This window comes from Cupressus sempervirens, chromosome 6, assembly GCF_028749045.1.
Source record: "Cupressus sempervirens isolate cs-2001-9-10 chromosome 6, ASM2874904v1, whole genome shotgun sequence".
In the NCBI taxonomy this organism is placed as follows: Eukaryota; Viridiplantae; Streptophyta; class Pinopsida; order Cupressales; family Cupressaceae; genus Cupressus; species Cupressus sempervirens.
This window is the reverse complement of record NC_143123.1, coordinates 426337102-426409190: the sequence shown is the minus strand read 5'-3', so window position 1 is coordinate 426409190 and position 72089 is coordinate 426337102.

The following is a 72089-nucleotide window of genomic DNA, read 5'->3' as shown; positions in this document are numbered from 1 at the left end:
CAAAAGGGTGTTCATTCAATGTATATATTATGATCCCTTTGAATACATTGAAAGCATGGGCACCCTTTAGGGGGTGACACAGCTGTGTGAGGTGCGCGCATGCACATAAGTTGTGTGACAAAGATTTTTCCTTCTCTACCAATTTTATGTTTTAGGGATAAAAGTGTATTTGTTATTGAGTCTTTAAACATTGTCCAAACCTGTAAAACAATCTAAAGGTCAAGACTCCCTCACCCCTTTGAGTTTCTTTGTCCTCGGTTGGGTTGTTTGAAACTATTGCTTGCTTCCCGTGTTTATCTGAAAACCAACTGTTTTGTTCAAAACAACCAAAATGCTGTCCAAAAATTGATAATGTTCTTATTACTTGTCTAGAATTTTCCAAAATGAACAAAAATCTATCTAGAATAGTATGAAATCTACACTCTAAATCTGGTCTATTATCTACATCATTTTATCTCTTTTTTGTATCCAAATAGTGTCAAACAATGACTTCTTACTTAGTTATTGACTTGCGACCTACACACAAACTAGTCTTGTCTCTTATTTACTTTATCCTTGGTCTTTTGTGCTTTTCATACTTCATGTTACAATAGTCATACTCTTTGGTTGTTCTAGCCATTACTCAGAGAACTCGTACATTGGTATACAATACACTTATCTTGCTTTTTGAGACTACGTTCTAGTGTGGTCTTTGTTTAAGCTTTCTCTTTTTGTCCTTGTCTATAACTATGGAAAAAAGAAGTGGAAACATGTTTTATCCCCAAAGACCTAGACGAGGTAGAGCTAGGGGTACTAATCATGGTAGAGGTCACTCTTCAATTCATACATGATCTATCTCTAGTTCATCTAGTGAGGAATCTTCACAATCCCCCTCACCTGTTAGATTATCTCATGTTCAGAGAAATTTCTCTATAAACTTACAACAAACTAGGAACCCCTTGTATCAAGAAGATCCTGAAACTAGGAAAGGTCATACATCTCCAAACAACACAACTAAATCCTTATTCAAACAACCTTTTCAACCAACATATACTAAAACTTATCACATCCCTAAAATGGCTAAACTAGAACCAGAACATGGAGAACATAGTAGAGACCAAGGTGTTGCAAATATAGATGGAGTAACTGAGAGGCAGGGGTGAATCAATTAGCACAAAAAAAAAATCCATAGATCCCTTAGATGTTTGAAAAACTAGTTACTGTTATTACTCAGTAAACATAGAGAAAATTTTGTAACTTGGTAGATGCAGTGTATGTTAACTTATTATTGATCTTTAAGCATTCATAGTGATTAACATACAAACATAAAAGAAATAACATGAACACATAAGACACTAGATTTAATGTGGAAACCCAATATGTAAAAAACCACCAAGTAACTAGCTACTAATTTTCACTCTTCTGAAGTGAGCCCTATTAGGAGCCAACCCTGTTAAAGGTTACAAAACACACTGTTAGGTGTGGCCTTGTTAGAGGATTTAATCACCCTCCTTGGAGTGGCCTTGCTAGAGGTCTTTAGAAAAATTTAAAAGAACTATCACCTTGTTAGAGGATTTACAAAATGGTTGTTAAACTAACTCTATTAAGAGATTTGGAAATCACCGCTACAATGGTGAGAAAGTAACAATGAAGTGACCTGAATGAGATGCAACTAAATTGTTGATATCGATCTTTGTTCTACTTCACTAGATCCTCTCTGATCGAATACAACTTTACTACTCCTCAAGGATATTTGATCCTTCTTCAAAATTTTCTCACACTCACACAATCAACACACTTGCATGCTTGCTCATTCACACACACACACACAATTCTTAATCTTGACCTTTCATATATACCTTACAAATTGTCAAGTCAGCTCATTTACAAGTTACAATCACCAATAATCACTACATCGGTTAGCTACAATCATTACATGAGACAATTAAACATTATTTCCCAAGACAATAAAATCTTTCATTAGCCGACCCTTATCGATAAACATTGTTCTAGAACTAATTTCCAATGTTAACCAACTAAAGCTCGGTGAACACTATGAACTCTACAAAATCCTTTAGAGACCGAGTGAACTCGATAAACATAGACTTTCCCTCGTAAACCTTGTGAGCTCAATTAACACTGACTTCTGCTACAAAATCTTTTGACGCTTGAGTGAGCTCGGTAGGAACTATTTCCATAGAGTAATTTCTAGGAATGCTCGGTAGACTTTGGAATTCGCTTTGCTGACCAACTAATCTTGGTAGACTCTATTTGCTGACTGATATGACATTTTTGTAACATCAAAGACAACACACAATTGAAAAATTGTATCCAACAATCTCCCTCTTTGGCATTGATGGCTACACAACATGTCATAGCACAATGAAATTTTAAAATAAGTCTTTTTCTTATAGACATTTTCTCCCTCTTAGATTTTATGCCACAAACTTGTCTAATGCAGTAATCTCCCTCTATGAAGGAATTACATAGCTTCTTCTTCAAATAGTAAACTCTCCCTCATACAAATTCAAATTTTAGAAAGATATGACAGTAAACTCTCCCTCTTTGGCAACACATACCAAATGAGTAACAATGTACCTTAAGTACTAATTCATATGCAATTTTCCCATGACTATGCTAAATCAATTGATAGATCTTCAACTTGGTTCTTTTTGATGCATCACTAAAACTATATTTTAGTGAGCTTCAGATAGGGGAATGACCCCTAACTTCCCTCTTAGATACAAGAATGCATCCTTAGGTAATGGCTTGGTGAACATGTCAACAATTTGTTCTTTTGTATGGACATATTCCAATCTAATCTTCTTATCCTGCACCAATTCTCTGACAAAATGATATTTTATAGCAATATGCTTTGTTTTGAAATACATCACTAGATTCTTTGATATGTTAATTGCATTTGTATTGTCACAAAACATAACAGCTGGTTCCATGATCTCAACCTTCATGCCTTCTAATAACTGCTTAAACCAAACAATATTAGAATAATTCATTACTACTACAACATACTTTGCTTCTACTATGGATTGGGATGTACAATTTTTCTTTTTACTTTTCCAAGATATGAATCTTTTGCCAAGAAAGAATGCTCCTCCACTTGTACTTTTTTTGTCATCTAGATTACTAGCCCAATCAGCATCAGTGAATATTTTTAAATCCATATTTCCTCCAAGTTTATACCACAAACCATAATCTTCAGTTCCTTTCAAGTATCTCAAGATCCTTTTGATTGCCATCATATGATTTTCTGTTGGACTACAAGAGCACTATCAGGTCTTCTATGAACCACATGCTATAACTTTCCAATCATTGATCTATATAAGGTCTGATCTACCTCTTTTGATTCATCATCTTTGGTAAGCTTTAATCTAATACACATGGGTGTTCCAACTGGTTTACAATCTTCCATACCAAACTTCTTGAGTATCTCCTTGATATATTTAGACTGAGTAATGTAGAAACCATTCTTTCTCTATTGAATCTGAAGATCAACAAAGAACTTAATCTCACCAAACATAAACATTTCAAATTCTTTGTTCATTTGCTCTAAAAATTCTTTGCATTGATCATCATTTCCTATAAATAAAGTATCATCCACAAATATTTATGCCCAAATGATCTTGTTATTTGGTCCTTCCTTGATGTACAAACTACTATTATTATTACTTCTCTGAAAACCAATATGAATAAGATAGTTATGCAATATTTCATACCATGCTCTAGGAGCTTGTTTTAGACCATACAATGCTTTGTGTAATTTGTAGACCATGTCCTTCTTTTCTAGATCAAGAAAACCTTTAGGTTGCTCAATGTAGACTTGTTCATCAAGAATACCATTGAGAAATGTTCATTTGACATCATCTAATATACCTTAAATCCTTTATGTGCAGCATATGCAAGTAAGGTCCTGACACCTTCCAATCTTGCAACAAGAGAAAAAGTCTCTCCATAATCAATTCCTTCTTCTTGAGAGTAGCCTTTACACACCAATCTAGCTTTGTTTCTTGATACCTCACCATCTTCATTCAACTTATTCCTGAATACCCACTTTGTTCCAATCACATTTTTACCTTTAGCCCTAGGTACAAGATTCCATATTTTTTTCTTCTCCATTTTCTCTATCTCTTCATTCATAGCCTCAATCCAACTTTCATTTTCTAATGCATCTTTGACATTTTTAGGTTCAAAATTTGTAATATCCTCCCCTGATTTGAACTTTGACTTGTAGAAATTTAACTTAAGGAATATTGTCAAACACTTTGTATGCAAACTCATAAAGCTGATTTCCTCAATAAATTGCTTTCCAATGAGTAGATTTATGAACAACTATGAAGTGACATTAAAATGCATAATACACATCATAACATTTTCACAAACACTTGGCACACATTCAACAATATATGAAAAACCTGGAAACTCTTTCAATCTGCTGATAAAGGGTGATTTTTAAATGTAGATGTGCACTTACAGCTGCCTTAAAGGCTGCAACAACTATTCAGACTTGTATTCAACAATTATTATGCAAAGTATCAAAATTTGACAGAAGAAACCTAGAATTAGTTGCCGTAGTATTTTGTAGATGTAGTCGGCAGCCTTCCAAACTTCTAATCACTCAAAAAAACAAGTAAACTTGATACCAACACTGTGTCACGTCATACTGTAGAAAAATATTGTTCATGCCAACTGTAGCAAAATACTATTCATGCGGCACTATAGCAATAACTAACTTCAGATCTACACCTCAAACCCTTGTAAATTTCTTTATGTGAACGCCCCAAATGAAACCCAATGTGTTTCCTGAAGTGAAAACACCATTGATCTTCCTGACTATGTCTTCCAACAGCGAAGAGAATGCTAGCAAAGAGGGATTTCGTCGTCCAAGCCCGATAATCAGATATCCAGCAACATAACATTAATCTTCATCCAAGCATACCAAAAAAAAAAGCTCTTCCATTTCTTTTATAGTGTTCTCACAAGAGCTCAATCCTTCGTTTTCTCAATGTGGGATAAAACATAACTCCCTTTATGTACCTTATGTCTCCAATGTGTTATAAAAATAAAGGGAACTCTTTTAATTTAAATATTTCCCACAAACTATAGTCTATGCATTAATAAAGTTAAATATTTAAATTTAACTTTATAAAATGGCTTTATCAATGCATAAAAAATCTTATCAATGATAAATAAATCTTCTTGTCGATTTTAAACAATTACCATCGACATACCACTGTGACTGAATATCCGGCCATGTCCAAGATGACTTACTATAAATAGTAAGTATGCCCAAAGTTGCCTCAGAACCCCTCAGAAAGACCTGCAACTGAAACTGTCTAGGCCAAATGGCCTCTAAGCCCCTTTAATGTCCTAGTTAGCCTATGGGACTGTGGGGAAATAGGCTAATGACAACATCATGCTATGAATGCTAGAAAGGGGACATTACAAAATTAGCAAGTAAACATGTATTTTTTAGCTTACTTCTTGTCATAGTACCTTCAGATTTGTCTCCAATAATATGATCTGGTGCATGATGTCTTTTGACATACTTGACCAATATAGGTTCCTTTCCTTTTGAATGAATTGCATTTTCATTCTCTTGAACTTCAACTTCAGATTCTAGCTACTCTAGCTCAGTAGCATTTGAATGTGACTCAGGTTCTTGCAACTCGATTTGAACTTCTTGCAACTCGATGATTGAAGACTCGAGAATAGAAGTTTCTTGATTAATAGATGTATCCATCACTATATCAGATTCAATGAAAACAAATCTCCTATAATGTTTTGGTTTCTTTTTTCTTTATTCTTTAGTCCTTTCTGCAAACTCATCAACTTTCACATGTGCACTTTCTATGATTTTGTGAGTAGACAAATTCAAACATCTATATGACTTACTCTTGCAAGAATATCCCAAAAATATGCCTTCATCACCCTTCACATCAAATTTCCTTTTTCTAGATTCTTTCAAAATGTAACATTTACTTCCAAATACTTTTAGGCAACTTAGATTGGGTTTATAGTCATACCATAACTCATAGTGGGTTTTGAATGAGTCCTTCTTCAATTGTACTCAGTTCAAGGTATGAACAATAGTGTTGATAGCTTCCTTCTAGTATTTTATAGCAAGGTTCTTTCCAATCATTAGAGTCCTTGAACAATCCATGATAGATCTATTCCTCCTTTCAGCTATGCCATTATGTTCAAGAGTTCCAGGAGTTGATACCTATCTTTTGATTCCTCTTTCAATGAAAATTTTATTGAATTCATGGGAGATGAATTCACCAACCTTGTTTGATCTCAAACATTTTAGTCTTTTCCTTGTTTCCTTTTCTACTCTAGCCAAATACCATTTGAACTTCTCAAATACTTCTAACTTCTCTCTTAGATACATCACAACCATCATTCTAGAGTAGTCATCAACAAAAAAAATGAAGAACTTTTCTCTAGTATAGCTCTCAATTCTAATAGGTTCACACAAATCAATATGCACAATTTCTAAAATATCTTTAGACTGATAGTTTTTACTTTTAAAGCTAGTCTTTCCCATCTTACCAATCTAACAATTCTTGCATAGACCAACATCAGGTTTCTTTATACTACGAATGCCTCTTACTTTCCTAAATTTTCTTATTTTCACCAAGTTATCAAAATTCACATGACATAACCTTCTGTGCCATAACCAACTTTCTTCAACTTGAGCAATAAAATATGAACATTCACCAAGTTCAAGATAGAACAAGTTACCTTTTGTTTGTATGCCTGATCCAATCAGTTTTCCTTTGTCATCCAGCAGTCTTGCCTTTCCATGCATGAATTCTACCTTGAATCCAATATTGATTAGTTGTGCCACACTCAATAGATTATGTTTTAGTCCTTCAACCTAATAGGCATTATCACATACAAGTTCTTTGGTTAATGAGATTTGGCCTCTTCCTTTTATGCAACAAGGTTCATTATTTCCAAACCTTACACTACCACCATCATAGTCTTCAAAATGTTCAAACTTAATTTTTTCACTAGTCATATGATGAGAACAACCATTGTCTATGATCCATGTATCATTTTTTCTCACATGAGAGATAAGTGCCATCTTATCTTCCTCATCATTATCAGATTCATATTTCACAGCAATGTAAACAATTTCATCTTCACTATCATCAAAATCATTAGAATCTTTAGCCATGAAATATGTTTTCTTACCTTTGTCCTTGAATGATTTGAAATCCTTCTTGCCATTGCACTTATGACCTTTCTTCTCATCTTTTCTTTTCTTGTTTGGGCACTTAGCTGCAATATGACCAATTTTTTCACATGAAAAATAGATTAGGGGAACTTTACCTTTGTATTTTCCTTTGCCTCTAGAATATTTCCTTGCAAGTAGAGCTTCAACCACCTCAAGATCACTACCAGAATTCTTTTATGATTCTTCTTCACTTTTTGACCGAGATTCCTTTGTTTTCTTCCCTTTTTCCTTGAGTGAAGGCTTGGCTTCAAATGGTAATTCAATGTTCTTGGAAGCTGGAACATAGTTGTCATAGTTATCTAGCTCAAATGCAATCAATCTTCCTACTATGGCCTCTAAATTTATCTTATGATTTGCTTCACATCTTCTTTCTTGAATTGTAGATACTCTAATTGCATAAATGGGAAGCAATGTTCTAAGATTTTTACTTACAACTATTTCTTCTTTGATGTCTCCTCCAGAAGCTTTGATAGCACTGACACTTGTTTTGAATCTCTCAACATATTTGGTAATTTTCTCATCCTCTCTCATCCTCATCTGATCAAATTTTCCTCTTAGACTTTCTGCTTTGGCTCTCCTCACATTGTCATCACCTCCATAGATATTTTTTAGCTTGTTCCACATTTCAATGGAAATTTTGCAGTCCTTGATATCATCAAATTCTTCATAGCTTAAAGCTGATGTAATGTCTATCATCATGGTGTTATGAGTCTTCTTCTTAGCAATGTCATCAATAGATAATGTACCAGAAGGAGTTACATATTCTTCATCAAGGTATTTCAATCTTGTATCTCCAATGGAAGCTAAATGAAGTCACATCAGTCCCTGTCATCCTGAAAAGTTATCCCTGTTAAGCATGGAATTTTCCTTTTGTAAGACATCCTAATCTTTAGCTTAGGTCCTTGAAACCTTTCTTGCAAGCACCAAAAGCTCTGATACCAATTGTTGGAAATATAGATGGAGTAACTAAGAGGGGGGTGAATCAATTACCACAAAAAACAAATCCACATATCCCTTAGATGCTTGAAAAACTAGTTACTATTGTCACTCTGTAAACATAAAAAAAATTGTGTAACTCGGTAGATGCAGTGTATGTTAACTTATAACTGATCTTTAAGCATTCACAATGATTAACATGCAAACATAAAACAAATAACATGAACACATGACACACCAGATTTAATGTGGAAACCCAACATGGGAAAAACCACCAAGTAACTAGCTACTAATTTTCACTCTTCTGAAGTGAGCCCTATTAGGAGCCAACCCTGTTAAATGTTACAAAACACACTGTTAGGTGTGACCTTGTTAGAGGATTTAATCACCCTACTAGGAGTGGCCTTGATAGAGGTCTTTAGAACAATTCAAAAGAACTGTCACCTTGTTAGAAGATTTTTAAAATGGCTATTAAACCAACTCTGTTAAGAGATTTTGAAATCACTACTACAATGGTGAGAAAGTAACAATGAAGTGACCTAAATGAGGTGTAACTGAATTGTTGATATAGATCTCTGTTCTACTTCACTAGATCCTCTCTGATCAAATACAACTTTGTTGCTCCTCAAGGATATCTAATCCTTCTCTAAAATTCGATCACACTTTCCTCTTCACATAATCAACACACTTGCATGCTCACTTATTCACACACATACACAAAATTCTCAATCTTGACCTTTCATATATACATTACAAATTGTCAAGTCAACTCATTTACAAGTTACAATCACTAGTAATCGCTACATCAGTCGGCTACAATCATTACATGAGACAATTAAACTTTATTTTCCAAGACAATGAAATCCTTCATTGGCCAACCTTGCTTGGTAAACACTGTTCTAGAACTGATTTCTAGTGTTAACCAACTGAAGCTCCATGAACACTACGAACTTTGAAAAATCCTTTGGAGATCAAGTGAACTTAGTAAACACAAACTTTCCTTCATTAACCTTGCAAGCTCAGTTAACACAGACTTCTGCCACAAAATCTTTTGATGCCTGAGTGAGCTTAGTAGAAACTATTCCCATAGAGTAATTTCTAGGAATGCTTGGTAGACTCTGGAATTTGCTTTGCTAACCATTTGAGCTTGGTAGACTCTGTCTGTTGACTGATATGACATTTTTGTAACATCAAAGACAACATAAAATTGAACAATTGTATCCAACACAAGATCAACACAGGACTGAAAGAGATTGGGAACCTTTTACTGATGGGAATGAAGAAGAGGTAGAAATACTCCTCGAGCATATCAAAAAAAATTGTAAAGATAGAAACTTCCATAAGGTCATGGATATCTTGCTTCACAAAGAGAAAGAGAAATACTTTCTCAAACTTGCCCAAGAGGGAGCCAAGCTACCTCATCACTTTAACATTGAAACTGTCATTACACATGAAGAGGAAATTGAGACTTCCAAATTGCAAAAGCAATTGAAAATCATGCAAGAATAGTTAGCCCTAATGATGTGCGATAAGGACAAACCTACAAAACCATACACCTTAGACTATCTATGTCCATCTCCTTTTGACAAGAGTATAGACATGGCTCCTTTTCCAAGAGGATTTGAGTTACCTAAGTATGATAAATACTTTGGAACCACCGATCCCCAAGATAATTTGCGGGAATTTAGTGCCTTGTCTATGGAATTTATGCATAATCAAACATATCTCATGCATTTATTCCCAAGAAGTTTGGGTTGTTAGGCTATGGATTGGTTCTCACACTTACCTATTGGTATCAAAACATTCGATGAAATTGCTAACTTGTTTGTCCAACATTACTCTCACAACATACAACACCCAGTTAATCTTTAAGATTTGTGCAACCTTAAATAGAGAGTTGGAGAACCTTTCCTCGCATTCCTTTAGAGATGGAGACAACATTACACCAAATACTCATGCAAAATCTCAGAAATAGAGAAACTTGACATCTATATGGATAACCTTGTACTTGATTTTGGGTATAGAGTTCAACTTCAAGGTCCATGTACCTTTAAAGACATGGTTACATGAGCTATCTAGATAGAGGAATTCATGGTCAAAATTGGTGAAATAACCCTTTAAAAGGACACTAAACAAGGGTCAACCTCTAATAAAGACAAGTCTAGATATGTGAAAAAGAAAAACTGAGAGGGTGTACATGGAGTTGTTGACAACATTACTCCTAAACCTGCTAAGGCAGTGTTTAATCTTATAGGTAATCTTAGAGCATCCAAGAATGTTGAGAAACCTCCTCCTGAAAATAAGACATCGAAGAACAAACCAAGGAACTCATGGGCTACACACCCTAAACAAGATTTTACACCTCTTGCTGAAACTTTGGACATGGTTTATAAGACCTTATTACAAAACAAACTCATTTCTCCATTGGACAATTCTTGTCCTTATGATTTGCAACTACGACCACCATGGTGGAATGAAACTTCATTTTGCAAATACCACCAAAAAAAAGGTCACAAAACCAGTAACTGTATCAACTCGCATCACAAAATCCAAGACCTAATAGATGATGGTGACATTGTTGTGGATGGACATAACAAGAACTTGGATCACAAGGCTTTCAAGGAGCCATCTCCTCACTAGGAAAAAGGAGAAAACTGGAAACCAAAACCTAACAACAAGGTCACCTATACATACTCTAACAATAATGATAAGATAGTCCATATGGTTGAACTAGTTAGTGTTGAGTATTGTGACATTATCACCATCAAGGGTAAACAAGACAAAACTAAACCTAAGACACCACTTGTCTTAAGGGGTCTTACTTCCAACACATCTAACAGTGAGTCATCACAAACTTGTGCCAATGTTGTTACACACTCTCCCACCAAGTTAGTACTCAAAGGTCCTGCACCTTCTGCTCTTGAGATAGAACAACACAAAGACAAACCTCTTGTTGGTCCATCCGACAAAGGAACAAAACTTGCTAGTTACAACATACTCGATCAATTACAATGAATAAATGCTCAAATCACGATCTTTAAACTACTCAAAATCTCACTTGCTCATAAGAAAAATCTTGAAAAAGCCCTCATTGAGGCAAGCATCCTCAAGATCTTGATATTGAGAGGTTCCAATCTATGGTAGGTCATTTGACTTCACCTTACTATATGACCTTCTTTGAGGAAGACAATAATTCACTAAATCGCCTGCATAATCAACCTCTACACATTGAGGTTATGATACACTAGAAACGTGTTCAGCATGTGCTTATCGATAATGGAGCTAGTTTGAATATTTTCTCTGCTGCTTTGCTCAGACAATTAGAATATTCTAAAGAGTCTATTGACCCTCGATGCAAGATAACTATCAAAGCATATGAAAAAGTCAAGAAATTTTTTTTGGGTCTTGTTGTGTTACCTCTCTAAGTTGGTCATGTCAAAAGGGATGTCACTTGTAAAGTCTTGGCCATTCCCTTATCTTACAATATTCTGATAGGAAGACTATGTATACATGAGATGAAGGATGTACCTTCCACTTATCATCAATGCTTAAAGTTCCCATTTCACAGCTCTGAAGTCACTATACCTGCAAGTACTAGCTATACTTGTAACATGCTAAAATCTGCTGAAAACTTCATGCCTACTAATAGAAAGTCTATAGACAATCATGATAACAAGCAAAAACAAATTGAACAGTCACTAAAGCTGAAAGAAACTAGAATGAGTGAATATCAAATGGAACCTATTTTGTCATTGACATCTCCTCCTGAATCTCCCTATCATTATGGGAGACCCTCTAAAGCGAAGAGACCTTTTGTATTGAAACCTCAAACCAAGTATAATGGTACAATTTTCAAATATATAGTCCCACTTGAGGAGGAAAGGGAAAATAAAGCTATTGTTGCATGGATCTACAAAGAGGAAACTCTAGTTGACCTCACAGAATAGTCTCATAAGATTACTCAAGAGAAGTATGGTCCAATTCTTAAACTCATGAAATGCTTTGGCTACAAGGGAACTGGTCCTATTGGATGTAATAAAAATGGTCTAATTGATTTGGTCAAAGCAATAGCTAGGAGGAATCGAGATACATCTGGTCTAGGCTTCAAGAAGATTCCCTTCCATCTAGGGATCAACAAATTTGTACCAGAACCTGAAAATTCATCTAAAAATAAGTCACAAGCTAAGTCTAATGATCATGAAGATAATGTTGACAATGAGGATCCTTATCCTTATCCTATTCTTGATGATCTTGCTAAATTCTTTGTTGAACTGGATGATTTTATACCATGTATCAACACCATGGATGGTGATAGTGATTCTTCTGATGGTACTACTGATTCACATAATACCCAACAAGAACTAGAAGAGTCTAGTCATGCTTTGCACATTGAGTATCTTTATAAAAATCTAGATGATGAAGGAGAGTTTGTCCCTATCACTGTTGGGGAATTTTACAGTTTGTCACCATGTAGCACAAATTCTAAGGAATATGAATTTGACTCTCTCTCAGAGGCAACTAAAAAGAAAGATATAAATCAAGTTCATGTCTTTGAAAACTTCCTTGAAGTAGGTGAAGCATCTAAGATTAGGTCGGATGTGTCTTATCCAATTGGTGTCATTGAGTCTTAGATTAGTGATGTTAGAACTTATAGATATTCAAAAACACTTACAGATGAAGCCGCTCTAGGTCTTAAATTACTTGTTTGAACATTTGATGATTATATTGTGAACACTATTGAACCCATCACTTCTCTTTCACTCACCTACCCTGAGCTCATAGAATGGAATTCTAATGCATCTAGCAAAGTCCCTACATTTCAGAATGACTATGCTCTTGCTTGCTACTTAAACACTGTTGAACCTATAACATCTTCCACCAATGAAAAAAGTGTCAACATGACTGAAGTTGACATCAAATATCTCAGTCATACAATAAAAAATAAAAGAAATAAAAGGTCTAATGGTGAATACCACATTGTAGCAATATCAGAACCTAAAAAGGTTTAAATAAAAAAAAAGATGTATCCAAGGGTGAAAACCTCTTTGAGGTGCCTACAGATGAGAAAGTAAAAACAAAAGATGTATCGAAGGGCTAAAACCTCTTTGAGGTTCCTATAGATGATATATTTGATGCACTTCCTAGTTATTTTTAGGAAAGATCATCAGTGTTGATAGAGCCAACATAGCCAGTCAACTTGGGAACATAAGAACATCTTCACATAATACACCTTGCACAATCGTTGTCTCTAGAGGAAAAGGAAGAATTCATTGCCTTCTTCCAAAAAAAAAAAGATAAACTTTACGTGGACATATTTAGACATGCCAGGATTAGATCCTGATCTCATAATGCATCACTTGTCCATTACATAAGGAGTTAAACTAGTCAAACAAAAAATTAGAAAAATGCATCCTCATGTTGCATTATTTGTCAAAGTTGAACTGGAAAAGCTTTTGAAAGTTGGTTTCATTCGAGCTATTGATTATGGTGAATGGATATCAAACATAGTTTTGGTCTCCAAGCATGACAAATCTATCAAAGTCTATATAGATTTTCGAGATCTAAACTTAGCATGTCCAAAGGATGATTTTCCACTCCCCAACATTGATATGATAGTGGATATGATGGTAGGCTATGAAATTTTCTCACTCACGAATGGATTTTCTAGTTATAATTAGATCAAAATTTCACTGAAAGATCAAGAAAGGACTACTTCCACTTGTGAATGGGGAACTTTTTGCTGGAATGTGATGCCATTTGGCTTGAAAAATATTGGTGCTACATATTAGAGGGCAATTACTACAATTTTTCATGACATGATACATAAAACAATGGAGGACTATGTTGATGATACCCTAGTTAAGAGCGTAAAACACATCACTCACCTTCAAGATTTGGGACCTATCCTAGATCGCATGGAAAAATTTAGTTTGAGACTTAACCCCAAGAAGTTGCATTCGGTGTGACATCCGAGAAACTACTTGGCTACATTTTGTCTACAAAAGGAATTGAGGTTGATCTAGGGAAAGTTCAAGCAATTATGGACATGCCTCCACCTCATAATATTAGTCAGATGAGGGGCTTACAAGGAAGACTTCAATCCATCCCTAGATTCATGTCACAACTGGTAGATAGGTCACAACCTTTTACCAAGACATTGCATAAAGGTGTGAAATACAACTGGAGTCAAGATTGCGAGCAGAGCTTAACATAGATAAAACATTACCTTGCTAATCCACTGATCTTGATGCCTCCTATTCACGAGAAGCCTCGTATCTTGTGTATTTCAGCAATAGAATCATCTCTGGGTATATTTCTAGCACAAGAAGACTGTGTTAACAAGGAAAGAGCTATCTACTATCTAATTCATATGTTGATTTCTTATGAAATGAATTATAGAATCATTGAGAAGGCTTGCTTGGTAGTTGTCTTTGCTTCTCAAAATTTGAGACACTACATGCCCACTCATACTACACAATTGGTTGCTGAAATTGATCCACTAAAATATTTACTCAACAAAGAAACTCTAACAAGAAGATTGGCTAAGTGGGTCATGATACTAAGCGAGTTTGACATTCAGTATGTTGAATGAAATCAAAGGACAAGCAATTGCTGATCAATTAGCAGAAGCACCAATGGAAAGTCTTCTTCCAATCAACATTTACTTTCCTAATGAATCAATTTTAAAAATTACGCATCAAACTTGGATGATGTTCTTCGATGGTTCATTCACACAATAGGGATTAGGTGCTAGACTCTTGTTCACCACACCACATAGATAGTCATTGCCTAAGGCATACAAGATTTTTTTTCCTTGTACAAATAATATCGCAAAGTATGAAGCTCTCATTAATGGCATGAAGTTTGTAGTTGAGTGGAGAGTGGATCAATTAAATATCTTTGGTGATTCATAGCTGATAATCAATTAGGTCAATGATGTATATAAGACAAAGGATGAGAAATTGATCCCTTATAAATGCATGGTGGATGACTTGAAGAAATACTTTGCTCATATCACTTTTCAACATATTCCTTGGATAGACAACAAAGTGGCTATGCCATGGCTACTCTTGATTCCTTATTACAGATGCTAGAAAATGATCTCTAACATGAGTTCCTCGTGGAAATGTTACTCTACCCTACCTATGAATCTCTTGAATCTAAGATGATCTATTCTATTGTAGGACATGACTCATCTTGCTACCACTACATATACTCTTACTTATGTGATCAAGCCATTTTGGACAATCTCACCCAAAATGAAAGACATCATCTTATTTGTAATACTTCACAATATGTCATTATTGTTGATAACTTGTTTAGGAGAGGTCTCAACAGAACACTCCTTAGGTGTCTAGAACTCGATGAGTCCAAATGCACATTAATAGATGTACATGAGAGCATTTGCAAATCTCACTCAAATAGATCGACACTAGCTCATAAACTTATTAGAGCTGGTTACTATTGGCCAAATATGGAGCAAGAGTTGATCAAATATGCTAAGTCCTGAAAATAATGTCAGCTCCATGGGAACCTAATTCACACTCTAGCTAGAGATTTGATTCCATCTGTTACACTATGGCCATTTCAACAAGGGGCCTTTGATCTCATGGGTCATATTCACCCATTCTCTTCAAATGGACATAAGTTTATCATTACCGCTATAGACTACTTCACTAAGTGGGTAGAGGTAGTCCCTCTTTCCATAGAAAATGGAAAAAGTGTAGCTTTGTTCATTATGAATTACATCATATGCAGGTATGGTGTACCTTCCTCCATTATTATTGACAATGGAGGTCAATTTAAAAACAAGGATCTTAAGGAATTGTCTAAAAAGTTTAGAATCATGCAACATTGATCTTCTATTTATTACCTCCAGCGTAATGATCAAGTGAAAGCATCTAACAAGGTGATCCTTAATATTTTGCATCACACAGTTAGTAAATTTGGAAGGAACTAGCACCTTCAAATTAATCTAGCTTTATGGGCTTATAGAACAAATATTAGAACTCCAATGGGTACAATGCCCTTTGCTTTAGTGTATGGAATGGATGTTTTGCTTCCCATTGAGGTTGAGATTCCTACTTTGAGAATCTCCATGAAGGGCCTCATCACTTATGAAGACTATAGAATATCCCAGCTTCAGGAGCTAGAATTATTAGATGAACATCGACAAGTGGCATGTGATAATCTTCGAGCTTATCAACAACATATGTCTAGAAGTTACAATAAGAAAGTTAAGTCACGTGACTTCTTATTGGGTGATCTTTTTTTGAGAGAAAACCCTAAGAATCAGCAACAAAGAGTACAAAAGGGGAAGTTCAAATGCAACTAGCTTGGTCTCTACATAATCACTGCAGTGTTTGGATTTGGTGCTTACCAACTTTTTACAACTGAGGGAGAGGTTCTCAAGGATCCCATCAACACTCTCCACCTAAAGTGGTTCTATAGCTGATTTGATCTTAGAAGCTCTCTATATATACTTAAAGGTCCTAAAAAATTCTAAAAATTGCAAAAAGTCCTAAAAAATAAATCATTACCCTGGTGAAAACCTAGCAATAGGCACCTTGGTAATAAAAAAAACTTTTCAAAAACTCAAAAATACAAAAAAAATCAAAATGACAAAAATACAAAAAAATTGAAAAACAAAAAAAGTACCATTGATGGAAACTTCGAAATAGGCATCATGGTAGAAAAAATAGAATTTTTGCCAAGAAGGTGAAAACCTAGTAAACAGGCACCTCTTGTTCCCAATGCTATATCTTAAAGCACATCTTCTAGCTCATGTAAATTTTCTTTCCTGCTTTAGTTTGCTACTTTTGCCCATGTATCCATGGATTGAATTTTGTCATAACTCAGGGGAAACACCCTACAGTGTCATAGGAATCTCTTGTGATAGTCACCAGTTGTTTTAACTGTGTCTACCTACTATCACTTATGTCACTTTTGAGATTCCTCTCATAGAATATCTCTCTAGCATTAGTCACCAATTGTTCTAACTATGTCTACCTACTGTCACTTGTGTCACTATTGAGATTCCTCTCATGGAATCTTTCTTGTCACCATCACTAGTTGTTTTAATTGTATCTTCCTACTACCACTTGTGTCACTTTTGAGGTTCCTCTCATAGAACATCTCTCACTCTAGTCACCATTTGTTATAACTGTGTCTTCCTACTATCCCTTGTGTCACTTTTGAGATTCCTCTCATGGAAGATCTCTCTGGCATCAGTCACCAGTTGTTCTAATTGTGTATATTTACTATCACTCAATTCCTACCAAGGTTCTTCTTAGTGAAGATTCCTCTTTGACATTAGTCACCAGTTGTTCTAACTATGTTTGTCTACTGTTGTCACCCTACTAAAGACATTTCTTTCAAACATGTTCTGAACATTGACACTTGACATCAATCCTACAACATAGAAAATGAACTCAAAATGTTTAATCTATTTGAGATATGCTGAGATTTTCTTTGTTTGTTTTGCTTTTGCTTTATCATGTCTCTTTGAGTGACTTGATGATGTCTCTTTCAACTAGGGGAGTGAGGATTAGGGGCATGATCTTTTCTTTGTTTTCTATTTGTGGTTTAGTTCCAATGATCTAAAGCATCCATATAAAGAGGGGTGTCCACTACAAGAGCCTCCATCTCGTATTAGATAGTCATGTGTACCTCAACTCCTTTTTTATGGACCCTTCATTGAGGTTAGTTCTTTTCCTTGGTTGTTCGAGTGAATTCTCTAAGCTATAGTAACTATCGATACTTGTCCTGCTAAGTGAACGTATGGGTCACTGTGAGTATATCTAACACATTTTTGTCTCAGGTTACGAATGCAAGGGTCGTTGTAGACAGAAAACTTGTTGATTACTTAGCATAAGAAGGATCCCTCATGTGTCTAGTGTGTTTGAATGCAAGAAACATTTTGGTCATCCTATCATTTATTCTTTGATGCTTATGTTAACTTGCTACATTAAAAGGGACAAATGTTCTAGTCATTCTAGCTTCTTGTGCCTCAAATGCTTACATTTAATCCCGACAAAACTAGAATAGATGTCCTATTCATATTCTTATGATTGCAATCTCATTGGGGATTATATGACATCTAGGATTTGTTACATGCTTAGTGATGATAATTATTGAAGCTTGGTAACTAGACCTAGGGTTGTGTCTAGTTTAAGAATGCATCTAGCATAGGATTGCATTGCATTGACACATGGTTTGATTGCAGATTTACTTACTTCCTTCATGATGAGGAATTCTTGACTTCTTCAAAGTATCATGTTTCTTCATGACTGCACAAATGATTGATTAATCACCCTCTCTGGCTACTTTGGTTGCTCTAAACTCATTTTTGGGATCAAATTCAAAATCTAACACACTTAAATAGATAAAATTCACACTTTAAATTTTTGGGACCAACGTGATCAAACACTTGTGTAGTCCATTTTTTTAATACTTTGTGAATCTTGGAAACTTTTCAAATCACATTTTCTTCAAAATTTCCAATAAAATTCTAGAAAAAGTCAACTCTGGTCGAACTTTGGTCAAAATTGGTCTTTTAGACATCAAAATCACTTCAATTTGACTTCAAAATTTCTTCTAATCATTCTAACCCTTTCTATATTCTTTCGAACCTTAGATTTCTTCAGTATCTCTTAACATACTATGCAACATCACATTTTTGGTGTGTCATCTTTCAATTTCGCTCCTGAGGGGGCAAGATGATTACATCATTGAATCTGAATTTCAACTCAATCTTATGTCCTCATTACTTGGGGTATCTTGATACTCGAGGCATCTTTCTCCTTTCTAGCTAGCATCTATGTCATCTTTTGATCAACTAATCACATCTTATAACATTTCTTGTCAGAGTTTGATGAATAGGTATCGGGACGATCTAAACCCCAAATGCTAAAAATCAAGCCTCTTTCTAGGGATGATTCTATGAATCATGATTAGATCTTACTATATTTTGTGGACTAGTATTCAGGTGTTCTATCTGGAATATGTGGTATTAAGCTCTGTTCTAGAGATAATTCCAAATTCTTGCTAAGTTTAAGCTTCGATCTAGAGATAATCCTAACTTTTGCTGAGAATTAAGCCTCATTGTGGGGATAATTATATGAATCATCTTTAATCTTGTCATCTTCTAATGGATAGATATTCGAATAGTCTAAACCCTAACTCCTAAGAGTTGAGTCTTGTTGTGGGAACAATTCTATGAAATTTGACAATCTTTATACTATCAATCTCGATATCTAGGTGTTCTATCTGGATCCCTGAAGGTTAAGTTTTATTCTGGAGATAAATTTTAAAAGCTAAGCAATTGATCTCCATATCATCAATTTTAGAACCAATCTCATTTCTTGATCTATACTTCTAATTTCTTTGAATCAAAAGTGTTGCCCACAGATTCATTCAAAGAGGGGCAAATGTAATACCCCAAAATTGGCACATTGCCATATTAACCAACTTTGGTTTATTCAATTATTCCTAAGTCCTATTTTATTAGACAATTCTAATTTTGATAATCATGACTTGACCTAGGTGTCAAATGTAGAAAAACCTAATCTGCATTAATCACATTATCTATTTAATTCCTAAGTATTGACTCAAATTAGCTACATAAACCTATTGATTTAATTTAATTTAATTATAAGTGTTCTACTTTAATTAAATTAAAATTACCTCTTTAGGTAATGTACAAAGGAATTAAATATATTCTATTTTATTAAATTAATTATTCTCAAAAAGGGATTAATTCCTTTTATCACTCAAAAGGTAGTTAGTCAACTCCTTTTATCACTCAAAAGGCAGTCAATCAACTCCTTTTATCACTCAAAAGGCAGTCAGTCAGCTCCTTTTATCACTCAAAAGGCAGTCAGTCAGCTCTTTTTATTACTGAAAAGGTAGTTAGTCAACTCCTTTTATCACTCAAAGGCAACCAGTTAACTCCCTTTTCATGAGGTAGTTTCCTTTATGATTGGCTCTCCTCTTCAATCTTGATCGTCCATTCTGATTAATCTCAACCATCGGTCACCTCTTGGATTCTATAAAAGAAGCTCTTTGTTCCTCATTACAGGTTGAAGATTGGGAATTTGCATCGAAGTTATGCAGAAATATTGACTCAATTTATTCTTTTATTCTTAGTTTGATTCTTACAATGCAATCTCATATTAGCTTAAAAATGCATTCATTTAGCATAGCATGTTTCTTCATTTCTTAGATTAACAATTGCATCTCTTATCTAGATTAATTGCACTTTCATTTAGCTGCATAAATCCTTCGTTCTAGAGGTCTAGTTGCCTGCTTCTCGTTCTGAGAGAAAAGGCATAATCCTTCTAGTTAGAAGGAAACAGGTCACTCTGTTAGACTTTTTGGATAAATAATCTAATGTTTATTTTGGGATGATCTTGCAGGTAATGATCATGTTGAAGTGTTTGTGAGGATTTGAGGCCCGCATTTCACACACACACTTGAAACCACATAAACTTGAAGGAGTAAACATACATATGCATATGCATATGCATACACACATGCACATGCACATGCACATATACATATACATGAGATAATGTGTTATGAACTCTTCATCAATGGGATGGAACCAAAATCCAAAAGGTAGTTATACATCAATCTTATTATGACTGTAATTGAAGTTAAGAGCCATGATGAGAATGTGTATTGCTTCAAGTTTATGTGATTTCAAAATTAAATTTCTTGAAACATGATTTCAAAATGAAATTTTTGAAACCTGATTTATGTGATTTGAAAATGAAATTGCCTAGCTTGAAACCTGATTTTATTTCAAAATGAAATTGCTGGAAACCACACAAAGTTGAAGAATTACATGCACATATGCATACACATACACATATAGATATGCATACACATACATATACAAATATACATACACACATATATGTGATAATGTGTTATGAGCTCTTCATTAGTGAGATGGAACTTGAATCCAAGAGGCAATTGTGCATCAACCTTATCATGATTGTAACCAAAGTTAAGAGCTATCAACCTTATGTAGTGAGATCTAGTGGGTCCTAGGCTTAACCTTTGAAGCATGATGAAAATCCTGAGCCTAAACACGATTCTAACCATATTATACAATCCTCCCTTTAAATACATAAATTTAGAAATTATAATTACATAAAATTTCAAATGTGAATTAAAGTCAGTTAAATAAAATATATGAAAATGACTCATACTAGAAAAAATATTACACAAATATTGATTTCACAAGTACCATAAATAAATTATTTTGAGTAAATTAAGAAGATGAGCTCTTATGCAACTAGAAACTACGATCAATGGAGGATTTTTTAATTTGCACTACTAATTTAAAAAACTAAAAAAGGTATACATATTGTGGTAGTGGATTCAATGATGTAGAGACATACATCTAAACTATGGTACTACGGTGTACTTGTCACACAAGAGCTCATCTTCTTTATTTTCTCGAAAGGATATATTTATGCTACTCGTGACTTTGAAATTTGTGTAATTATTTTTCCAGTTCATGTCCTTTTGATAGATAATATTTAAATTATTTGAATTCACATTAAAAAAATTATGTAATTACAATTCCTAAATTTATGTATTTAAAGGGAGGACTACATAATATGGTATGTATAGAGGGAAGCAAGGTATATCTCTACTTCACCTTTGCAAAAACTATAGAAGGAAGCAAGGCATGTCTCTACTTCTCCTTTGTGAAATTTAATATGTGGGTTGTGGGGAGATGTTGTGTTGATGGGGTAATCTTCATGCCTAGATCCTTGAGAGTGTTTATTACTACATGATCATTAAACATAATGCATTTAAGTTTCATGATGTACATAGTCAATGAAGACTATTGTAAAACTGATGTCTAAAACCTTTCTCAGAGATAATGTGTTCATATTTACACATGGATCTTGATGGTGAAATGCATCTTTCAAAATAAGAATTCAAACATATGAATATGTATGATTTCAAACATTTATGATCCAATTGTGGTCAATCTATGGTCCAAACAAAGAAATCAACCCTTATACAATTTCTAGCTATGCACTTTTTTGCATATGGTCCCAACAAATAAGTACAATTATAACACAAAGAAGACATCATAAAAAGAAAATTTCAGCCCCCTGAGCCTTACATCACTTTCACTCTATTCCTTTTGTAGACACCTAAAAATCCTTTAAAAAATAAAGTATTTTTATTTATTTTTAAATACCTGATGACATCATCATTTATTAATTAATTCTTTAATTATTTAATTAATTAATTTTTATGCCATTAAATCCCTTTATCTTAATTAAAAATATTTAATTAAGGAATCCCTCCCAAAAATGTTTAAATCTTATTTAAACATTATTTCCTTATTTATTAATTATTTAATTAATAAATTGACCAAAAATTCTAAAATAAATAAAAAATTTATTTTTTGCCCAAAACTTGGCCAATTTCCTTATGACCAATAACCTCTTCCAAAATCTTCTAATCCTTCTTTAATTTTAATTAAAGGCTAATCCCATTATTTCCTACCCCTAATCCCAACTCAAAATATTTAATTAAGATTAAATATTAATCCTCATGTTTATTAAAAAAGTTTTAATAAATATCTCCTCAACCCAAACCCTTGAAATAAATAAAATTTTATTTATTTCCTAAAAATATAATTTATCCTCATCCTAAGAAGTTCTAGACTCTTCTAGAAAGTCTTCATCCTCATCCTAGGAAATTCTAGACTATTCTAGAAAGTCTTTATCCTCATCCAAAGTCTAGACTCTTCTAGAAGATGTCTTTAAACCTAATCCTAATCCCCTCCTAACCTTGTCACACTCCCTAAACATGGGTTAAAACTTACTAACCCAAGCCAAAGTTAACAAATATCTCCTCCTTCACCCACCCTCATTAAATGTCATCCACTTGCCTATCCCTAAGCTAATCCTAAACCATCCTAATCCATCCTCTAATCATTTGCACAAGCCTAAACAAGCTTAAAACCTTCCTAATCAAGTCCAAGTCGAAATTGCTCTCATCACCCTCAAAATATCTCAACCATAAAACTTTATGAAGTCCACTAGGTCATAAATGACTCTTACAAGCCCTTTTATTGCTCTTACAAGTCATTATGAGGGTCTTTATGAAGATTTTATCCCTTGAGCCTCCTTTGTTGACTCATCCTTACCCTTTCTTCCATCCTCTCACCATGTGACATGTGTCACTCCTTGGTTGGCTATAAGGAAGCACAATCCATGTGCTCTCTTCTCATGCAATCTGAGCCCTCCATGAGCTTTTTCCCATCCTTGCATCTTAGCCCTCAATCCCTCAAGCCTCTTTCCTATAAATTGGATCCTTCCCCTTTGCAAAATAACACAATCCATGAAGTAAAGTCATAATGCCATTTTGAGAAGCCATTTTACATCAAAAACATACATTCACACCCAAATTCCAACTCCATTTGAAGCCCTTTTTGAAGCATAAAGCTTGAGCATACATCCTATCTATTTAGACAAAGCTACTCAACAAGAGAACTTCTCATTGAGAGAGCCCATTAATGGCTCATATTCTCAATTGAGAGCTCATCTTAGTCTATCTTGAAGTTTATGAATTTTGTTTAGTTTGTAGAAGCTTTATTTAAATTTGGTTTCTATTAGCATACTAACATTTTCTCATATACACCTTTGACATGAGCTATAGTTGTTTGTGCATCACTGTCGACCCAAATAAAGTATCCAAACCCATTATTTCCCTACAGTACCAAATCTTTGTAAGTTCTTAGTATAATAATTAGTTATTATGCTAATTTTTACCAAAATTAATAATTATATTAACAATTATTTTCCTATTCAAGAAACATAAAAATTAACACTCAATATTAGATTGTGTGTTCGAGGTCTTCAATAAACATGAGACGACACCACATCGACATTTTGACACATTCATGAAAGGCATCAACCTTGCAACATCAAAACTAAATTTGTTACAAGTCATTGATAAATATAGGAAAAGTAACTCACAAATTTTATGGTGTTCCATAATTATACCATAATTACAAGGCATTGAATTGATGTAAGGTAGAGTAACCAAATGAAATATTATTGCATGATTGACAACCATTTCTTTGCATTCAAATTATTCCAGGATCATTGACTCACATATTTTATGGTGCTCCAATGTAGTCAGAATAGCAGAAGGAAATGCATGGAAAATTCATTAATTATGTCCAACACATTTTTGTTGCATATTCATTCTCAGATGTTTGCAATTGATTTCAAAAGGTTGAAAAGTTAAAAATGGGTGAAAAAGAACTCAAGGGCCCATGATGGTTCTTTTTCATAGTTTTCTTGTAGTTTCAAGAAATTTTATTTTCAAATAAAATTAGGTTTCAAGCTAGACGATTTCATTTTCCAATCACATAAATCAGGTTTCAAATAATTTCATTTTTAAATCACATAAATTGGGTGTCAAGCAATTTCATTTTTCAAATCACATAAACTTGAAGCAACATGCATCCTTACCCAAGTAGTGTCAATGTTATGTTGGTTTGCAATCTTGACTCTCTCTCTCTCTCTCTCTCTCTCTCTCTCTCTCTCTCTCTCTCTCTCTCTCTCTCTCTCTCTCTCTCTCTCTCTCTCTCACACACACACACACACACACACACACACACACACATGCACATGCACACGCACACACATGTGCGCGTGCACGGGCACACACACACACACACATGCATAATCATATTAGAAATGAACCCAAAACAAAACTATGAAATTTATGTCTAAAATATTTTTAATTTGATAACTTGTTATGATCTCTTCATCATAGGAACCTAAATCTAGGAGGCAGGTGTGCATCACCCTTATCATAACTATAACCAAACTTAAGAGCCTCCACTATTGAATTCTCATTCCAATATTCTCACCAAAACATAAGAAATCTAATGGATTATTTTTGCTATCCTCCACTATATAGGTTAAGGAAGCCTTCCCTAATTGGTCAGATGCCCACTTAGCCTTTTGCAAAATATGATATGTGGATTGTGGGAAGTTTTTGTATTTAAATTCTTATATGGGTGTTAGGAGAGGTAGGAAAATGGGACAAGATGGGATGTGTAGAGAGGCACAAATCAAAGATGAATATGAATGAATCCTATTGCTAATCTGAAATTTATTCCCTTAGCTTGGTGTGTAAATGTGTAAGAAAAACATCGCCATAGACAATATTTCTTGGTGTCAAAAGCATATGTTTATATATCATTATCATCATAGGATAGGGAGGGGAGGTTTTTTTTTTTTTATCCTTACCCACCTTGAAAAAATCCTAACTATTTCTCATCAAATCTTACCTATCTTTATAAATCAAAACCCCACAAACTAGAATTAAAAAAATAAAATTAAAAAAAACATAATTAGGGCCAACCCGTAGATTTACTACATGAACATATGAATGCCACAAGAATGGACGTGTTGTATATTTAGGCCAGGGGGTTACATTTTTTATACAACTTAGTGTTGTTAGAAAGTCATCCCAAAAAGATTGGTGCCACAAATTTTTCTGCTCAAATGAGACAAGGGTTATAGTACTTTTAGGGTGTAATTGATGGTTATTTTGCACTTTTTTTCCGTTCCAAGAATTTTCATTTTCAAATAAAATTAGGTTTCAAGCTAAGACATTTTATTTTAAAACCGCATTAATCAAGTTTCAAAAATATTCATTTTTAAATCACATAAATCATGTTTCAAGAAATTTCATTTTCAAATCACATAAGCTTGAAGCAATACATGTCCTTACCCAAGTAGCATTGTTGGTGGGTTTTTAGAAGAAATACATGTCCTTATCCAAGTAGTGTCATTGGTGGGTTTTCATCATTTAGTGGTACTCACATTTTCACACTTGAATGAGAATCCTGCCTTTCATGCACGGTCTCGAGTGAAAATGATTTGGTGCTTGTCTTTTGTTTTTTTAGTGATAGCTCATTATTGTCTAAATTTTGATGGTTCATGAAATAAGTAGTTGGATGTACAATAACATCGGGGGAATTTTTTTAAAAAATACACCAATTTCACAAAATCTACCCCTCCATTAGAGCTTAACATCAACAATCAGGGCCAAATACAGTAGTGTGTGTAATATTTTTGAGATAATCAATAAGAAGTTCATTTTTTTCCTATTAAATTTCTAATGTGTAAACTCTTAGTTGTAGGTTCTTTACCTATGATTCTATCACACAAAAATATACTCAATTTGACTATGTATATTTGTATAAAACTACACTAAATTGGTTATCACTATTTACAAATATAAAATAAAATCTTAGCAAAATAAAAAATCTATTCTTATTTTTTCTCAATAATAGATTTTTATGTTTTTGATAAATTGAAGCATTATTTATATAGGAATTTTAAATTCCATAAGTCTCCTAACACCAACCCTAACCCCTACCATCAAAGATCAACCCCTGTCATTGAAAGACTCATTACATTCATTTATAATTTGCATTCAGGAGTTCAAAACCCTAACCCCACCCCTTCATCATCCAATGAGATAGAAAAAATAATTTGTTCTTAATAAAAGAATTTTAGGAAGGCACACAAAACTAGACCACACTATGTTTTCATTAAAAAATCATGACATAATAACTTAGGTTCATAATGACCAAACCCACAACACAAAAAAGAAAACACAACACTTGTTACATGGAAGATATTGTCAGTTATACACCAAAGCCCTCCTCACCACCAACACCTAGCCTTTGCAATGCCACCCTCATCACTACCAATTTTGTGGCCTCTTCTTGGTGGCTTATGTTATTGAAGTAACCCCATCTCAAGCATCCCAACATTCTTCTCTATCCCTATAATTTTCCTATCAAGTTGTCTTATCATCAAAACCAATTGTAGAGCCTTCAAACCTATCTAGGCCTCCCTGAATTTGTGTCACTATTTATTTTCCTCAAATATCCACATGAATAAAGTGAATTTCATCTCTTCAATCATTTCAATGTGTACCATCTCATCCATATTATTCTCAATCTTGAGATCACTCAAGCTAGGAGGGGATCCAATCCTCTTAGGAATTCAACTAGCACTATGGTTAGCATTAGCATCTATACACCCATTATAAACCCAATGCCATGATCATGGAGTAGACATCTATATTTATCCTATGGAGGATTTTTATTAAATTAAACATGTCTTCCAAAAACATGAGCACAAAATCCACCAATCTCATATCTTGGAACCATAAAATTCAATGTATATTTTATTTCATTAGAGGACAATAGAAGGGACTTTATTTCTTTTCTACTTATAGTGTGAATTATATCTCCATATTAGATTCACTCCTTAGCCCATATCTCTTTAATAAATAAATAGACAAGAATGTGGATATTTAACCAAATTCTTTGGTCTCCCCCAGATTAATGCATTGTACTCTCAACATTTCCACTATCATTTTGGGCTTCACTTCATAATGAATTCATTGTTGTTGTACAATATTTCTACCTTTCCCACTACCTTCCCGAGATCATTTTTAAATTTTCTTAATGATTAAATTATTTATCACCTCCAAAGTTCAAATTTCTAAGGTCTTCAAATTTAATTCCCCCTTTAGTATCAAGGGATATGGTCCAATTTGAAAGTGCGTCTTTTTTCTTATTCTTACCTCTCTTCACATGCAATATTTTAAAATCTTCCAAGAGAGATAATTCATCACTAATTAAACCTACATTCTTTTGTAAAGTTAATACTTGTAGAGTATTTTGATGATTGTGTTTATAATAATTTGTGAGTTCCCTTGGAGATGTAACTTTGTTAACCCCAAGATCCTTACTACTTTGACCACCAATAATGTTGCCTCGGATTCTATCATAATTTTGGCTTTATCTTCAATTCTCTTGTCTCCAAAGGCTATGGTGTTTCCACACCATCCTAAATAATAAATCCCACCCTTGATGGTCTAAGGTTCTCCTTTGAAGCTCCATTAAAAATTTCTTTCTACCACCCCTCTATAGGTTTTTATTATGATTAGAAGACATAAATTTGACAATTACATGAAAATATAATGAATAATGAAAATGAGTAAAGTACACATAAGTAGAATATAAGACATAAATATTTAACATGGTTCATCTAATCTTGGGCTATTTCCATCGAACAAAAGGCCCAAGATTATTATCTAGTGATGACCACATTATAGTATGGTACATTTTACATTACACTGTGGCTTATTTATATCCCTTTCAGTGTTTTATCAATGCTATTTAACAAGTAAAACCTAAAAGTACTTGATGATTAAACCTAGGGAAATGCTTAATAAGTCAATAAAAAAATGTTTGACAAGTTAACACCCGCCAAAATAAATAAATAAACTTCCCTATGATAAATGGTAAATGTACATTACTTTCTTGATTAGTTACCACAAACCAACAATCTCATAACTTGGGGACTAATCTAGCTCCACATTAAACCACCTCCCACTTTGATACTAATCTTGTAGCAACATTGCTATCCCTAAACCTCCTACTGGATATTGCCACATCCTAAGCTCAATTTTTCTTTCTTTTTTTTTTAGTCTCAAAGACCAGGTAAAGCTACAAAGGAGATCAACTTCTCCATCGTCACTTCTTTTGTAAATATATCCACTAGATTTTCATCTATATGCATATTTTGCAACTTTAGTTGTCTATAATCCAAAACTAATTGAATTAAGTGACACCTCAATTATATATATTTGGCCTTCAAATGTAAGGCACAATTATTTTCAAGATAAATGATACTCTAGCAATCTATAAATAAATAATTTTTATTCAATGAGTGTACCAAATCTTCTATGAAAAATGCATCCATATAATCTACTTACTTTCCTTTGTAGCAACATAATACTCTTCGTTTTTAGTGGATAAAACATTCACCTTTTGTAATCAAGAAACCCAACTCAGTGATGTCCCACCAATCATAAATACATAGAATGTAATACTTTGTCTATTATCTAAATTCCCTTCCACATCATAGTCAATACAACCTTGTAAATCAATATTAGAGCTCCACAAATGTAAACATTTACTAGATGTACCTATCAAATATTTGAGAATACATTTTAATGCATTCTGATATTCAATTCTAGGTTGACTCACTTACCTACTAATAAATCCTACAACATGTATAGTATTTGGACTAGTGAAAATGCATACACTAAACTACCTATAACTAGAGAACAAGGTACATTTGACATTTTATCGTCCTCCTCTTGTATCTTTGGACATATCTCCCTAGTCAACTTTAAATGACTATGAAAAGGTGTGTAGACAACATTGACATCCTCCACATAGAATATTTTCAATACCATTTCAACATAATCAACTTGAGATATAGTTAGTTTAATGTTCTTTCTATCTTTACAAACTTTCATGCCAAGGATTTATTTTTTTGCACCTAAATCCTTCATAAAAATTTATCCATGTAATATCGTTATTTTTCCTTATAGAAGCATAATACTCTTCCTTTTTAGTAGATAAAGCATTCATCTTTTATTATCGATAAACCCAATTCACTGATGTCCCACCAATAGTAAATACATTAGAATGTAGTACATTTTTCATTATCTAAATCCCCTTCCACATCTTAGTCAACATAGCTTTGTAAATCAGTCTTAGAGCCCCCAAAATGTAAACATTACTAGATATACCTCTCAAATATCTAAGAATACATTTCATTGCAATCCAATTTTTGATTCTAGGATGAATCAATCACCTCCTAATAAATCCTACAACATGTGCAATATATGGACTATTGCATACTATGGCATACACCAAACTACCTACAACTAGAGAATAAGGTACATTTGATATTTTATTTTCCTCCCCTTGTGTCTTTGGACATATCTCTTTAGTCAATTTTAAATGACTAATAAAAGATGTCCTGGCAGATTTGACATTCTCTACAAGAATATTTTTAACATCTTTCAACATAATTAACTTGAGATATAGTCAATATTATTTTCTTTCTATCTTTACAAATTTTCATACCAAAGATTTATTTTTGGGCATCTGAATCCTTCATAGAAAAAGAATGTGTGAACTATTGTTTCAACCCTTAATGTGGTCAATGCTAGACCTTAGTGCAATCATATCATGAACATATAAACATAATATAATATAACTGACATCCTTCAACCTCTTAAAATAAACTCAAGATTTGAATGACACAGATTTTATCCATGTTGAGGCAAAGAGTTGTCAAATTTGATACACCTTTAAATCGAGGTGCTTTCTTCAAGCCATACAAACTTTCTTCAATTTGGACACTAGATTCTCCTTGTACCTTTGATCTTAAATCTTGGTGGTTATCCCATATATATTTCTTCTTCTAAATCACCATGAAGAAAATTTGATTTAATGGCAAGTTGTTTGAAATGAAAATATTTAGTAGCCAAAAATTTAAAATAGTACAAATAGAAGTAATTTTAACAACTAGATAAAAAATATCATCAAAATAAATGCCCCTTTTCTATGAAAATCCATTTATAACTAACATATTTTTAAATCTTTCCTTACCTTCATTCTTCTCTTTCATCCTACAAACCCATTTATTTTGTAAAACCCTTTTACCCAGAGGAAACTTGTGTAATTCCTAAGTCTCCTTTTTAAACAAGGATTATATTTCTTCTGTTATTGCAAACTCCCATTAAACCTTTATATCTACTTGCATAGCTTCATCATATCCTTTTGGTTCACCAAGATTTATTCATTAAAATAGAATATAAAGAGGGAAAGATCATTTCAAGAGGTCTACTTAGCCTTGTTGATTGTCTAACACCCATTTGAGTTTGTGGTAAATATTTTTTTTTTTGTTGTTGTTGTTATTGTGGAGCATGAGGGATAGCTAGGACATCATCTAGATCTACATAATCATTTCATCCCTTCTTGTGCTTCTACAATAGATCTTTGTACAACATTTTTTTATTGAATATGACATCCCTCCTTTTTACAATTTTGTGATTTTTAAAATCTCAAAGTCTATAGTCAAATTCTTTATTGTTTCATCCAACAAATATATATTTATTTGACTTAAATTCTAACTTGGTTTGATTTTTAGAATCTACATGTGCAAATGCCCAACATATAAAAGTCTTGAAAAAAATAATAACCTATCACCTTCTTACCTATCCATGCTTCCTATTGAATTCCACAACCCAAAGGAGCAGGGGGGGCTCTATTAATTAAATAACAAAATTTTTTACTACATCTACCACATATTCAATGGAACCTCACCATGCAACAACATAGTTCTTACATGCTCCAACATTGTCCCATTCATGTGTTCAACCACTCCATTTTCTTGTAGAGTCCTTGGAACAATGTTTTATCTATGAATAACATTACAAGAAAAATAATCACTACCATTATTAGACTTGAGATATTTTAATATTTTACCGGTCTCATTCTCAACCAAGTTTTTTTTTTTTTTTTTTTAAAGTTTCAATTACATAATATTTTTGTTTAAGGAAATATATCCATACTTTTCTAGTTGCACCATTAATAAATGTAACAAAATATAAAGAGACACCAAGGGAAGAAACCTAAGTTGGTCCTAATACATTTATATGCACAAGCTCTAACTTCTCATTTTATTTTCCTTCTTAGTCTAGAAAAAACTAACTCTCTTTTTCTTTCCCCATACTCATGACTTTCACAAAAATCCACAATGACACATTTGAGACCAAGTAAAACTTTATTTCAATGGAGCACTTTAATAATTTTCACTCATATTCCCAAGCCTATTTTTCCATAGTGTTGCTTCAAAATCTACAATGACTATTTGATGTTCTTCTTGTGCAATTGCGAAAACTATTCCTAACCATTGACTTTTTTTTTGTAACAATTAAAGTAGAAGGAATAGCATGACCCCTACAAAGATATAAGGTGCCTTAAATTTTTAACTAATAAGGAATCTTTTAAAACCATCCAATTTTTATCACTAAAAGTAACTATGCAACCCTCATCACCTAATTCCTCTGCTGAAATTAAATTCCTACTCATTTTTTATTCTTTCCTTTCTTACAATCTAGCTAAATTAAGTATCTCTTGAATAAACTATCCCAATATCTCCTTGGACATAATCAATAAAATAACTACTCTAGGGTGTAGCATGAAATAAATCCCTTGAATCTAAAACCCATGAATCATCTACATTTTCTAGGGAAAGAAGTGAAAAATCCTTTTTATATTTATACTTACCATGGTGCATTTTCCTCATTATTTCCTTCTTATTTTTCTTCTTTTTTATTCTTTCATATGAGGGCGATATTTCTTCTTATGACCTAATTTCCCACAATACCAATAACCTCTTGGTCCTCTAGATTGAGATCTATTGCCCTTTATTTTTCCTCATGATTTTTCATAATTTCCTAAATTGTTTCCTCTCTCCATTGATTTGCCTCTAATTTCTACATTCAAGAAACTACCCGGTGTAGATCCACCTAATCCTTTCCTATGTATTTCCTCACTTAGAATATACTAATAATATAATCAAAATTTAGGGTATTTGAACTAGAATGAGAGTTACTAGCATTAACTACCAATCAATTCTAGTGTTAGGCAAAGAATAACAAATCAGAAGATGCCTAATTTCTTCACCAAATTTTCTATTTACAAAAGATAATTTATTGGCGACCATATTAAATTCATTTAGATAATTGAAAACAACCCACCTTCTACCATGTTCATATTAAATAAATGGAAAATACCTTATTTAAAGAGGAACTTTTTTTATATAAATTCACTAGGGTTTCCATCAAATTTTTGGACACATGTCTTCACTTTTGTAATATTAAATTCCACTTATTGTCCAAGCACAATCAAATATTTCCAAGTTCCTTTCTATGTAATTATCCTAGTCCTCATATAACCTATTTGGGTCTTTCTTAGATTTTCGTCCCAATGGCTTTCATCTGACATACTAAAAATGAACTCTTTTAGATATTGTGCTTGTTAGGATTAGAATAAATTTAAATCTATTAGTTACATGCAAACATAACCAATAATGCAAAGGAATTTAAAAGATACATAATTAGAATATAGGATACAAAGATTTAACATGGTTAATCCAATACTAGGTTGCACCCACCAAACATAGACTCCATTCTTATTAGCCAATGAAGATAAAATTATAATTTGATACATTTTACATTACAATACAAAATATTTGTAGCCCTTTAGGTGGTTTACCAATTTCAATTAACAATTAAACTCTAAAATTGCTTAACTAGACAACCTAGGGAAATGCTTGAAGAGTCAATCCCATGATAAAGGATAAGTGTATAGTACTTGCTTGATTAGACACCAAAAACCAACAGTTTTGTCCAAACAACTACCTACTTGACCAAAGACAATGGTTTAACCCAACCAAGACATTTCACAAGAAATAACAAAACTATTCTATTATGACCAAATAAGGATAATACAAAAAATAAATTACAACAATAAATTCTTTAAAATGCAAAGAAAGTCTATAAACTAGCTCTATCATGCTTCATACTATTGTTACAATTTTCACAAATTGAATCTTTTTAGCATAAATGTAATCTATATATGAAATCACCCTAACAAACCAAGTGGGTTTTTCCCTCAAATGCATATAATGAGCACAAAGGTCAAACTATTTTAATAGACTTTTGGTGCAATTGATAAAGAAAACAAAAATAGATAAATTGACTTTAAATTATAAGAAATTGAGGGCCTAGCTTGGATGCTCAAATTTAAAGTGTGAACCCCTTTGACTAAAAATAGTATAAAGCTTGTCATATAGTATGTCAAAAATAGTAGCAATCACTGAATTTGTGTGAAGAGAGTAAAATATTTATTTTAGGTAACCCATCTTGGTGAGGTACTAACTCCTAATTTAGAGGGTTAAAATCACACCAAATAAAAGGTGCAAGATTAAAATGAGCTTGACCTACAAATTCTCTAATGAAATTCCAAAAAGTTAATTATAAAATTTATAAAAAAATTCCTATCACCTTTTGAGTCCATAAGAAATACAAGATATATATACAGGTCTTTAATTTTTTCGATCTCTTAATATTTCATTATATTGAATTTAAAATAAAAGTTGTAAATTATTACATATCCATATTTTTGTGGCATGCTAAATTACTTAGAGTATAGATAGCCATCATGATGAAGGGCCACACCACCCTTACCAAATCACAACCAAGATCCTAATAATATGGAGAAAAAGAGATGACAAAATGCTTCACAAAGCATGCTTTTATTATACCTAAAAATCCTAACAATATTCTCCAAATGAGAGAACTCCAAAATATTACAATATAAGAGAGCTTCCACACTAAGAGCATCTAAAAGAAGAGATCACACCTTGAAGCTTCACTACAAGAGCTTACAGTTGAAGAGCTTGTACTTGACGAGCTTGATTACAAATGCTCATATGCCTTCCTTATATAGGCACTTACCACCCAAGATGTTACAAACACAACAAATTTGGGATAAAAGGTCAATACAAATACCTTAAAATAAATATTAAATTCCCACCCAAATACAACTAAGCACCACCATGTGGACCAATTAGAAAATTACATTTCCTTTGTGGATCACAACAAATATTAATTGCATGATTTAAGGAACTTTCCACCAACTTCTAGAATGCCACCTACACACCTCAATAAATGGAATGACAATTATTTTTCTTATTTTTTTGTTTATGCCACCTATGCACCTTGAAAATAAATATTTTTCTTTTCCCTCCTTTTCTTCTATTTTTAATTTTTTTTTTTAATTCTTTCTATTTTTGTCACTTTCTCTCTCCTCTAGTTTAGTTTAGTTTTTTTTTTTAAATTTAAATATTTTTGATCATACGCCCTTTTATGGCTAGATTACATGTTTTAGGATGGTATGTTATTCAAGGGAAGTCAATTGTGTATTCCAAGGAGTTCCATGAGGGAGAACTTGACCAAGGAGAAACACAGTGAAGGGATGGTAGGACACTTTGGTCGAGATAAGACCATTACCATTATTAGTGGACATTATTTTTGGCCTCAATTGTCATAGGATGTGAATAAGTTTGTGCAGAGTTGTTGAGTATGTCAAACAGCCAAAGGATTTGGTCAAAATACTAGACTCTATCAACCATTGCTTGTTCCAACAAAGCCTTGGGAGGACATAAGTATGGATTTTGTTCTTGGATTTCCAAGGACAGAAAGGGGTAGTGACTCAATATTTTTGCTGGTTGAGAGGTCCTCCAAGATGGCACATTTCATTCCATGTCACAAGACTCGTGATGTAGTGCATATTGCAGATTTGTTTTTCAAAGAGGTAGTGAGGCTACATGGTCTCCCAAAAGGTATTGTTTCTGGCAAAGATACTAAATTTGTTGGGTTTTTTTTGGAGGACTTTATAGAAGTTGAAGACATAATTCAAGTTTAGTTCGGAACATCATCCACAAACTAATGGACAAATAGAAGTAGTGAATAGAAGCCTAGGAAATTTGCTGAGGTGATTAGTAGGAGATAAGCCTAAGGGATGGGATTTGATTCTACCACAAGTAAAATTTGCTTACAATAATTCTATGAATAGGAGTACTAGTAGATCACCATTCCAAATTGTGTATGAGAGTAGTCCAAGGATTGCACCAGAGTTGAGGAAGATGGAGCAAGGAGAGAGGACAAGTGTTGAGGTAGAAGACTTTGTTGAACATGTCAAGAACCTACATGAGGAGGTATGTACACATATTGCCAAGATGAACCTGTAGTATAAGGCTAGAGAAAATCAAAAGAGGAGACATACGGAGTTCCAAGTTGGGGATCTAGTTATGGTATACTTAAGGAAGGAATGATTTCCAGTAGGCACCTACAACAAGCTAAAGATGAAGAAATTTGGTCCTTGCAAAATTTTGAAGAAACGTGATTTAGGAAATGCGTATGAGGTGGAGTTGCCAAATGGGATTTACATTTCTCCTATTTTCAATATTGCGGACTTAATAGAATATCATGATGATGGTGCAGAGGAGGAGTTGATGCTAGAGCCATGTCCAATTCCTACTTTTGAGAAGGAAGAGATTGAAGAAATTATGGATAGTCGTGTGGGCCGGAGCACCAGAAATAAGCAGTATGAAGAATACCTGGTGAAGTGGAAAGGATGACCAATGGAGGATTCAACTTTGATATGGACAGCGGAGGTTTCCCATTTGGGTTTTCCTCTACCAACTATAAAGTGACAGGGTCACTTTTCAATTTACCCTAGGTGTTTGATGCAAGAGCATCCAGTGGTGTAAAGGCAATCTTGTATCACCTAAAAATATGCTTAGTGTTAGTTTTTGTTTAATGTGTTTTTATTTTTGGATACTCATTTGGGTCAAATATAGATTCTAACTCTCATAGTTCCACTATTGGTTTTCTGGGTTAGTGTTTTTTAGCACCTTGGGATATGTGCTAATGTAGAAAATAGGTTGTTTTGTAATTGAGCCATAATTATGATGAGTTAGAGGATGTAAGTTTGAGGGATGATTAAACTTGTAATTTAAAGCACTCCATAAAAAGAATCAGGTCAAAAGGCTTTACAGTTTGAAAGTTATTGTAGTTCTAAGTTGCTTGGAGACCCCCTAATAGCACTTTAAAGGTATATTTGAGGCACTAAACGGCTTTGTATGGGACCCAAAAATGGAAGACTAGAAAAGCTAGTCCATAGAGTGATGGCACAAAACAATAGATGATTTTTGACCCTTTTTATGAACATTTGTCTACATCTTGTTGAAACTTATCATCTTTTAAGCCTAGTATTTTGAACCTTTTAATGTATAAAGTGTGAACTTGCAGCATGAAAATGATAGTCGATATTATGTTTAAAAAGGGTTCATTTTGTTAAGTCTTTCTTCATGTATGCTTAACATGGGTAGGTTTTCCTGCAGCCAAAAAGATTGCAGAACCGTTAGTTGAATAATTGATGCTTTTCTTATAAATTAATAAATATGAAAAGACGTTGTCGAAATTTTTGTATGTATCATTAATGTCCACAGGAATCTAAGCTGAGTGGGAATCAACCGAATGACCACGAAAGACTCGCATTGAGGAAGTGTTAGTGTTAATGAGACTCGGTGGCAAAAACCAAAAGGGACCTATTTTCATGGATGATAAGCGGGACCTGGTAAAGCAAACGAGCAGGAAAGTAAGCATTGAAGCAGTTAGTTAAACATGCATGGAGTTGTTATGGATACCTAGATTCTTGGAGGATGGTTTAAGTCAGAAAGAGGAGCAAACCTAGCATCCGTTGTGCTCTATATTTATGAGAATTCAAGGGAATAGTTAATGCTTTCGCATGTTATAATGGACTATCCTTTATGAGGAAGTCATAAATTTAGGAGTTTTTATTCCTTCTCTTTAAATAAGACCCTATTTGTATTTGAAAGGTTGAGAGAGAAGATAGGAGAATAATAGAAGGATAGATTGCTAGTTATCTAGTCTTTTTCCAAATCTGTGTACCACTGCATGTTTGAATGAATATATGATTTTGCTAAGTTCTTACACTTTTATCTGAGCTTATCTTTCCTTCATTCTTCTATGGGGGCCCACACAGAAGGTGGAGTTTATTTTAGTCATTAGGAGTTATTCAGTTCAGAAGTTATTTAGCTTCCTAAGTTAAGTGTAAAACTGTTGTTCCTACAGCCACTGGAAACAGAACCAGTTACTGTTCTTGCAGCAATAGGTGCATAGATGAATGATTAAGTAGTTAGCATCTCTTTCTAAGAATTTGGTAATTGTCCTTTCTATTGGTAAAATAGATTTCCTTAGTAGTATTTGCATTCAAAGTAGTAGTGGCTTTTAGTGGAAATTAGAGCATATACTTTGCAGACATCATCTCAAGTTCATGCTCCCAGATTGACATTTAATGGAGATCAACATAGTACTTTGGTAGTGAAGGATGTCTAATCCTATAGCTAAAAAGGTGTTATATTGGCCAAAAAAATTTGGTGCCATTGTCAGGGATGGTGTCAATCTAGTATTCACAATAGAGTCATCCAGTTAGTTTCATTTTAGTATCTTGCATGCATAGGAGAAGAGACCATCTTGGAAGATTTCTTCCCAACTTCAATCAGGAAGATCCTTTTCTTGAAAAAGAAGAAGAAGGAAGAAGAGAAGAAGAACTATTTGAGAACATGTTTGCAGAAGTATTGAATCAAGAACACTCACCAACCACATCTAAAGAATCTCTCCATTTGAATAATCTTTTTGATGAACTTGAATATCAAGATAATCCACTAGCTCTAGTTATTTATCAACCCCCACTAGGACATCCACAAATGGCGCAAGCCAGCTCTTCATAACATAGAGTTGATATAGAGTCACAGGAAACAATGGCATGATAAGTTTATTAAAGAAAGATAATTCTGAGTTGGTGATTGGGCACTACTATATCATTCATGCTATCAGCACCATCAAGGAAAATTTCAAACCACATGGCTTGGACCATATGAAATTGTTGCAATTTTTAGTAATGGAGCAGTTCAATTATCTACAATTGATCCGGTCAAATTTGAACTCCTGGTTAATGAACATCATCTAAAGCTATATCATAAACTAGCCACCTAGGAGGAATTTCTTCAATAGTTCAAAATAGCAGAAACATCTCTTCATGCAGCCTCTACGTCTGAGTCTTCCACTCAAATGCCTGTAGCCCCTTGAATTTATTTCAAGGTCTTCATAATAAAAATTTTGCATTTTATGTGAAATTCATTTCTTTTCCATTTCATTCCATCTCACCTTCTTATCTTTCCATCATCACTCCATCCCATCATAATTATGTGGTACGGTATTCTTCCGAGCACACTTCCTATCGCACTCCAAGTCAAGTGACACTCAACTTCTCTTCATTTATTCATTTTATTATTTATTTAGAATGGCATAATTATTTTGATTTTCGAAATTCACAATCTTAAGGCCTGGTGGGACCCAGTCCGTGATACGTTGGGGGGGGGGGGGAATCGAAGTCATAAATAAACCAAAATTAAGTGACTTGAAGCCATAAATGGAAATCTGAGAAAATCTTATGTTGGCACGAAAAATGTACGAGGTAGGTCATCTCAGGGATGAGCTGGCATCACTTCCTACTTCCTTTATATGTGTGAAAGTAAGTGCGGTCATTATTTTATGATTTCCTTAACACATAACTTTTTATTAACACCCCCATTATGGTAATGTCGTCATGCAGTACTGAAGGAGATGTGATGTGATGTTTGAAAAGTGTGTTTTAAGATTGTTGTTTTATTTTCAAACGCCATTTTAGCCATTGTTGAAACCCTATAGCAACCTCCGCCCCCACTTTTAGTCATTTTCAATCCCTTTCAGTAAAGTTGCAGCAGTTTTTTTTTTTTTTTAATGGGTGGAGAACCTCAACGGCATGAACTAGTAGACCATAGAGTTTTGTTGGTGAACCCTACATCATGCAATCTATTTCAACAATGAGGCTGGCTGGCGTATCGTCTCATTTTGAAGAAATTCGACTAGAAAATTGCACTTCAGTTTCACAACACGTTGAGGGATGGGTATGGTATTGTGAAAGGAATTCGCATAGAATTCACTGAAGAAGTGGTTGTAGAAGTCACTGGGTTACCCACAAATGGGGAATGATGGACGGAAGACATGGACACACGGACAACAAAAGAACAATTCTCAGTGCATGGAGACCCTTAGCTGGAGGAGAACAAAAAGCAAGGTACTTTGCAATTGTCTCTCCCTCTGCAATTTATCCAGCCTACTGAATTCATTATAAGATATTTTACTTGTGAAGGAAGATACTCTTATCTGCATGCTGTGCATTTTAAAATTTTAACTGGGTTACAACATGGTGATCACCCTATGAACCTTCCAAGATTTCTTTACAATATTGTTAAAAGACAAGCTTCTTATGTCTAGCAAGGAAAAGCCCTGTCAGTGTCCCACTATTTAATTAGGGCCATAGTTGAAAAGGAATTGACTAGGTGGCACCTGGGTACATGGGAGGATTTTGTTAAATTAAAACCAATGGGACCTCAGAGTAGTGGGCCTAGAGGGAAAGGAATGGGGACACGTGAGAAGACTGTTGTAGGAGATAGGAAAGTGGTATATAAAATAGCTTTAGAAGCTTCAGCTTTTGCATCCCAACCAAAAGCTATGAAAAGGAAAGTTCCTCCCGCGAATGCCTCTACCTCCAAAAAGAGGAAGGCCCGTGCAACTACTGCAAAAGAAAGTTTAGAGGGGGTATCTCCCCTATCACACAAAACTGCGCTTAATTTTGAAAAGGGGAAAGTTGTCGATAAGGGCAAGAAACCAATTTCTACCCAACTTCTACTCCACAACGAGTCACCAGAATGTCTGGGGTAAATTTGAGAACTGAACCCCCTGTGCCACCTGTTGAGCCTCCTATACCACCTGTTGATGTTGAAACTCCAATACCTACACCTGCACAGTCAACAAAGCATACAACACCTACTCCTAAACATGATAGTGATCTTGAGGAAATTCCCCAAAGACCAATTGGTCCTATCAATATTGGTAGTGATACAGATTCCTCGAAAAGAACAGTGTCTGGGTTTGAGCAACGAATGGAGAAAAATGATAATTTACCTTTAGAAGAATACTCGTCGATTGCTTAGGAAATAGTTCAGAAAATTGTGAAAACATTCCAAGTTAAATCAACTATTGTGTCTTCCCCTATAGCCATTGTGCCACAAGAAAGAATTGACAGTCTTGTTGCTCATCAACCACCTGAGGATGACAACAATGTTGCTGGACCAAGTGCCAATCCTTCCACTAGTCACGATGATGACAATCATCCGATTGTTTAGCGTCATTCGCCACCTAATATTTTCACTCCACTATCAGGCAACTTTAATGTTTATCAACAATTTCAGTGGGAAAAAGCAAATTGGGATCTAGAAAGGAAACAATTGCTCAAAACCATTAAAGCATAAGCATGGCAAATTGAAGACAAAGATAATGAAATTAAGGTCCTACAGCAACGTGTTACTAAGGTAACAAAGCTCATTCTAGAACTTCTGAGTTGCAAATCGTCGTCTCTTGTTTATACATTGTTTTAAAAAGAGCAAATAGTCAATTTTCAACTGTCTCGGGTTATTCAGGGGTTGACTCCTTCCTTGAACATGCCCCAAGAATTTTATGTAGCATTTAAGTCAATTCTAATGGCTCTCCAAAATCTTCTTTGTGAATTGTACATCCATAATCTTGTAGTACTAGATAACAAAGATTGGAATTCACTGTTGTATGTGGGAGATGTGCAGTTCAGAGCCATTATGTCGTGGATGCAAAATTAAATCAGTTGAGAAAGTCAGGCTGCTCCATACAGGGAAAAGGAAATGTTGGAACCATTATACATTCATCCTGAGGTGCAGAATACTCATAGAGTTTTCTTTGACTAGCTCTTTGTTAACAATAACCCAAGCAATGCTGCTAAAATTCATCCTGTTCGAGAATAGGCATTCCTAGACTGCGAGCAGCATTGTTCTACCATTGCTCCTGAAGCCATAAGAGCCTCTACTCAAAGGTGGATTCAGTTATCAGAAGATTTGAAGACAAGGGAGTTACACTCACCTCAGAACTTGGAACTGGCCACTTACAGAATGCCTAGGTATGTGACAATGGCTAGGAATAAGAAAAGCTATTGAGTTCCTCTTCGCTTTCAACCACCTATTCTGCTACATCCCATGCTTGGAAAAATTGAATCATTTGCTAATTACAACCTGAACCATGAGGAACAGAAATGGGAAAGATTGAAATAGAACCATGGATACTTCAACTACAGGGCTCACGAGTTAGGAGAGAAGGTTCCCAGTGACCTCAGGATGCGAATGCAGATCAAGAACTTGTGAATGCTAAAGGGACCAGCATTAGAGTGGTTGGGGGGGAAAATGATGGCACAAAACAATAGATGATTTTTGAACCTTTTTATGAACATTTGTCTATATCTTGTTGAAACTTATCATCTTTTAAGCCTAGTATTTTGAACCTTTTAATGTATAAAGTGTGAACTTGCAACATGAAAATGATAGTTGATATTATGTTTAGAAAGGGTTCATTTTGTTAAGTCTTTCTTCATGTATGCTTAACATGGGTAGGTTTTCCTACAGCCGAAAAGATTGTGGAACCGTTAGTTGAATAATTGATGCTTTTCTTATAAATTAATAAATATGAATAGATGTTGTTGGAAGTTTTGTATGTATCATTGATGTCCGCAGGAATTTAAGTCAGGCGGGAATGAATTGAATGACCATGAAAGACTCATGTTGAGGAAGCGCTGGTGTTAATGAGACTTGGCGGCAAAAACTAGAAGGGACCTATTTTCATGGATGATAAGCGGGACTTGGTAAAGCAAATGAGCAGGAAAGTAAGCATTGAAGTGGTTAGTTAAACATGCATGGAGCTGTTATGGATACTTGGATTCTTGGAGGATGGTTTAAGTCAAAAAGAGGAGCAAATCTAGCATCCGTTGTGCTCTATATTTATGAGAATTCAAGGGAATAGTTAATGCTTTTGCATGTTATAATGGACTATCCTTCATGAGGAAGTCGTAAATTTAGGAGTTTGTTATTCCTTCTCTTTAAATAAGACCCTATCTGTATTCGAAAGGTTGAGAGAGAAGATAGGAGAATAATAGAAGGATAGATTGCTAGTTATCTAGTCTTTTTCCAAATCTGTGTACCACTGCATGTTTGAATGAATATATGATTTTGCTGAGTTCTTACACTTTTATTTGAGCTTATCTTTCCTTCATTCTTCTGTGGGGGCCCACATGGAAGGTGGAGTTTATTTTAGTCATTAGGAGTTATTAGTTCAGAAGTTATTTAGCTTCCTAAGTTAAGTGTAAAACTGTTGTTCTTGCAGCCACTGGAAACAGAACCAGTTACTATTCTTGCAGTAATAGGTGCATATATGAATGATTAAGTAGTTAGGATCTCTTTCTAAGCATTTGGTAATTGTCCTTTCTATTGGTAAAATAGATGTCCTCAGTAGTATTTGCATTCAAAGTAGTAGTGGCTTTTAGTGAAAATTAGAGCATATACTTTGCAGACATCATCTCAAGTTCACGCTCCTGGATCCACATTTAATGGAGATCAGCATACTACTTTGGTAGTGAAGGATGTCTAATCCTGTAGCTAAAAAGGTATTATATTGGCCAGACATAGAGCTGTAGAGCACTTGGAGAGCTTTCCAAAAATATAAATGGTTCGTCAATTGGAGTCCTAGATCAAAAGTTATGCCTCCTGGAAGTTGGACTACCATTTCTGGATTCTTCTAATTTTGCGCCGACTTTTGATGTATTTTCTAGAACCTTCTATTTTGGTGGTGGATTCAAAATGGCATATTCTAAAACATATTCCTAACCCTAAACCTAATTGGGGTTACTTAAAGTCAATTGTGACATTGTAAACATAGTTTTGGCGGAGTTTGGGAGAAGGTACTATGAGAAAGATTTTCCTCCAAAATCTGATAACATTGTAAACCCATAGGGCATGTCCTTGGCACGATTTTTGTTGTACTCAATGTGATAGCATATCACTTCTGATAATAATATTCTCCTTTTCCTATTGTATTCATGTGTCTTGGGTTGTGCCCTCACAAACAAAATTCAAACCCCAAACCCCAAACCAAACACCAAGACTATAACGACCACTCTTACATATCACGCAATAATGAATAAATTAAGATAAAATAAGCCAATTTTAACTTTTTAACACTTTTATCCTAAGAATGTAGTCTTAGTAGTGTCTGATGTTTAAGCCATCAAGACTATAACTACATTTCCATGAGCTTCCAAAAAAACAAAAATTCATGTCTAAAAAAAACTCTTGACTATCCACTAAAAATAATCTTTTAACAAAAATAATTAATTTCTACCATCTACGGTTGTACCTCCTCACATAGTACATGGGGCATCTTTCTTTGGGGTGATTAAGGGAAAACTCCTTGGCCTTTCTCTTGTGGTCCACCGAAGGCGCGCACTCATGTGATTTTCCCACGGAATACTTCATGCCGAAATTTGTCTCTATCATGACACTAGTCAATACAAAGGCACGCGTCTCCTTTATTTTTAACAACTCAAACTACCAAATCTCAATGGGATCTCGGGAACCTTCATTCTTTCCTAAATACGCCTAAACCTTACACCTTTATATAGCTTCAAAATGACTGAAAATAAACTCATCTATTGTGGTTGACGCCATTCAACACTTCGATCAACTCGTGCCTATCTACGTGTCCCTTCAAATATCCATTATGATATATACTTTACCAATCACTGCCATCTTGGATAGGGTGTGTATCACCATGTTTCCCTTCTTATACATATGGGATATTTTGAAAATTTTATTTTTTTCGAAAATAATGTATGCAAGTTCATCTAGTTTCCATAGATTCATTTTTCCATTGATCAATGCATAATTTACTATGATTTGTGAGTCACCATCTAGATGCAGATTGATAACTTTGAGCTTAGCTACTAACTCTAGTGTAAATAGTGTTGTTTGGATTCCAAATTCATTATTTGTGCCATCTTTCAATTTTTCTGAATCAATGACTAATATATTTCCACCTGCATCTCTTGCAACACTATCAGCGTCACAAAATCCTAAGTTCCCTTGCAAAGTACCATACAAGTTTACTTTTACCCATCTTTGATTTGACACTTCCCACCTAAATTCATTTCGTAGTAAGGGAGGAGGATGAACCTTGAAAGACCTCTGAAAGGGCTAGGTCCTCCAATTAAATTATTTGAAAGAGACATCACGTAATCTTTCCTAACTTTGAAATATTAAAAATAAGACTTCAAATGAAAACAATGGTCCCAATTCTCTTAAGAATATGATCATGTTATGGAGGCAAATAAAAGATGCATCTCAAATATTTACATATATTTTACTCTTAAAATATTTATATACATCAAGTATGTATTAAAATGTTGTTTATAATTTAAGGAATTTTGGTCAATCGATAAGAGTGTTTAGTTTTTATGTTAAGGTTGATGGTTAATTCATACCAAGGACAACATTGATAGGGTATGTTGAAGTGAGATTCAAGTTCCAATGGTGATACATTACAAGTTCATAGCGATGGAGGATATCAATGAGAAATAGATAATAATTGCTACATTGTCAGACCATGATAACAAATGATGGATAAGACAAAGTAAATGTCTTACAACTAGAAATAAAATGACAAGATGGGGATACATTCAAATTCTAAGAATGTCAAAACAATAAAAGTTTTAATGTGCTTCAACCATATCTTTTATACATAAAACATTAATTAAAAAAATGAATAATATAAATTATATCAATAGTGATCTTTTGGAAAAAAAACCTAGTTCAATAATAACCTTCAAGTAACTAATATTTAATTAGATATTTATAAACAAATTTCTTGAATCATTTTTTTAAGTTAACAAATGAGTTTTTTGGTTCTTCAATGCACGGCCCTCACATTATAAGGAAGGAGGGCAAATACACTTAGTAGAGGAATAACTAAAAAGTCATTGTAGGAGAAGAATCCTAGTGGCCAATATAGTTAACTTGCTCACCCTAAACTTTTAAATAGGTTTTGATGATTTTGAGTTGGCCTAGTATGAGACCTAGAATTTGACATCACCCATGTTTGACGTATGTATTTTTTATAACATTTCGGTCATGTGAATCCCTTTCGTTTTACATTTTAAAATAAATAATGGTTGTCATTTTTTTCTCTAAATAATTTAATAATTCTTTTAAATGTTAATATTTAATCAATATAATATAAGTATGAAATAGTAATATTTACAAAATTATCATATTTAGAAGTTTATAAATTCATTTGTTTTATAAAATAACATGAAATTCTAGAAACAATTATAAATTAGCAATATATGTCAACTTAAGAAAGTTTCTAAGTTTATATTTTGCATACTAGCATTTTAGATCGTTAAAAATATTGCGTATAATAAATTTTGAGAGTTTATTAATAAACTTAAGTATCATATTGACAATTTTATAATATTTAACATGTCAATCAATATGTGTTAGAATTAACCTCAGACATAAATAACAATTACATGCAAATATAACCAATACCAGAAAATAATAGATCGCACATAAGAGAACACAAAACACCAAGATTTAACGTGGTTCACCCAATATCTAGGCTGCATCCATTAACAACAAGTTCAATATTATTATTATCCAGTGATTACAATCCATAATCCCTTACAACTCAATACCATTACAAGAAGCTATAATATCAACATTACATTATGAAATCCCTAACCCTAGGCCTTTTTATACAAGCTTTTGCCATTACAAAATTAGGGCTAGAATAAGTCATCCAATGGGAAAAATAGCAGCTAACGCCTTTTACAATATAAGGTCATTTTTTAAAACCCTCGTGGGGGCATTGCCTCTCAACCCCACCATGTATTGCAATAGGGAGTGCACTTGGGGCACTACCCATTGACCCCGTCTTAAGGGCGTTGCCCCTAAACCCCCATGGAAATAATATGGGGAAAAAACTGCAACAAATAAACCTCCAATTCTGATTAGGCTCCACATCACAACAATATGCTCAAATGAATTTTCAGCCAACCATATACAACTTAAAAGTAGTAAAAAAATTAATAACACCATCAAATTCCCAGCCTTCCTAGTATAGTCTACGTTGGCCTAGTTGTGAAGAACTTGTAAGTGCAGTCCCATACTATTAAAAGCCATCTAGGGGAGATGACCCAATAGCTGCCTAACCTAACTTTAGACACTTAGAACTCCTAATCTATACATCAAAATTTGCCCATTTTTTTGGTGAGCCTACATAGGTGAGTGAAGAGTTTAAAGTAAGCTTTTGGCTTTTCCACATTTACAGAGCTCTCTGTAGAACTCGTAGAGTGCAAGGTGGTCTAAATGTGCCATTTTAAAATGTTTGCCAAAGAACCCGTTATGTTCACTCCCAATAGTTCTCACCAAAATCGCACAAATAGACCAATCAACAACCAAGAAAGCTAAAAAATGATCAACTATTAGTACATATGTGATTGGCTATTAGTACATGTGCTATATTTTTTGAAGCTTTTTATGAGCGATAATTGAGGGGATCTATAATAGTAGATGTAGCAATCATTGGAATGTGGGCGGCTACTAGGTCGTCTCCCTTATATACCCATTTACAAATTGACCAAGCCAATAGTTGTGACTTTAAAGTTGTTAGTAGGGGAAGAGACCCAATAATTGCCAAAGCTAACTTTGTGCACCTAGAACTCATAATTCGTGCGTCAAAATTTGTGAATTTTTTTTTATGGGCCTTAGTAGGTGATTGAAGAACTTAAAACTAACGTTTAGGCATTTCCGTATTTATAGAGCTCTCTATAAAATTCATAGAGTGCAAAGTGGTCAAGAAGTGCCATTTCAAAATGCTCATCCATAACCTGTTATGTTTACCCCCTAATAGCTGCTCACCCAAAAAAAATAGTACTTTTTGTACAAGTGGACCAATCAACAACGAAGAAAGCTAAAAAATGATCAACTATTCATAAATGTGTGATCGACTATTCGTACATGTGTTACTAGTTATTAGTACACATCCTATCAATTTTTGAGGCTTTTCAAAAAGTGGTAAATCTATAATGAAACCGTATCACTCATTAGACCCCTTGACGGCTACTAGATCTCTTCCCCTATTGACAATAATTATGAACATGTAATGTCATATTAATACACCATAAACACAACTTAGTGCACACTAACAAATCTCACATTTTTTATAGTTGTTTTAGATACCTTAAAGAAAAGTGCACTAGTATGACATCATGTGTCATGATGTGGTCCAAAAGTCTTAATGGTAAGTATAGCGCTGATCAAATAAGCTATTTACTATAAAGTGATTCAAAGTTTCCATATCAAATTTCATAGTGTGCAAAATTAGAATGTAACTAACAAATCTTTCTCCCTTTATAATATTCAAAATTAATGATATTTTATCAAAGATTATGACCTAAACTTTCCTCTTTATTGCAACCGCACATTTAATAAATCATATAAAAGAAACACTTAATTTTTTTCCTAAGAATTGTAAAACATCGTACACAAGAAAAACCTAAATTTGTGGTTGGATTCCCACACACTGCTGGTCCGTACATTGTATGTCTCTTTCTTGCAAAATATGAACATGGAAATTGTACAAAGGAATCTGTCGAGACTAATGTTTAAGGATCCAACATACTATAAGTAATGGGAAAATCTCTCAAACAAAATGCTCAGACAAACTATTTTTTTTATTTTTTATTTTTGTGGTTTGGAATAATATTTATTTTAGTAGGAGATCTATTGTTTTTATAGCTTATGATAATATTTTAGTGTTTTAAAATTTAATTAAGCAAGCATTAGCATTGTATATTCAATAGTTAATTATTTATTAGGGATATCAGAAAAATATAATAAATCATGGACTATGATAGTTACTGTATATTGAAATTGTAAAATAAAAATATTGTTTGAGAATTAATTTAATAGATAATTTCTTATAAATTTTAAGTTTAATATTTTAATTCATAAATTTTGTAAAAAGGTGAGGCACAAATCAATAAAATAAATTGTAAAAGGTCATAAATGAGGCAGATATTCCTAATTACTATGGTAAAAAAGACAGAGACAATAAATTTTAATAGATTATCTAAAGATGTAAGATTAATATGACCAAAAGAACATTAAAAGAAAATGTTTACCATTTCTATTTTCTTTAATGTTCATTTAGTCATTTCTCTTCTGTATAATGTTAAAGTGTATACTTCTCTTTCATTTAAAGTTCTTTAGATTTCTTTTATTTTCATATTTAATATAACATATTACAATTTAAAGTCAATTATTTTACATATCAAACTAATTATCTCATGTCCTTAATTCTATATTACAATTCAAGATCAATTATTTTACTAATCAATTCCTTTTTAGAAACAATCTAATTATCTAATTACCCTTTGGTCTAATATTATTGTGAGAATCTAAATTTTATGCTTAATCACAAAATATGATTCCGACTCTTAGAACAAGAAATGATACACAATTATATATTATATTCATAGGCTCTTATCCACTATTATTATATAAAAACAATCCAGAGTACTTTTATGTTGATTAAAAAAATATAACTTGTCATAAAGAAGGGAAAAACATGCCCACAATATGGTGTACACTAATTAGTGAAGTGGGCAAAGCATTATGAGAAATAAAAGCACAAGCACGTTGGCAGCATTGAGATATCACACAAAGTATCATATTAATGATGGGGCACATTTTTTTTTAAGACATTTTGTTTGGTATTGCCTAATGTGGAGAAATTTTGCCTTGCAAATTTATTGTGCGGGATGGTGTAAATGCACTCCAAGCTTATAAAGTTCTAAACACTTTCTAGCAATATAAAGGATTCTTAAATCTTCAAGCAAGTGAATACAACTTTTGCATGTTTTTTCTTCACTCATCACTTTGTTGTCAACTTTATTTCCATTATATTTACTATTCAAAATACCTTCATTAATTGAAATCTTACCTTTAGAGGGACAAATTATGGGATGTAGGATAAGCGATCTTTGCACGTGGGTAGCATTCATATTAATCAATAGAGATATTTCTTCTTCGTACATAGGTCTCAAGACAAGTAGATCTAAATTAGTATTTGTTTTTTTTTTATGAATAGTCTTTTTTTATTAATAAAAACATACTAAGAATACAATTCATAAAAAAGGGCTAAGGGATACAAGATCACCCCACAAATGAGTTCACACGGCCATAGCTAGAGGAAAAACACACGGCCGCAGCCGGAATTATACACTATTCATAAAATAAAAACATATAAAAGGCAACCTCAGGCGACCAAAGCAGTGCCAGTTGAGGGTGGTGGTTCATCTCTGTCATGGAAGCCCCAATCATCTTTGGGATTGGGGGGCGGGCTAGGAACAGTCTAGCCATCTTCAATATCAGCAACATGAGGATCAGTGGCAGCCTTCGCATCTTTGACCTTTGGCCTCGGAGGAGAAATCGCCAGATCCAAGCGAGGCCACTTCCTAGAGAATGCCCGACAAGCACCAGGAGGAGGAGCCGAGGACCAACCAGAACCACCACGGGGTGGGGAAGCTGAGTGGTGCCTCCATCCACCATCGCCCCTGCTGGGAGAGCGGTGGTGGAAAGCTTGGGAGTGCGAGGTGTGTGACTGGCGACCTGAGGAATGATGCCACAAATGGTGGCCATGAGGCATTGAGGTTTCTGCCAAGGCATCAAGAGGAACTCTGATAATAGTGTAGGGGGCATTGCCCCAGTGGTTCAGTAGCTCCTGCTGGTGAGCTACCTCAAGGGCAACTTTGTTAGCTTGCACCTAAATCTATATAATTACATTATTACAAATGCATGCTTTAGTGTACATTGCAATATTAATATCCAAAAAGTTGTGTGTGAAAAGAACATCATTCCTATCTTTCTACAGATTAAACAAAATTTCCATCCTGAAAGTATGCCAAATCTGGGTGAATTTTTAAGGGATTCTGGGAGAATCACCCAGCAAAATCATGTGCCAAGAAAAAGGTTCAGGCCTGAATGGCTTAAAAAAATCATGAATCCAGCCAATAATTTTGGGCACACCTACAAAACTAGAAGATATGCAAGAAAGACTCTAGTTGTCCACAAAAAGGGCATTGGGATCTAGAACCCCAACATGTTTGAGTCGAGTCCCCAGAGGAAGACCTTGGAAGGCAAGGCACCAAGCAAAATGGGCAATCTTGGGTTCTGTTATAGCACTCCAAATTGTATCAAAGCGTTTTCTCCATTGAGAATGAGAAGATTGCAAATACCATCTCTAGTTGAGCGTGTCCACCATCGAAAGATGGGGCGAAAGCCATCGATAACCCAGACTTGGCTTATAATTGGAAAATGGAGTGGCAGGATACCACTTCTGATCATGCCACCAAGGTTAAATAGATTGAATACCCACTTTGTGAATTAAGTGAATTGGAATTGAAGAGAGCAATAGGTCAAAAGTTTTTCGATCTAGATGGCTAAGGTGGTATTATACATGCATATCTTCCCAGGACCTGAAACTCATGGTAACCCTTGAGAAGAGGTCCTTAGGAGTTCTAATGCCTTGTTTGAAAAAACACAGAGCACTAGCACCTTGAGTCTTGGCAAGGGGAGTACCCTAAATGGAAAACAAGGGAGACCACCAAATGTTCTATTGATTCAAGGAAAGGCCATTGCGGAACTCATCCCCAACCCATTGAAGCCAAGGCTTAATCGCTTCCCAGTCTTTCCATATGCTCTTGATGAAAAATGAGCCCTGTATGGTCACTGGCTCACGCATGATGAGAAGGGTGTGGAAACCAATCGCCTTCCAAGCAGGCTTGTTGATAGGAAAGTCGGAAGATATGCAATGTCGAACCAAAATCTTTCAAGCTTCATCTCCAGTGATAGCACAAATAATCCATTTAGCACAAAGTGCAAGGCCTTGTTTCTGAGTGGAAAGCAGGCCAAGAACACCAGATTCTTTTGGGAGACAAAAAAAATCCCAGGCAACTCTGTGAAACCCATGATGATCTGAACCAGAAGCCTAGAGAAAATTCCTGACCAATCTTTCCCATTTCTGATAAGAAGCTTTGAAGGGAGCCCAACAAGAAGAATAATAAACATGAGTAGCCACAAGAACCTTCGAGAAAATTTGGAATTTTCTAGCAAGGGAGAGCAATTTCGTAATCCAATAATCAAGCTTCTTGGTGATCTTGGCAAGCACAACATTCCAAAGTTCAATAGGTGAAGCCTGGAAAGCAAAAGGAATGCCAAGAAAGTAGAAAATCTCCCATGCCTAACCCATTTCTGTTCAAACTGGCTGAGCCAAGGTGGAGCTGGCAAGAATGACTGGCAGAAGCAGAGCATTTTGTGCCATTGAATGGCAGATCTAGAGGCTTGACAAAAGGTCTCCAGGAAACTTAAAGCATTGTTGATGTTTTCTTCATCCTCAAGAAGAGTGAGAAAGGAATCATCCACAAAGTGGTCATTGACTAACTATGAAGATGATTCGAGCAAGGAAATGCCACGAACTAGTCTAGAAGACATAGAATGAGCTAGCAAATAGTCAAAACCTTCAACAGTAAGGACATAAAGCACTGGAGCCAAAGGGCAACCTTGCCTGATTGAGTGAAATAGGCCAAAAGCCTCTGATTGCAAATTATTGATGGTAATGCAAGCATTAGCATCACCAAAGAGCATCTCCATGGACTGTAAAAAATTGAGACCAAAACCCAGAGCTTGGAGCATAGCCAAAATAAAGGGTCATTCAATGCGAAAGATAGCCTTCTGGTTGGACCTGTGAGCCCATTCCATGCCTTCCCAGATAGCAATAATGTTGTCAAGAATGTATCTGGACTTAATAAAGCCAGTTTTCTCAGGGCGCACAATTAAAGGCAACATGTGCCAGATTTTGAGAAAGAGTGCCTTGGCAATAATCTTATAAGACACATTCAGAAGGGTAATGGGCCTCCAATTGCAAATGTCCTCTGGATCACTAGCTTTAGGTATGAATTTGATATTTCCTTTGTTTATAATGGCTACTAAGCTTTTAGAATGATAGGCTTCAAGATAAATTTTGTGCAAATCAGGACCTATATGCTCCCAGAGGTGTTTGTAAAATTCACAGGGAAACCCATCAGACCCAGGGGATTTGTCATTAGCCATGGAGTAGACCACCTCTTTAAGGTCTCGGAGGGAAAGAAGTTTCTCACAAAAATCACGTTGCTCAACTGCTAGGTGGTTTGGAGTAACAGAAATACACTTTCTGAGAGCTTCCTCCTGAGCAACCGAATTTCCCTGTGAAGCAAAAACATTCTCATGGTGATGAACAAATGCTTGCAGGATGTCAGGGAGATTGGAAAGAACAACAGTTCCTTGTTTGATCTTTTTAATCCCAACATTGGTATGATAGACATGAAGAGCTTGAAAGAACTCCTTCGAAGCTTTATCGCCAACCTCCAGCTAGTGGAGACGAGCTTTGATTTGGGCTCCTCGAGCAGCATAGTTATCAACAACTTGTTTGTCATGGAAAAGTTTGGCCAGCTAAATTTGCAAATCCACATCAAATGGATTAAGGTGAGAGCCTCAAAGGCTTTTTTGAGTGCAAGAGTGTTGGCTTCATATGACCGTTTTATGAAAACTGCCAATTGGCACCCATAAATGTGTAGAAAATGAGTAGTTCTAGAAATGGCGTCATTCCACCATTGAATCCATCCCTTCTAAGAATGTGGACATGGCTCCAAATTCTAGACACATAGGATATGCGCGATGGTGGAAGCATGCATAAGCACAAATGTGTTGAGAAAGAATTGAGACTTGGCAACTTTTGGGATAGCTGTTTGCCATGAAATGACAAAATAAATGGATAGTGGTTAGATAACATCACATCTGGCAAGGGAATGACAGGTAGATCTCGATCCTCAAAAAAAGAGAAAAAAGATTGCGCAGTAATCATGGCACGATCGAGACACTTTAATATGCGGTCAGACCCAGCTCAAAATTTGGACCAAGTGTGCCAAACCCCACTATCCTGACGATAGTTAATATTGGGATAAAAAGGACCAATTTATTGCACATGTATTACCAGGCTTCCCTTTCCCTAGTTGTCCAATGAAAAGGCAAAATGTCATCTTTTTTAGAGGCCACCTCAACCATATTGAAGTCACCACACATAACCCAAGTTGTTGGAGGCAAGTTGTCAGCCAGCCAGCCCCACATCTGGGATCTTTCCACAGCATCATTGGAAGCATAAACATTAATGACTCCAAAAGAACGATTATTAATGGAAAGAAAAAGTCAAATAGTTCTATGCATGGGGTCAGAACTGTACAAAATAATAGCAAAATGAAGACAAGGTGACAAGAGAGTAACTACACCACCTTGGCCAACTTCATGATGAGAGGAAAACATAACTCCATCCTACCAAATGACACAACATTTAGAAGAGAGCATGAAACCAAAAATCTTAACTTCTTGTAGACAGAGAAAATCTAAGTTACCAAGTCTATGACAAGTATCCCAGACATAGTACTTTCTGGCAAATTTTGTGAGATCTCTAACATTCCATGATAAAAAATTCATAAAAATTCTTCCATATCATCCTCATCCTCAAGAGAGGAGTAGCTATTTTGCAAGAAGGTAGAAACTTGGTGGAAGTCAAAAGGAAAATCCTCTAAACTTATAGCCTGCCATTTCACCTCTGGTATCTTCACACATCCAGGAGGACTATGAGAATGCCACATTGCTTGTGATGCTATGGAAGAAGTAGGAAGAGGGGTATGAACCACAGCCAAGGTAGAAGCCCTGGCGGCCACCTTAATCCCCTACGTACCAGGAGGGTTTGAAACCTATGAAACCCTCGAAATAGGTGCTGTGGAAATCGCTTGCATCCCTATGCTAGCAAGAATTGACATTCTTGTGGGGAGAGAAGGAGTGACAATGACCACCGCATAGGACTGTTTAGGGGGCAAGGGATTCAAAGTAGCCTTGCCCTTGCACCCAATAGTAACCCATTTTTCATTTTTCCCTTCTTTTTTCCCTTCGGCTGGCTTGGTAGGCACATCTTTAGGCATGGGCTTAACCCTAGGCATAGCTAAAGGGTAATCCTTAATCTTTTGTTTCACGGACTAGCACCTATAATAGGTGTTGGGGAGGTTAAAATAGAGCACCTTCTAAGAGAAGGTTTGAGCCCCAATCTGGATTTCCATATAATCCTTAAGATCCTTGGAATGATCAACCTCGACGCAAACACATCTCTATGGGCAAGCATTAAAAAATTTCTCAGGCTCCTTTGTGACAACTTTGCCAAGGGTTTTGGAAATGGACTCAAGGAAAGGCTAGCATGGCAAGGGTAAACCTATGAACTCAACCCACATAGGAACCCTAAGCTTTTTATCATTAGAGACTGTGAAGTCTCGTGACCATTTTTGAAAGACAAGCAAAGACGACCGCACAGACCAAGGTCCGTTGTTAAAGACCATGTCTGCTTGCAAGGGGTTGGTGAAACAAAACAAAAAAAACCTTTGGTAAGGTTTTGCACAGCATCAAGGCAGACTCTATGAGGAGTCCAACACTTGTTAACCCATTCTCAAAGCATAGCTTTAGGAAGAGTCCTACTCACAAAATATCCTATCAAAGTATGTTGTTCTAACCGGTCACATGTAGTATCAAATTCTTGTAAAGGAAGGATAATATCAGGATTACGTCATGAAAAACCTTTGGGACAAACTTGCAAGGGCATTTGTTCTATGGTGGTGCCATGGCAATCCAAAATGGTAGCTTGAACACTAGAAATAACTAGTTCACCGCCAACCAAGGCCATTAAATCCTAGCCTAAAAGCTCCTATAGTAAATGCGGTGTGACAAGTGGAGACTATAGAAGGAAAGCTCAAACAAAGAGCCATACACAAGAAAACTACAAGTTTGTATGAAGCAAGAAACCTTAGCAGAGAAAAAACCACAATTCCTCCATCATTAGTATTTTTTTTTATTGGTTTCATGTGAGAGGTTTATATTGTGAAACTTAATTAAGCTTATAGAGAGTGAGTTCTATTTTTTAGTGAATGGTTTAAACAATACACACTAACATTTGATTCTTAGGCTAAAAGCGTTAAATAGTCAAAGTTGACTTACTTTTTCCATGCTTTTTCTTTTCTTTTCTTAATGTGTGATGTTTAAGGGTAGTTGAAAATAATGGGTGGATTGTGGCAAACACAAATGTGTGAATCATCTATTTTTTTTAGAATTTCTAATTGTATCAATCTAAATGTCAACAAATGTTTTGAATTAGCCTGTCATAGGCTTTCAAATCACCAACACATTTCCTCTACATGAGAGCTCTCCTTTAAAATTGAGTCAATCGTGTTATCCTTTTCTCAGAAGGATAGTGAGACTATTAATTGAAAATCTTTTCCCCTATTATGATCATTTCACTACAATTGAGTTTCATGTTTGATAATCCAAATAGATAATGATAAGGTAGTAGACTCTGGGTCTCTTATTAAGTTAGGATTTTTATTGAAGAGTCTATTAGTTTTTTTTGGGTTTTCTATCTTTAAAGAGTCTATCAAAATTTCATTGAGATTAGATCACACATTGTGCCAGTTAAATTTTGGCACACAATATACTTGGGCATTACCATTTTCTACTTAAGCACCACATTTATTTATGTATTGGGTTTTGTTAATTTATTTGGCCCCACGTTTACTTTAAATAGAACATTTCCCAATAATATAGGTGGATTAACATATATGAGTCTATGTCAAATCATAGTGAGCCAAGGGCTTGTTACATAGATTCCATAGCCATGCAAAAATGATGATACATTCCATCATAAAATTATACATTTTTATTTAGTTTTAAATTGTAATGTACTTTAATACTTTTTGTGAGTTTAATATTATTGAAGTCTTTTTGATTAAGTGAAAAATAGGTTTTAGGGACCTAAGAACCATTACAGCTTAGTTACATAAAGATAAGCATTAACATTCACATAGATTGGACTATGACCAAAAGGCACCAAAAAGACAAGTTGACATACATAGAGAAAATGCCAACATTAAACTAGAAGCTAAGCCAAAGGCCAACATACAACACCAACAGAAAAATAGCATGGAATAAAATTAGACAAGGTTTTTAAGAAGCTCTGCACATTCTAGTTCAAGTTGCTCCATCTTTGCAACAATGCCCTTCAGATTTGTAGTATCATTATTGGCCTTAAGCACCTTCTTAGTTCTATTACAGGTCTTTTTCAAAGACCAACAACATCTTTAGCACTATTTTCCTTAGCATTATAAATATGGAAAATTACTTTCTCTTAATTTGTTTGTTCAAGTTTCCCCATCAGACTTATCATTTTCTCTATAGAAAACTTTGGGATATTGTGGCTATGTTTTGCAATTTTCCTTAGGGTAGACTTCATTTTTGAGATCATAGTGCCCACAACTTTAATTTTTTTTGTAAAAATCAGCAGCATGGCTTCAACATCTCCCATGACTTTGGTAAGGTCCTTGATGTTGTTAGATAATGTGTTGTCCTTACCCACACCCATTGACTCTAAGAAATTAAGCTTGCTAGAAAAAACTTTTTTTTTTTTTTTTAAAATCTCTTTCACTTCATGAAAAAACAACTTAGTGCTTCTATAGAAACACAACACCCCATTTTTAATAGTCTAAAGGACACCAAAGGTATCCTATTTGGTTTGATTGTTTAGAAATATCAAAAAAGGCCCTTCCCAATACTTCACCCCATTTTATTTGAGAGCTTTCTCACCAACATGGATCGTGGGGGATCCTCATCACAAGCCACACTCTTTTATTTTTCAGGGATATCATCATAATTTTGTGTTAGGGGAGGAGAAGGAGTACTTGACCTTCCCAAAATTTTCCGCACATGCCTAGGAGGGGAACAACGAGTCTTCTTCTTAGAGGGGGTTAGGTCTATGTTAGTCTCAATGTACAAATCACTCTCCTCATCTGCCTCTTTTGCATACTAATCACGCCCTTCCTCCATAGTATTTTAATTCTTCCTAACTATAACATAATGGTATTTTTTTATTGAGCAACAAAGGAGGATGAAAACTCATTAAATTTCCCTTTTCCCTTGCATGAGGGCATTATTTCTTTATAGGGGTATCCAAAACTCTCTCAACCTTATTGTCTGAATCTTTCTCCCTATCATCATTGTCACTAGTATCCTCATCCTTCAACTTAATATTATCATGACACGATGTTCAAAAGTGGAATGTTTAAAATACTCATTAATTAATACCATTAAAGCCTCATGGAGGGTAGGGTTACCCCCAGAATTATCTTCAACATAAAAAAATCCTAGCATTCAAATAATTGAGAAAATAGAAAGGAAAAGATATCTTATCACCATGTTGAAAGTGATTGAGAAGCACAGAGTGATATCCATAAACCCACAAAAACCTACCGATGAGGGTGAAATATTGTGACTACAAAAAAGATCTCCTCCAAAAAATTTTCTTGGCTTTCAAGGAGTAGCAGGTATTATTAATCTTCACCAGCTTCTCCTTCTCATCTTTTTATTTAGGGAAGTATTTAACTACAAAGTTAGTAATCTTATGGTACCTATAGAAATTGTTTCCTTCCAATAGGAGAGAAATAACCTTAGCTATGACCCCTTTATCCACAATAAATATTCTACCACAAATTTTTTGACCCTAAAGACAATCTGAGTATTGTCAGTTAGTGAAAAACACTAAGTCATTTACTAGGAAGAGTTGGTCGTTCAACACTCTGACTGAGCCACAATAAAGGCCAAGCCATACAATGCATAAATCTAAAAGTTTGGTGGGTGTCAAGGCATACATGGTTTCTTAGCACATAAGAATTTCCTAGAATTTAATTATTGTTGAGCAACTTAAGGACAACACATCATATCAACCAAGTACTATTTGAGACAAGAAGCTTAGAGTTAAAATAGTTCAAGCTGAGGGACAACATAAAGAAACAAGAATAGCCAAGCATTAGGAGGTATATGTGCTGAGTAATACAATTTTTGTATTTGAGTTTGAAATGAAACAAAATCTTATGTAAACCATTTTTGTTGAGCTAGAAACATTTTTCTATGTTTTAGGAGAGAATCATGGAGGTAATTATGCATGTGATCACATTTCATTAATACCTATGTTATGTGATCAACCAATCAAAAAAATGGAAAGGTCAAGTGGCATAAAAGATGAATCCTAATTGTTGATCAAAATCTAGAAGCTTCGTGAGATGGTTATAAAAGAAGGGTTTAAGACAAAATTTCATGTTGTTGAAGTTGTTGGCAAGAAGATTTCAAAGTTGAAGGTGAATCAGAGGTTGAAGGACTAAGGTGATTGAGCAGTGTACAGAGGAGATATTTCATATAAGCCATATTAAGGTAATCACATATTGGAAAGAGAAGATTTGTCGTCAACAATCAAGTCCAAACTGAATGATCATGGTATTGATTACATTCTAACTAGTGTATTAGGTGAATCTCTTAATAGAGTGGTCCTAACAGGCCTATTGTAAATCTCCTAATAGGGTGCTCACTTTATTATGATTTAAAAATCCTCTAATCAAGGTAGAATTAGAAGTCTTATTAGCTTTTAATAGAGAAGACCTCTCATAGGGTAGATCATCACAAGTGATCAAAATTATAGCCTTAACAGGAACACTTTGTTGCTACAATAGTGAAGATTTTGTGGGTGCCATCCCCACCGTAGTTTCACTTTCTCATTGGAGGGTTTCTAAATTACCACATCTTGTGTTATGTGTTGACCAATTTTTTATGTGTTACGTTTGTGTTATTAGATGTTACATGTTGTTACATGATGATGTATGGTTAAGGTTAAGGTTTAGATGTGTGGCGAATAAAGTTTGAATATAGTTTATGTTTGAAGTGGTAAAATTTTGAGAGATCCTGATTCACCCCCCTCTCAACATCTTACTTTTCCATTAGCTTTCCAACAACTGGTATCAGAGATGAGTTCTCTAAGCAATAAGTTTAACCTATTGAGAGTCAAAGATCTTGGAGATAGAAGCCTACAAACTAGGAAAGGTGATTGAAAATAAAAATCTTGATTTGCATCTTGCACTTGAGAAAGTTAAAGCTGCAAAGGAGGAGCTAAAGAAATCCTTGAAAAGAAGAAAGGAGATGGAAATCCAAAAAAATGACACACAATACTAGGAAGAATGAATTGAAGACATATGTAATGAGGGCTGATCCAATAAAATTGATATAGTAATAGTAGATCTATTGGAGAAGAACAACATTCTGAGTGAAGAGGTAAGAACATTGAAGAGAGAACATGAAATGTACACTCATTAAGGCTATGTGGAATCATTGAACAAAAGGAAAAGGTTGAAGAAGAAAAGGTGATGGAAGGTGAAGACAAAAGGAAAATGTCTACAAGATTTGATGAAAGGATCAATGAAATACAAAGCCTAACACAAATTAATTTGACATGGTCAATCAATTATTAAGTGTTAATCATTAGCTTTTTAGGAGGGTGGAAGAGATTGCAAATATGAGATCGGAGAAGAAAAAACTAAGAAAAGAGTTGAGAGTTGAAAAGGAAATCATTGAAAGAATGAATAGATATGGAGAGGCCATGAGACAACTAGATGAATAATTAAAAGCACAAAGAAGACCTCATGATACTACTGGATTAGGCTATACCAAGTTCATATGGTCTACCAATTAAGGAGAGTCATCAAAGCATGGAGAATAAAGGAATGTGTCTACAAAACCAAAGAACAAGAAACATACATGTTATCACTATGAAAAACTAGGTCATACACCAAATGTTTGCAAGAGGAAAATTGGTAACTCCAATCCTAAGCCTAAATTCAATGGATATTATTTTAATTTCAATAAGTATAGACATCAGGCATATGAGTGTAGATCAAAAATACCAGTTGCTTCTAGATTTGAAGGTTACTATTACACATGCCAAAAGTATGGTCACACAACATAATATTGCAGATTTAATGCAAAACATAGGTGGATGCCCAAAGGTCTAGGCAATGTAACTAGGCAAGGAAATGCTATGAATTAGGATTACAATTCTTGGGTCACTTGTCAGTTATGTGTAAAGTATGGACATATTGCAAAAAATTGTGTAAGAATACAACTCAGAGGAAGATCAGAAAACTGGAGAAATTTTGGTCCAATATTTTTTAACTTTCAGAAAGTTAGTCACCTAAGTAGAGACTATATGAACTGAGCACCAACATTCAATAGTGAAGAGAACAATAGAAAAGTAAAGGTTAATGTTGTACAAGCAAGAAGCTAGATGAATCAAACCTAGAAGAATAAATATGAAGGAGACAATACTGTAAATGATGAAGTTGTAATCATCCAATCCAATGGATCAGGTGATTCCAACACCACAAACTAAATAAAGAGGTATGTATGGAACTATATTTCAAATTGCTAAATTCTACTTCAATTCCTAATATTGAATGGATGAAAGTCCAAATGAGCATTTGATTAGATGCCCTAGGAGAGACTTGAGGTTTGAACTGAGTGAATGTTTAGATGTTGAGTTGCAAAGGTAGTAATGACCGAGTGTCAATATTGAAGGATGAAAAGTGTTAAGTGATCGAGCATAATTGTTAGTATTTACCAAGTTGAAGGAGTATAAAGTGTTATTACCAAGCTTTACAGTATTGGATAAGATTAATGAGGCCCTAAATTCAATTTTTTTGACCTATATAGAAATTTTTGTATTCATTTTGGTCACCTTGCTTTCAATTTTTCAAGATCTAACAAAGTTTGAGCGATTTATTAGAAAAGTTGAGTGATTGTGTACATATCTCATAGTGTGGCATCGGTGTTGGAAGTGATTTGAAGCAATTGTGTTGATATTGAGTGAAGCAGAGTTTTGAAGATCAAACCCTAAACATGAAAGTGGTATTGAGTTCAACTATTGTAGAGAAAGGTGAAGCATCAAAGGTTAGTAACATGCAAATAATTTGAAATGAAGTTGTTAATCCACTGAAGTTTAAGGCATATCCAAAGATTACAATGAAAGGAGATTCATCTGGTGTTTTGTCTTTGATCCCACCAAGGATAATAATGGTTCATGATGTGAGATCCTATTATACATTTAAGATTGGGTAAGTCAGTGATTTTGAGTTGAGGAATGCGTATGAGAGGTTGTACATTGATGAGAAATTGAAGGAAGAGCATAAGCATATTACCAAGGCTAGACTCATGTGTGCCCTAGATTTTCCAAGGGTTTTCAAAATAGAATGGATAAACATAATCTTGAGCCAAGTACATGAGATGAAATTGTGGCTAGAAGGTAGACCAACTGAGATCACAAAATAGATTGTTCACCGAGTGACTAGATACCTTGTGATAGATAAAGTGAAGAAAATTCACTACCAGAGAAAGGATGTATAGAAGAAAATATGCTAGAACTATGGAACAAGAGAGGGATGCCAATTTCTACCATCAAGGATGCAGTAATTGAATTTTCAGTGAAGACCATTACACATAAATTTTATCCATCAAGCCAACCAAATAGTGTACCCTGCATTGCAGTAGATGTCGCATGGAAGATTGCAAAGAAGGATTGTAGATATGATCTTACCAACTTGCAACTCACTTAATTAGATGTGAATTTGTGAAGCATCAGAAAAGAAAAGAATACAATGTGTAAATTTGGATCCTTACTTGTTTGCATATTATTTTATGCACATAATTCTTTCCCCATAGTTGGTAATGTTACTTGGAGTAAAAAGAAACCTGTCACCTAGAAAATAAATGAGTTCATCACTCAGTTAGGTGGCATTTTTTAGAGAGTTATGGATAGCTATTTTGAAGAATTTACAAAAAATATGAAAAACACAAAAAGGATTCCCCAATCCTTGGTAGATAAGTATTATGATGATGTATGTTTCCTAGTGGATACTAATTGGACATACATTTAGGTGGTCATACCTAGAATGGTATGGCTGAGACCATTACCCTATGAGATTAACATTGATGATGCCACAACAATAACTACATCATTGTTAGATGAGCCTATTGATAAGGATGTTGAACCATGCAACATATATGAGACAAGAGAGGTGAAGATCACTATGAAGATCAATGCACCTAAGATATAAAATAAAATAGAAGGTATGATTAAGAACTTGGAAATGACATTTGGTGAAGGTGTTGAGTAGGAAACACCATTACAAATAACTAAGGGTAAAGTTGAAGATATGTCCAGTGACAAGGATGAAGAAGAAGAAAGTAATGAAGAAGAAGAAGTAGAAGGAAAAGGAAAAGAGATAGTGGTTTCCAAGCCATAGACAAGAAAGAGTGTCAAGAAGGTCACCAAGTTAGTCCCTACCACACAAATTATCACAAGACAAAGGGATAAGGCATATACTACTCTTGTGGCCAAGCCTAAGAAAGCAATTTGATAAGATTACAAATGCTTCTCAAGGAAGGAAGCTAACAAAGAGGAAGAATACTATAGAGGAGTCTAAGCCAAGAAATCCTACTACGAAGCCAAGAACAAAGGTTATTATGGCTAAGGATGATGAGAAAGATGATGAGAAAAGGACTAAGCCAAAAGATACTAGCTAGTTCAATATTTTAGTGCACAAGCTGCCCCAAATCATTGATGATCTTTATAAAAACATCAAGAAGAGTGAAGGAATGGTAGATTTAGATTCACCAAGTATAATAATATAGATAGGATAGATAAGGCAAAGATAGAAGAGGTAGTTTTGGACATGATGGAAACATTCAAGTATACACCTTTGGAGTTAGGTTATTTGATCCCTAATGAACTATAGAATAGGATTGATGAAAGATGGTAATAGGTTTTGAAGAATGAAAGAAGGATAAAGGAAGGTGCACTTGCTAATGTGATGCCTAATTTGAGAAGAAATAAATTTTTCAAAGCAATGAGTAAATATAACAGTAAGCTTATTCCTAAGCAAAGATCATTTTTTATCTTGAAAAAAAATGTATAAAATATAGTTGAAGATAGTAAAATAATAAGGAAGAATATATATGGACTAATGATCTATGATGAGAAGAAAGATCATGTTGAGCAAGTTGAGCTAGAAAATGTAGAATTGAACAATACAGAGGATTTCAATGATGATACCATTTGGCAAGGTGGAGAACACATTAAAACTGTTACAATTGAGGATGAGCTAAAAGTTAGCCTAGTTAAAAATGTAGCACAATATTAAAATGTTATGTCTATACCAAAGAAGATGTATATGCTAACCAAGTCAAAGAGGAAGGAGGAAACTCCACAATCTAAGTGAGGACATGAGATGTTGATGGATCCAAACCTTGTGATTGTACAAGTCAAAGATTATCTAGAGGTATAAAGACAAGTAATCACACAATAGGTAGAATCAACACCTATCATTTCATCTATTCATGTTATTTCATTGAGTCCAAATGTTAGTAAGGATGATGATAATATTGGTGAAGCCAAGAAACAAAGTGCACCAATCAATAAAGGTGAGAACACGCAAGAGCCAAAATAGAATGATGATGCCATTGAGGGAAATACAAATGTTAATACTAAGGGAGAGAAGAATGAAAACACCCTAAATGATCAAGAAGATCAGTTTTGAACTGGTAAGAGACCACATAACTCAGGACATCAGATGGAGGGAGAAAAGGAGATAGGAAAACCAAGTCCAACTATTGAACTCCAAACTAGTGATGAAAAGGAGAAGAAAGATGAACCAGTGCAACAAGAGCACAAGCCAAAGGAGGATAAGAGAGATCAAGAGCTTAAGAAGATTGAGGAAATAAGAGAAGAGACACTTAGGCTAAGTGTGGAATTTAAAATGCAAGAACAACGAACTGTGTCGAGCTCAACACACCAGACTCAAAGGGAAAAAGATTGAAAAATAAGGTGAAGCTATCACCCCAAGCCATTAAAGGTAAACCCATTACTTTGAATGAGGAGATTGTGAATACAAATTGGGACACAAATAGTTTAAATTATGATCATATGATAATGCTCAATCATTTTTTAGCAAGAAAGGCTAAGCAAGAGGAGATGAGAAAAATAAATAAACAAAGGAAAATATAACATGACATCAAAGATATATTTCATGATACTTTTGTTGTTGATAACCTAAATTAAAAACCCCCTATCATTTATCAGTTGATAAAGATTGTTGATAAAGTCAATAAGCCTAACATTAATACTCAAGAAAAATTCATGCAATGGTTAGAGAGAAAATTTGAGAATAAATTATTGGAGAAAGTGGCTATAGAAATTGCAATTAAGAAGGTGGGACTTTCCCCTCTTATTATTGATTTGGACCAATTAGTTAATAGTGCCAACACATTGTTTGGAAAAATATGCAATGTTCCTAGATTTACAAAGGATATAAGGGAGAAATTGAACAAAATAGGTGAAGATCTCAAGAAGTGTGGATTAGATCTGAACATGGACCCTAGTTCCAGTTCCATATACTTCTCAATGATAAGATTTTTGCAAGGAAAATAGTCAGAGTTTCTGCATGAGGAATGCAATATAAGGAATGAGGTCATTACTATTCAAGCCTTATTATTACCTTTTTTGGAGGTTATGAAAATATATTTACACACTACAAAAGATCTCATCTAGAGTCCACAAATATCTACAATAGACAACATGGGGGACCTTACTACTAGAATAAATATTGAGAGGAAAACTCTTGAGACAATCAAGAAGAATTGGGACAATTTAATGTCTATTATTGTGAAATGGAACCACTCATTTTTTAAAGAGTTTAGTATACTTCCTAAGCCACAATTGCATATCACTACTCAACATTTGTGACAAAAACAAGGGAGAATATTGTATTAGTATACTAAAGGGGAAATGTATACAAGGGACAATATTGTATTAGTATACTAAAGGGGAAATGTATGCAGTTTTTGAATATTTTGATTAACAAATTATGTATACTATGTCTAAAGGAAAGGGAGTTATAAGGAGATAGAGCCAGAGTTGAACACTAAAAAAAAAAAGATTTTTGAAAAAGGTTTTGAAAATACAAGTTACAACAATATGATGACCAAGTTATAGGTATGGAGTACACACTAAGGGGATTTTAATGTTTCGAAGTTTTGTTATGACAAATTTTGAGAATGATAAGTATTTTTTCCACTAATGCCAAATGGGGATATTGTTGACCCTAAAGGAAATCTTATTATTTTCAATTAGTGCAAAACACTAAGTCATTTACTAGGTAGAGTTGGTCAGTCAAAACTGTGACCAAGCCGCAGTGTAGGAAGAGTTGGTCAGTCAACACTATGACTGAGCTACAATATAGGCCAAGCCATACAGTGCAAAAGTTTATAAATTTAGTGTGTCCCAAGGTATACATGGTTTCCAAGAACATAAGCATCACCAAGCATTTAGTTGTTGCCAAGAAGCTTGAGGGAAACATATCATATTAGTGGAGTACTATTTGAGCTGAGTAGTTAAGAGTTGAGATAGTTCAAGCCCAAAAAAATTCAAGCCAAGGGACAACACAAAGAAATTAGCATAGTCAAGTGCCAAGAGGTATATGTGTCGAGTAATACATTTTTTGTATTTGAGTTTGGAATGGCACAAAATATCATGTAAACCAATTTTTTTGAGCTAGAAACATGTTTCTATGTTCAAGGAGAGAATCATGGAGGTAATTATGCCCATGATTACACTTTATTAATACCTATGTAATGTGATCAATCAATCAAAAAAATGGAGAGTTCAAGTGGAAAAAAGGATGAATCCCAATTATTGATAAAGATCTAGAAGCTTTGTGAGATGATTATAAGAGAATGGTTTAAGAGACAATTTTGTGTTGTTGAAGTTGTTAGCGAGAAGATTGTGAAGTTGAAGGTGAATGAGAGGTTGAAGGACTAAGAGGAAAGAGTAGTGTAGAGAGGAGATATTTCATATCAGTCACATTGAGGTGATTACATATCAGAAAGAGAAGATATGTCATCAACAATCAAATGCAAACCAAAGGATCATGTTACCATTTACATTCTAACCAATGTATTAGGTGAATCTCTTAACATAGTGGTCCTGACATGCCTATTATAAATCTCCTAACATAGTACTCAATTTATTGTGATGTAAAAATAATTTATTAATGGTAGAATTAATAATCTTATTAGCTTTTAACAAATCAAACTCCTCACAAGGTAGATCATCAGAAGTTATCAAAATTCTAGCCCTAATAGGTACACTTTATTGTTGTAGTAGTGAGGATTTTGTTGGTGCCATCCCCATCAAAGTTTTACCTTCTCATTAGAGGCTTTCTGCATTACCATATCTTGTGTTATGTGTTGATAAATTATTTATGTGTTACATTCATGGTATTAGATGTTAGATCTGATGTTAGATGTTGTTACATGATGATGCATGGTGAAGGTTAAGGTTGAGATGCATGGTGAATCAAGTTTGAATATAGTTTATGTTTGAAAGTGATAATCATAATTTTATTATGTTGGTCCTTAAACATTTTTGTAATCTCAAGATTGTGACCATGGAGACTATCCATAAAGTCTATAAATTTCCCTTTATGTAGGAGATTGCACACCATTTCCTACTCCTCCATTCTTCACAATCGAAAGGTTCCAATCTCTTTCTCTCCGCACCCATCTTTCACTTCACACCACAAGAAACAACTACAAGCCAATCAACCCTTAAAATGGAAATAAATAGATAAAATAAAATCTTATTGCACCATAATCAAGCAAATAGAAATCTAAATAAAAGATTTAGCCCCCATAAAATATGTGAAAGTTTGTGATAATTAACTTCCTATCTACCAATAAAATAGATATCACATCCTTTCTTAAAAAAACTACCCATTCAAAATTTTATTGTAATCAGTAGACACAACTCCTGATTTTTTGTGGGTACAATAAAAACTAAGGATGGATTTAGCAATATGACTAAATGTCACCTCACCCCACCAAGTAATAGGAGAGTCAGATTTGACCCCAACATTGGTGAGCTTGTTATCCATGGTATTAATCTCCTAATAAACATGGGATGTATAGGAGAAATCAAAGGAATTAATTATTTTTCTAGTTGAAATAAAAATGTTTTTAATTGTCCAAGAGGGCTTACTTTGGCCTCTAAGGTGTTGATAATATTTTTAGAGTCCCCCTCTATCCAAACCTTCTTGCACTTTATTGATTTTAGCTAGAATTAAAGTTTGAAATTATCCCATCACCTTAGAAATGTGATTGGCCTTATTTTTCAAGGGGAGTACCACTGCTTCTAAACCATCAAAGTTAATTTAAAACCTATCTTTACGACAAAAGTTCCAAGTGAAACCATCTCTAGGATTACTTGAATAACTACATAACTCTAATCATATTGATTACAAAGGGGAAGATAAATTATCCAATATTTGAATTTTCTCCCTTATAGCTCTACAAATCTTTTTAAAGACAATGTCAAGGGGAAGAGCCACATCTTTGAAAATTCTTATGCGTTTTCTTTCAAATGTTCCAAGAAGGAAAGGAAAAATAAAGGACCAAAGAGGATTCACAATGTTCTTGGATGAACGAAAACACCATTTCTTGAAAATATTATGAATGGTTTGAGGGAAAACACAACTCAAATTAGATTTTGTAGGAGTTTGTTCGAAATAGAAAGAGTGAAAGGGAAATGAAGAGAAATATGGTTGATAGTATCTTCATCCTCCAAGAAAAGATAACACCTATTTAGGATAGGAAAACCTTTGTGAATTTTTTTTTATTGGTGAGAATTTTACTTCAAAGAAGGATTCAAAATATGATATTCACTTTTATTATGATCCCTCAAAGCTAAGTGCTAGTGATGCAGAGACCATTACAAGAAGTGTGTGAATAGGCCACAAACCTTCTAAAATATAAATGTTCTCCTCGAAAGGCCACAAAAGTATTAAAACCATTATGTAGGAGAAATTGAACATCCCTAGGGCCCCAAACAATAACTAAGTTTAAAAATGACAAAATCAGTTGTTGATCAAATCCGTCAACAATCTTGGTTTAGGACCAAGTTCCCTAAACAAGGGTTACAATACAAAATTGTCTCAAACCTTCAATTATGCTTCATTAATTTAGTTGGAAATGTTTTTCTTTATCTATGAACACAAAATTAATCATTGGACTAGATTAGAAAGACCCACATCACATATACCCTAATCTGGCCTAATTCCAAATAGGTCTATTCGATCAGTTTTATGAACATAACTTTATTATCTTCCAAAAAAACCTACAAACTCTTGGGCTTCTTAGGAACCCATTAAAAATTTATATTAGACTTACAAGAATTAGGATTTGAGTTCCACAAAGGACTCTGAAACCAATATAATGGTGAGAGACCTAATATGCATGATTAGGTCTATTTTCTAAAGCATCTACCAATTGATGGCTTGACCAAACTTCTTAAAATGCTTGGAAAATATTCATGAGTATTAAAAACACCAAATCAACCATTAGTTTGAGTCCTCCAATCCTCCAACAATAACTGCAACTCAATTTGCACAAATAAATAATCAAGCACATAAGAGATGCTTGAGTAAGGCTTGGTCAAAAAAATAGAAAACATTAACCACCTACTATAAAACATAGTGATATTAAAATAAAATTACCATAATTTATTTAACCTAAGAGTTTCTTAATTCCCATGGTTAAAAATAAAGTTATGGGTCCATTTTTGCGAAATCCTTATTTTGGAGAGGGTTGGTGCAACCTTTAGTAAATCTACAATATCTTCCTTATTTCTAGATTTTAGAGGATGAAACTAATTGAGAAAGAAATTTAATAATTATTTGTCTAGCGATAATAATTGATTGAATTTTCCAATCTAGGGATGGTAATACAATATTGAAAAATAAAGAATTGTAGAAGAAATTAATTATTTTTATTACTCCAAAACTCAACAACTTCATACAATATTTTAAATATTCTTTATTTAAGAATTCTCAAGAATATATATACCTATCCTAATTGTCAAAAAAAAAATTTGAATTAACATGAGTCATTGGGAAGGTTTTAATATTTTTTAATTACAAAGTTGTCAAAGTTAGTATGTAACATTGGCAACTTGACAAAATTTTGTCAACTTTTTGAACGTCTTGTCTATAGATGGGTGAGAGGGTGCACAAGTTAGGAGATCAATGGTTGTAATGAGTGCTATTGGATCCCTACCCTCTATTTATAGGTGTGCACACAGGTGGGAGCACACTTAGTGCACCTTGGCAACATGTGCAAGTGTACCTAATGTACATGTGCACTAAAGGTAGGATACTTAGGGAAGCTCCCTTCATGCACCTTTTTGGGGTGTGAAGGTGTACTAGGTGCACAGGTGTGTACCTTGTTCCCTTAGTGCAAAATTATGATTTCGCAGTCAATTGATCTTTTATGTCACTAACTGTTTGGACTCCTAAACTTAAACTTTAGAAGCTCCACTCCTTGAGGCACCTTAGAAGATACCTTATTCTTGAGAGAGGGTTCTTCTTACCTAAAATAAAAGAGGGTTTCACTATTCTCTAGTCGAGAATGGAGCATGTGTTGTAAATCCACAACAAATAGCTCCAATGAAAGGAGGACATGACAAAGGCATTTATTTATTAGAAAGTAATGTTCATACATGCATCAAACTTGACCTTAATTCCCAATGTTACAAGAGGTTGTTTGAAAGCCTCAACTCAAAACTCAAATCTTCAACCTTCATGCTTAGTGTATGTTCACTATCTTAATTATGCTAACTTTCTTGAGCACTTTGTCACCATGAGTATTTAGCAGTTTTAGAACAATGCATCACTGATTGAAAAGAGTTTTAGAAAATTTCACATACACAAAATTTCAAACATTGTTGGTCGGATCTAAGAATCTATTCACAGGGTTCTTAATGAGACATCATTTTTGTATTTTTTGGGTTTGTTGGTCTCTTTTCAACTTCATAAATTTTGTGTGTTTTCACTTGATTCTTCTTTGAAGGTTGACTTTGTTTTACCAAGGCAATTCTTAGGCTATGTTAACCTTGTATGACCTATTTCTTTTGTCGATGAAGTCCCCTTGTGACACCATTTCTCATTTTTCATTCCTCTTTATTCCTTTCTTATACTTCTTCTTCTTTTCCCTCTTGACTACACTTAGACTATGTGGTTGAGAGATAATTTTCAATTCTTCTTGAGCCCTCATCTTTTGATGTCTTTTGCATTCCTCTTTTCTAAACTTTTGGAAACTACCACGCTAATAAATGAACTTGGTATGGTCATGAAGAAGACTTTTTACTCAAATAGGAAATTTTGAGACTGGGATTATTCACTGATCACCTAGGTTAGGGGCAACTTGGTTAGTCATTTCCTTATATGATTCATTTGTGTCAAGAGCTTTCAACCTAGTGTCTAAGCCAAGAGCTAAGAATCTCCTATTACTTGTACATGACCTAGAGAAAATGATTGTTTATCTAGATTAGGATAATTAAATTTTGTGTTCTTCAGAGGGTAACTCATGAATGCAATTGGCCTCTCATCTTCACTATCCTTCTTTTGCATGTGGATGCTTGTGCATGTATATTCCAAAGTGAAAGAGTAAACCTTGAATGGATGTTGATAATCTGGATTGAGAAGTACTAGGGCCATAGAGATGGACACCTTGATGTCTTCAAAAGATTTCTTGACTTTGGAATTTCATTTGATCTTTAGCCCTTTCTTCAATAAATTGTTGAGAGGGTGTACTATTTTAGCTAAACAATTGATTAATTTTTATATGAATTTGATCTTCCCAAAGAAAGACTTTAACTCTTTAGATTTTTTGAGCATAAAAAATTTGAGTATCACCTCTACCCATTGTGGGTCAATTGAAATACCAGCTTTAGAAATGATGTGTCCAAGGAACTTTCCTTTCGTAACTCCAAATGAGCATCTCTTGGGATTGAGGGATATACCATAATTCCTGCATTGATTGAGTACTTGTTTCAGGTTGGCAATGTAGTTGCTCATTTCTTTTGAGAAAACTATAGGATTTTCTATGTAGATGATAATCCACTTTCTCAACAACCCTTTGAATGCTTCATCTGTAGCTCATTAAAATGTGGTGCCTACAATATTAAACTGAAGGGAATTTTTCTATAAGAGAATATCCCCCACTTAGTGGTGAAGGTTGTCTTCAGTCCATCATTCTCATCCACCATGACTTGATTGTACCTAGAGTACCCATCTAGGAATGACATCATCTTGGATCCATTTACCATCTACAATACTTCATCAAGTGAAGGGGGGGGGGGGTAATTATCTTTTTGAGATTCTTAGTTTAGATTCTTGAAGTTAATGCAGAGCCAAATTTTTATGCTCTTCTTTCTTATAGGTAATAGATCAGCAACCCATGTGGAG